Source organism: Euleptes europaea, chromosome 9 (assembly GCF_029931775.1).
Source record: "Euleptes europaea isolate rEulEur1 chromosome 9, rEulEur1.hap1, whole genome shotgun sequence".
Lineage (NCBI taxonomy): Eukaryota > Metazoa > Chordata > Lepidosauria > Squamata > Sphaerodactylidae > Euleptes > Euleptes europaea.
Window position 1 is genome coordinate 70,605,967 of NC_079320.1, and position 58,687 is coordinate 70,664,653.

The 58,687-nt window shown below is 45.6% G+C and overlaps 1 protein-coding gene across 1 annotated transcript; it reads left to right on the forward strand.

The window, feature by feature from the left end:
* The first annotated feature begins 8,058 nt into the window (after positions 1-8,058).
* BEND4 (BEN domain containing 4) lies at positions 8,059-42,923 on the forward strand. Its single transcript, XM_056855805.1, has 5 exons — positions 8,059-8,569; positions 25,118-25,681; positions 28,161-28,252; positions 37,074-37,314; positions 42,608-42,923. The coding sequence occupies exons 1-5, from the start codon at positions 8,059-8,061 to the stop codon at positions 42,823-42,825; spliced, it is 1,626 nt and encodes a 541-aa protein (XP_056711783.1). The 3' UTR covers positions 42,826-42,923.
* The last annotated feature ends 15,764 nt before the right edge of the window (positions 42,924-58,687 follow it).

Consider the following 58,687-nt stretch of genomic DNA (forward strand, 5'->3'; position numbering starts at 1 on the left):
GCAAGGTTTTTATTTATTTGTCTTTCTTCAAAAGCGCTTCAATAGCATCCTCCTTAGCATGGGGCATCAGTGAATTCACAAATCACACTACAGACTGGTTAGTGACTTTTCCAGGCGGCAGCCAGGCAGACAGCCATTGGCTTACTGGCTCATGAAAGCTTATAGAGAAACAAATGTCATTAGTCTTTAAGTTGCAACTGTATTCCTGTTTTATTTTTGCCTTATTTTGCTCTACTGAGACCCAGCGTGGCGGATATCAGACAAAGGCCAGATTCAACTCCCCACTCTACCACAGAAGCGCACTGGGTGACCTTGGGCTAGTCATTCTCTCTCTCAGCCTAACCTACCTCACAAGGTTGTGGTGAATGTCAGATGGAGGAGGGGAGACCAATGTATTTCCACCAGAGTTCCTTGGAAGGGTGGATAAACGTGTGTAATAAATAAAACGTTATGCGGAGTGGTGGGTTTTATAACATAAAGAAACAAATTAACGGGCATCTTATGTCATACAAAGTAAATGTTGATACGGAATGAGCAAAATGTTGAATATTTTACAAGAAATCTTTAAAAAAAAGAAAGAAGAAGGGAAAGGGGACCTAGAAAGACAACTGCACTGCTGTATATCCTTCTCACCCTTCTAGAAAATATTATGAAGAAGTACATGTTTGTAGGAGATCGAAAAATACCCAGTCTAGACATGGGCTATCAATCATGGATTGTGTCAGTGTCTGAAGGTGCGGTACTCAAAGAACAAAGCAAAAAACTCCAAGAACAAAAGCAATTCATCTCTACCTTTGGTGTTCGGGCTAAATCTCACCTCCATTTGCAATCTGCAGTGTAGTAGGGAGGGCGAACCCACTCCTGTCCCCCCCCTCCTCCATCAACGTTACATTTGGCAAGGCTGATCAATGACACCGTTGGCAAGTTAACTACCCCCCTTCTCCACCGGTAATCAAAGGTGTTCTTTGAGCAGACTTAATGGCCGCATTTCTCATTCCCAAACATTTAACTTCAGCTTGTTAGTTGAAGCCCAGCTCAGCGGCTCATGTTTATGAATCATGGAACAAAACAGAAAAAGGATCAAAAGGGGGGGGAGGACTGTGGAACCTCCTCTTTCAGCATCTCTGGATAGACAAACGCCATCCAAGCGCGGCATTCCTAACCGTCGGCCCTCAATTATGATAATGAACTTAATGAGGAAACGAGATGGATGCAGCAATTCCGTAGCACCCCCCCCCCAAATCCCCTCCCAGGTAGCAGGATTATCAAGTGTTTGTTTCTGATTTTTAACCTCCTTGGCAACTCCAGATGTGATGACCGGATCAATCTGGCGACTCGTTGGCTCGGAAGGTTATGATCCTGAACCACTGGAATTGGATAGCTCATCCACTGATTGGAGAGTCGTCCCCTTCAGTGAGTTTATGGAGGTTTCCATAGGGAAATATGTGACCAGTTGTATCCTGCCAGCATAGGTGGCTGTTTGGGACCCTCTGGGGAGAACTCCTTGGGTAGACCCTTCACAAAGTTCTTCTTGGGGGAGTGGGAACTGGCCATTGGCAGACAAGTCTTGGACACACCGATTTATTATTTCTTTAGATAGATTTATACTCTGCCTTCCTCCCCAATTAGAGCCTCTTTGCTGTGCTATGTGTTTTTTAATTTGCTTAGAGGTTTTTGTAATGCACATTAATATTCTAAGATGTGGTCTGAAGTGTTGCAGAGCCGGCGTGATGTAGTGGTTAAGAGCGATGGTTTGGAGTGGTGGACTCTAATCAGGAGAACCAGGTTTGATTCCCCACTCCTCCACATGAGCGGTGGACGCTGATCTGGTGAACTGGATTTGTTTCCCTGCTCCTATGTGGAGCCAGCTAGGTGACCTTGGGCTAGTCACAGCTCTCTCAGCTCCAACTACCTCACAAGTTGTCTGTTGTGGGGAGGGGAAGGGAAGGTGATTGTAAGCCAGTGATTCTTCCTAAAGTGGTAGAGAAAGTCGGCATATGAAAACCATCTCTTTCTTCTTCACACCTCAAACTCTTGCACGGATGAACAAGGTGTCCACGTATGGGAAGTTGCCCAGTTTAGTGTCATGGCCCAGGCTTCAACAGGCGAAACTTCATCAGAGGAAGAGCCTGAGCAGGGAGAAATAACGGGCATTGCACCTCAGACAGCTGAGAATGCAGGGCAGGGCGAAGGACAACAGGTAGGAGTAAACACCAGCCCCGCTGAGGAGTTGGAAGTAAACACAGAATCACCTCCTTCGGCACAACCAGATGCAGCTGTAACACCACAGAAGCAGGACCCACCCAGCTCACCTGAAGCCTCTCAACAACAGCACAGGCAAAGAGCAAGAATGGAGTTGCAAAGTAAAAGGAGAATTGCGCGTCTACAGGCACTAAGGAGACGGCTCCAAGACTGTGAGTTGTCTGAGGATGAGAACTAAGGCAAAGAGAAACAGCTTAAACCCAAGCTTGGAACAGACAGACGTTGCGAAAGCAATTGTTGCAAAAGGATCTCTGACTTTTGTTGCTGACGCTCCTGGACTTTGATAAACGGACTTCTGACCCTTGGACCGGACTTTTGACTTCCCCTCTGCACGCCGACTTTATTTTGGTTTCCAGCTCCTGGCGGGACTCCCCCGGATTCCTGCATTCCTGAGATAACAGCCTGCTCTCAAGACCAGTAGCCGGCAGTAACCCGAGACGACCTGGCCTAGCACATTTAGTGGGGACAAAACAGCAAATCTGTGGGATCATGGAGATGGTGTTTTTAATTGTTCCTCTGCTCCTTGATAAGCATGGCATATATTTGTCAGTGGTATAGGAGGATGCTAAGCCAGTGTGGTGGTTAAGAGCAGTGGTTTGGAGCGGTGGACTCTGATCTGGAGAACCGGGCTTGATTCCCCACTCCTCCACATGAGCAGTGGAGGCTAATCTGATGAACTGGATTTGTTTCCCCTCTCCTACACACGAAGTAAGCTGGGTGACCTTGGGCTAGTCACAGCTTTCTTAGAGCTCTCTCAGCCCCACCTACCTCACAGGGGGTCTGTTGTGGGGAGAGGAAGGGAAGGTGATTGTAAGCCGGTTTGATCCTTAAGTGGTAGAGAAAGTCGGCATATAAAAACCAATTCTTCTTCGCCTTTTTTTTGGGGGGGTGTAGATGGCCTCCTGCCACATTCAGTAAGGGAAAAAAGTATTTGATCCCCTGCTAAATTTGCCCGTTTGCCCTCTGACGAAGAAATGACCAGTCCATAATTTTAATGGTAGGTTTATTGTAGCTGTGAGAGACAGAATAACAACAGGAAAAACCCCAGAAATCCAGAAGACAAAAGTCAGAGATTGATGTGCATTATAATGAGTGAAATAAGTACTGTACATCTCTCACAATATCTTAATGAGTTTACATTGTTTGTCGTTAACTCCAGTCGGGTCCTCTGTGCATGGGAAGTGCACTCAAGATATGGCTGAAAAAAATATAACCCATCCTGCGCTTAAACTTGTGTGGCTTGATAAAAACTGTAGCAAATTGAATACTTAGACGGCGCAAACAAAAGCGAGGGAGAATAATGGAAGGAGAAATAGAGAAGGTGAATTTGTAAAGATTGCGTTGTGTAGAAGAAAGGAGATGTAGGCTCCCCTGGGAATGGATGCACGGGGGAATGAATTATTGAAAAATAGTCAAAAGGGTATGCAGGGAGAAGTAATGGCCCTGACACCAGATGTGTGTGGGGGAATATGAATATTTTACTGGATCCAGTTGTGAACATATGGGAAAAGCTCATTGTATTTAAGGACAGTGAATAAAATGCAGTCTGGAATGCTGAGAGTTTTGACTCCATTGTCGGGAGGATGAAGTGGCGGAAGGGGGAGAGAATTAATAAAACTGAACTTTCTTAAAATGTCAGAGAATTGTGTCATTGGAGGGGGAAGATTTGTGGAAGGGCATCTCCCATTTGTGGCCCCTGATAAAGCTGCTGGAACCCCAGCCGTTTCCTGTAGCTTTGCAGGGGGCGAAATTCCCAGGAGTTCTATAAAGCTGCCTACCAAACCTGATCATGCCAGGTGGATTTTAGTTTCCAGAGGCAGATCTTTCTTTAGGCTGGAGGCCTGTAGGTGGCAGTCAAGGGTCAAGCCCTGGCAGCATAGGCATCCCACATGTCCCCAGCATGTGAGAAAGCCCATTCATATGTGGTTAGCATGCCAGCAGTGCAACTGCTTGGGTTGCCAATTGGTGGGGAGCTTATTCAAGACGCAAATGGCCTGATCCACGTGGCAAATACATTAATACATGACAGGGTGCAAATACATTAATACGTAATGTACATGGCAAATACATTAATACGTAATATGCTGACACGGGCAAGCACTTTTCTGTGGCCACTATCATGTCTAAAGAGAAGGCCACGCAGAGCAAGAGGACTGCTAGAGAGGGAGGAGGAGGAGGAAGAGGAGAAGAAAAGAAGAAGAAGAGGAGGAGGAGGAGGAGGAGGAGGAGGGAGGAGGAGAAGGAGAAGGAGGAGAAGAGAAAGAGGAGGTGGTGGTGGTGGAGTTGGTTTTTATATGCTGACTTTCTCTACAACTTAAGGAAGAATCAAACCGGCTTACAATCACCTTCCCTTCCTCTCCCTACAACAGACACCCTGTGAGGTAGGTGGGGCTGAGAGAGTGTGACTCGCCCAAGGTCACCCAGCTGGCTTCATGTGTAGGAGTGGGGAAACCAACCCGGTTCACCAGATTAGCGTCCACCGCTCATGTGGAGCAGTGGGGAATTGAACCCAGTTCTCCACATTAGAGTTCACCGCTCCAAACCACCGCTCTTAACCACTACACCACGCTGGCTCTCATGGTGTAGCAGTTAGTGTTGGACAGGGCCAGGGAGACTTGGGTTCAAATCCCAACTTGCCATGAAATGGGCTGTGTGACTTTGGGCCAGTCACCGTCTGTCAGCCTAGTGTACCTCAGAGCATTGTGGCTGTGAGGATAAAAGCAAGATCAGTTAAACGGTCCTTTATTGGTGGTCCTGCCATTAGTTAAAACATGGACTGTGAGGAGCATGCCTATTATCTTAGGTGCTGTGAAACACAGGCAGGGCAATGCTGCTGCAGTCGTCTTGTTTGTGGGCTTCCTAGAGGCCCCTGGTTGGCCACTGTGTGAACAGACTGCTGGACTTGATGGGCCTTGGTCTGATCCAGCAGGGCTTTGTGCTTACATTCTTAATGCGAAGCAGGTATGCGCCGGCTTCGCAGTCACTTCCAGAATGACGGTTCAGCGTGAAAAATTCAAAAAAATATGCGGGGCAATTCAGCCTGGAACGCACTGCTAATTACCAAGCAAAAATGGCCATAGTCTGTCCATAAGGGATTTTCTTGAATCTTCCCTCCAGTACTGCAGAGGGTAAGATGTTACTTTGGGCTAGCGTAAACTCTCTCCTAAAGGATGAGGAGACTAGCTACATTTACTTGGAACCAAACAGCATGTCAACTTTCCAGTCATCTCCTGTAACCTTCAGCATTTAGACAGGAGATGACATTTCTCTGCAGTCTACGTAAAGTTTTGCCTGCTGGTTTCCATACATCAAACTGCTCTCCAATCTGTTTTTTTTTTGACCTGGCGAGTTTGGCAACCCTGGACTGAAGTTCTAGCCCTTCAAGAACAATTCTCCCAGGGCTCAGCATTGAGGCCTGAGGCTGCACTTCATTCGCCACTGCAATCAGACTGAACGGTGCTTAACTTTTGTTAAACAAGGTCTTTAGAACAGATTCTTTAACTTTCTTAGACTTGCTAGATTTCATAATGTGCAGCAACACTCTTAGGCTCTGACTTTTCTCCCTCCTCTCTTCAATATTTAAAAGGTAGAAGAGTTGGTTTTTATATGCCGACTTTCTCCACCACTTAAGGAAGAATCAACCTGGCTTACTATCTCCTTCCCTTCCTCTCCCAACAGACACCCTGTGAGGTAGGTGAGGCTGAGAGAGCTCTAAGAGAGCTGTGACTAGCCCAAGGTCACCCAGCAGGCTTCATGTGTAGGAGTGGGGAAAGCAACCGGGCTCACCAGATTCAAGACCACAGCTTCTAACCACTGCTCTTAACCACACCACACTGGGGATATTGTTATTGTTTCCAGCTCTGGGTTAGGGAATACCTGGAGATTTTTTGGGGTGGAGCCTAAAGAGGGTGGGTGTTGGGGAGGGACTTCAATGCCATAGAGTCCAATTGCCAAAGTGGCCCTTTTCTTCAGCTGTGATAGCAGATCTCTGCAGTATCTAAATATGAAAATGGCCAGAAGGGAATAAAAGCAAGCGATGTGGTCCGGTTTATTATTTTTTGCCTCCTTCTCTATTAACTCTCTTCGAACTGTTCCCTAACCCACCCACTCCCCCAATCTCCCTGGCCATTTATGCAGGGGAGGTTTTGCCTTGGATTTGCCCCTCTCTAGACGCAGGTTTCCCCCATCCGAATCCTCCAAACTCCACAATAAGCCCCCGCCCCCGCCCCCATGCAGCGTTTTGAGAATTCAGATGAGAAAAATGTACACCAAGAGAGGAGCAGATGCCAGGCGAAACCTCCCGTGCATAAACGAGCCCTGCTTGCTCGGGACCCGGCGCCCCTGGCCTCCTCCCAGCCCGCTCCTGTTTGAGGCTTCCCCGGGTCAGGCCCGGGCGCGTGTGCACGCCGGCGTCCACGTGCCCGTCTCGAGAAAGAGCCCAGGCCGGCCGAGAGAGGATCGGCACCGTTAAGATATTGGGCGGGGGGGGGGGGGAGCGTTGCAAGAAGGGTTGCCGGGTCCCTCTTCGCCACCGGCGGGAGGTTTTTGGGGCGGAGCCCGAGGAGGGAGGGGTTTGGGGAGGGGTTTCAACGCCGCCGTGTCCTCCAGGTGAACGGGTCCCTACCCCGCCGGAGATCAGTTGTAATGGCGGGAGACCTCCCGCCGCCACCTGGAGGTTGGCAGCCCTAGTTGCAGGCAGGGCCGGCGCCAGTCATTTTTGCGCCCTGGGCAAGGCTAACTACTTGTGCACCCCCCCCATCCCCATCGCGAACCAGTTTCCAAAAACAAACGTCTTGTAGAAAAAGTAAAAGCACAAAACTTTTTATAAGTTATAATTATATAATTATATATATAATTTTATATATAATTATATATATATATAATTTTATTTAATATATTTTTATATATTAATATATTTAATATCTTTTTATAAGTTATAATTAATTATATTCCAGAGCACTGTTGTGGTACTTATCTTAAAGTAAGAAATATAAATGGTGTTGCCTTTTTTGGGTTCAAGACACGAATCTGTTGGAAATAGTGCCGCTCGGGCCAGTTCTGCGCCCCAGGCGACCGCCTAGCTCGCCGAGGCGAGCTAGGCGGTCGCCTGGGGCGCAGAACTGGCCCGAGCGGCACTATTTCCAACAGATTCGTGTCTTGAACCCAAAAAAGGCAACACCATTTATATTGTGGGCCTCGCATGGGACAGAAAGGACCCGGCCCATTTATGCACGCCGCACTCCAGGCGCACATTCCCCCCCCCCCCGTCCGAATTCTGAAAACTCTGCCCGGGGGCTGATTTTTAAGTTTGGGAAATGCGGGTGGGGGACGTGCGCACCTGGTGAGCGGCAGCTCCGAGGCCCAACCTCCCCCGCGCCCTCAAGCGCGCAGCTCGGCTCCTGCGCCCGTCCCAGCCGCCACTTTCTCCCGGCCGGCTCCCGAGGAGGATCGCGGCCGGGAAGCGCGCTCGGCCGGCAGACGCTTGTGCAAGGTGGCCCCCGCCGGAGCGCCGCACCCCCCCCCCCCAGGCGGCAGCCGCGGGAGGCGCCCTGAGCAGCCCCGCCCGCCTCGCCCTCCTCCGGGCGACCCCGCCTCCCCACCCCTAGTGGCTCGAGGGGGGGGGGGAGCTCCCTCGCTCGCTCGCCTCCCTTCTCCCTCCAGGCATTGGCGAGGCCGCCTGCCAATCACGCGCGCACACCCTCCCGACACACTCACACACGCGCGCACACACACACACGCCTCCCCCAGCGCCGCGCGCGCGGTGCCACCATCCAGCCTCGGGGCGGCCGGAGCGCGATGCTGGCGGCGGAGGCGATGGAGGCGGCGGCGGCGGCGGCGGCGGAGGGCCCGAGCGGGGCCAAGATCTACAAGCAGCAGCGCAGCCCCTACAGCGTCCTCAAGACCTTCCCCAGCAGCCGGAGACCGGCGCTCGGCAAGCGCTACGAGAGACCCACCATGGTGGAGATCCCGCAGGTCAGGGCGGCCGTCGGGCAGCAGCAGCAGCAGCAGCAGCAGCAGCATCACTTCCAGCAGCAGCAGCAGCAGCAGCAGCCGGCCGTCGCCTCCTCCTCCTCGTCGTCGTCCTCCCTGGGCGAGCACCAGCTGCCTTACCCGGCGCACAGCTCCTACCCCGGCGGCAGAGGCTCCCACGGCCACCCGCCCCGCGCTCCGGCTTCGCAGCTGGGACCCCAGCCGCCTCCCGCCGCTCCCTCCTCCTCCTCCTCCTCCTCGGGCAGGTACGGCCACGGCCACCAGGGGGCGGCAAGCAGCAGCACCGAGGGAGGCGGCAGCCTGGAGCTCAGCGCAGGTACCGACTTTTTTTGGGGGGGGCGTTATGTGCCCCGCGAGGAAAGAGTTTGGGCGAAGCCGGGCTTTGCTTTTCCCTCGGGTCGCATGGCAGGTTGTCTCTCCTGCTGGATGGTAAAATACCCAGCGCGCGCCCGAGCATGTGCAGAGTGCACAATGGTGGCTTGAACTCATGAAGCTGCCTTCTACCGAATCAGACCCTCGGTCCGTCAAAGTCAGTATTGTCTACTCAGACCGGCAGCGGCTCTCCAGGGTCTCAGGAAGGGGTCTTTCACATCACCTACTTGCCTAGTCCCTTTAACTGGAGGTGCCGGGAATTGAACCTGGGACCTTCTGCATGAACACACGAAGCTGCCTTATGCTGAATCAGACCCTTGGTCCGTCAAAGACAGTATTGTCTACTCAGATCGGCAGCAGCTCTCCAGGGTCTCTGACAGAGGTCTTTCACTTCACCTACCTGCCTAGTCCCTTTAACTGGAGATGCTGGGGCTTGAACCTGGGACCTTCGGCGTGCCAAGCAGATGCTCTACCACTGAGCCACAGCCCCTCCCCTTATGGCAACCCCTAGTGGGGTTTTCAAAGCTAGAGACTATCATTGCCTGCCTCCGCATCATGATCCTGGTATTCCTTGGAGGTCTCCCATCCAAATACTTGCAAGGGTCGACCCTGCTTAGCTTCTGAGAGATCAGGCTAGCCTTGGGTGTATATAAGAGCACTTGCAAAAGAACTGTTTTGAAAGCCCTTCTCGTCCATAATCTCCTTTGTAAACCAGACCACCATAAATATCCTGACTAATTACAGGCTGGGGGACAGGGGGAGGGGCTGTGGCTCAGCGGAAGAGCCTCTGCTTTGCATGCAGAAGATCCTAAATTCAATCCCCAGCATTTCGAATCCAAAGCACCCCGCAGCTGGCATTGTGAAAGACCTCCCCCTGAGACCCCAGAGAGCCGCTGCCGGTCTGAGTAGACAGTGCCGACCTTGATGGACCGCAGCTTCGTGTGAGTTCGTGGTGAAGGTGAGATTTTAAGCGGGTGCTTGCTTTTCTTGCTTTCTTTTTTGCCATCAAGTTACGCCTGACTTATGGCAACCCCTGGTGGGGTTTTCAAGGCAAGAGACTAACAGAGGCCACTGCATGCCTCCGCATCATGACCCTGGTATTCCTTGGAGGTCTCCTATCCAAATATTTGCCAGGGTCAACCCTTCTTAGCTTCTCAGATCTGAGAGATCAGGCAAGCCTGGGCTATCCAGGGCAGGGCAGGCCCTTTCTAGCTCAAACTTTTAGCAACAGCATCTCTCTTGAGGAACCCTGGCCAGCCCTGGGCATCTGAAGTGGTACCTCTTTGTAGAGAAACTAACCACTGTTGAGCTGTGTCCTTTGGAAATGGCCTTGGAAGGAGATTGCAGTAGACAAGTTGGTAGTGATTTAGCCTGGCTGCTGAGACTGTGGGCTGTTTACCCCACCGCTAAAGAACACGGATGTCTCTGAATAAAAATCAGGAATGTAGTTCTACAAATCTTGGGTGGTGGGCTTGTTTGGAAGGGAGGCAAAGACATTTTTGTGCAGAACTGGTGTGTTTGCCTGGCGTAATTTCAGCAGGGGTACCTGAAATCAAAAGATTGGAGGGGTCTGCCATTATCTGTGACCTGCAAGCCCTTGAGAAGCTGATATTGTGGGTGTTCCTCAAGTTTATATCCCATCCTTCCTCCAAACCTAAGGTCCTGGCCAGAGAGGAAGTTATCTCTGTTTGTTTGTTTTTACTTCAGAACAATCTTGTGGGAATGTTTAGGCGAAGAGACCGGGCAGAGGTCACCCAGTGAGCGCAGTGACCTGAGTAGGGGGCTCAAACAGGCCTCCCTCATTCAAATCTAACATTCTAACCAAATATAGTATGTGGGGAGGGCATCTCCTCTGCCCCAGAGCCCATTTTTAGTGCTGTGGCACAGTTTGGGACATATAGTAGTAAGAAAGAGTGAGCCTCTGAACATGTGCAGAGTCCCTTGCTACCTAGGAAATGTTTACAGGACAAAGAGGATTGATTCGAAAGCAAGCTTGAACCCTGACACAGCATTCTGTAATGGTTTGGAGCGGTGGACTCTGATCTGGAGAACCGGTTTTGATTCCCCACTCCTCCACATGAGCGGCGGTCGCTAATCTGGTGAACCAGGTTGGTTTCCTCACTCCTACACATGAAGCCAGCTGGGTGACCTTGGGCTAGTCACAGCTCTCTTAGAGTTCTCTTAGCCCCACCGACCCCACTGGGTGTCTGTGGTGGGGAGGAGAAGGGAAGGTGATTGTAAGCCGGTTTGATTCTTCCTTAAGTCGTAGAGAAAGTCGGCATATAAAAACCAGCTCTTCGTCTTCTCATTTCTGGAGTTAAGCAATGGAAACAGGATATGAACAAACTGGATTCACTGGATATTTGGAGAGTGGGAGAGGAGCAGAAGTGCCCCAGAGGGTGTGGGGTGCTTCAGAGACCAGATGTCGGAACGTGCCGTGTTGTAGAGATCAGTCATTGGCAGCCCTAGGGCCAAAACTGGCCTCTTCCACCTTCGGGCTGTAACCTTCTCGCTCCCAGATGCCAGTTCAGGGGCAACAGGGCTATGTGGAGGGAAACACATCTGTCGCCTCAGGACTTTGTGTAAGGATTGGGGGGGCATAACTATCCGTACCATCAGTGGGCCTCTCATAGTAGTTGAGGGGAGCTCTACCAGATGGGGTTTGCTCTGGCCCATGTGCTAGGGAGGGAAGGACTCTCTGCTTGGAAAAGTCCCAAGAGGAGGATTTCTCAAACGTTTTTTAATTTGTATGGTGTAGCGGTTAGACTGTTGGACTGAGATCTGGGAGACTCCACTTCAAATCCCCACTCTGCCAGGGAAGCTCGTCAGGTAATCTTGGGCAAGTTGGTCTCTCTCAGCCTCACAAGGTTGTTAAAATGGAGGAGAGGAGCATGATGCAGGCTGCTTTGGGTCCCCGCTGGGGTATATAAATAACATAAGCAGTTTTGCTCCCCTAAGTCCATCAGCAGCCATCTTTTGCATGGGAGAATCCTTGTGCATAGATCTGTGAATTGGGGCACTCATCTGATGCTGGCGTTGGGACTCGAAAGGGGCCAGCTGCTGAAAAATAGTGTGGGTGGGGGCTGCAGTGGCCATCACATCCCGTACACCCCCTGACTCTGCATGTTTTTGTGGTTAGCACCATAGTTTTGGTGGCTGCATTACCAACCTTCTGAAAGATAGAAAGTGTGTCCACCCCCACCCCCTGGAACGCTGTCAACTTTTTCTACACCAAAGGTGGCAAATATATTCCAGGGGCTATTCAGGTTTTTAATCAAAAAATTATCCCAATTATTCTTTTTGGTGTTTCCATCTGGATAACAGTTGTCAATGAATCTATAGATCGTCCAATGCTTCAGTTCTTACGAAAACTCCTAAACGCCCCTCGATGTGTTGCTGGCGTTACTCTTCGTTCCGAGTTTGGCCAAATGTCACTCGAGGCTAGGGCGTGGTTGGCCGCCTTTAAACTACACCTTAAACTGTGCTTTAGCACTGAGGGGTTCCTAGCTTCTCTGAAGAACGACCCTTTTAAATCCTCATGGCAAAAAATCTTAGATGAGAAACTGTCGTTGCTGGGCTTCTCACAGGATATGTTATTAGATCTTGGGAAAACTGAAGCTTTCACCAAAATTAAAAAGAGCATTAAAGAGCTCGATTATAATAGCACTACTTTTTGTGCTTGCCGCGTTTGTTCATCCCAGTTCTTTGGAATACCACCACCACGTGGTTTGCCTGCTTATACATATTATTTGACAACTCCTTGTCTTTCTAGAGCCTTTTGTTTAGCTAGATTGAATGCTAACCCCTCTATGGTTATGCAGGGCAGAATTTTGAATATACCATATCCAGACAGGACCTGTCCTTGCTCTTCTGGCTCTATCGATTCACTAGCTCGTGCCCTTTTGGAATGCCGCTTTTACGAGGAACTTCGATCACATTATATCTCCCCCCTTTTAACATACAAATCTAATGCCTCTATGTCTGACATAATGCCTTTTCTACTAAGCGATAGGGATCCCAAGGCTACATTGTCAGTGGCAAGATTTGTTTTTAGTCCTTATATCCCTCAAACACTAGATATATGCTGCTCAAGATCAATGGATCAAGGAGCTTCTAAGGGATGAAACACCTTCACTTCAGGTGTTTTGTATCCCTCCCAAAAGGCCAACTGACAGTCTGAGAACCACTGTGCCCCCTCCTTTATGTAAAGAATTTATAGGATCTTCTCGATCCTGGACAATGAAGAAAGCTGATAGTAAGACAGTAGATTCCTTTGAAATGTGGAGGAGAGTGATACGGATACCATGGACTGCAAAAAAAATAAAATCAGTGGGTTCTAAATCAAATCAAGCCTGAACCGACCCTAGAAGCTAAAATGACTAAACTGAGGCTGTCGTACTTTGGTCACATTATGAGAAGACAAGAGTCACTGGAAAAGACAATCATGCTAGGGAAAGTGGAAGGCAGCAGGAAAAGAGGAAGACCCAACAAGAGATGGATTGACTCTTTAAAGGAAGCCACAGCCCTCAGTTTGCAAGATCTGAGCAATGCTGTTAAGGATAGGACGTTTTGGAGGACATTGATTCATAGGGTTGCCATAAATTGGAAGTGACTTGACAGCAATTAACACACACACTTGATCTTGTATAGTTAAAGTTTCCTGTACTGCTTCTAACTCTGCTTTTAAGACTGGGAATCTTATCCCCACACCCTGATCTGTGCAATATCTGGTTTAGCTGCTGCGTCTCTTCAAATGGAATTGGGAATGAATGCTACTGAAAGACAAAGAACCAATCTTCCAGTGTCTGCATTCCTTCCATAGCCTAATACCTGTTTTACACATGAGATCTATGCTAGTCTTAGGTCAGAGGACACTTCGCTTTTGCATTCTGTTATTCTGTTTTAGATTTCTCCCCCAAGGAGTTCAAGGTGGTTCTCTGTTCACCAGCAGCCCTGTGAGATAAGTTAGCCTAAGAGTGAGCGACTAATCTGAGGTCACTCTGTGAGCTTCATGGCTGGGTGGGAGGATTAGAACCTGGGCTCCCCACCTCTAGCCCACAATCCAACCACTCTATCACACTGGCTGTCTTTGGCACATTTTTGTGATTGTACTGGCCCACTATGTATAATCTGCCTTAAGTCCCTGTGTGAAAGGCGGACTATAAATAATGTAAATAAATAAAAATGTAAAAATTGCTTGCTGAACACTCCATGTTCAAACCCAGCATTTCCAGTTCACAGGTAAGAAGGATTGGGAAAGACCTCAACCTGAGACCCTGGAGAGCCGCTGGCAGTCTGAGTAGACAATAATGGCCTTGATGGACCAAGGGTCTGATTCAGTATAAGGTAGCTTCGTATGTATATATAGCACAGCAGCCATTTGGTTTTCTGGTGGGGACAGTTCCCTTATTTCATACTCACCAGTGAAGACACTCCTACTTGCCTGTTGATTTAAATTTCAATACCCCCCCAAAAAAACCCACCCTTCTTTGCCTTGCTAAGACCTTTAATTGAAGGCATTTTGTCTTCAGAGTCAACCTCTTTCCAGAATTGTTCTGTGTTCAAGACACTTGTTTTCCTGTTTTCTTCTGCAACTGGATTTTTCAGGAGACCACCAAATGCTCTTTTTGTGCGTGCGTGCCATCAAGTCGCAGGTGACTTATAGCAATCCCGTAGGGTTTTCAAGGCAAGAGACGTTCAGAGGTGGTTTGACACTCCCCAAAATAGCACCACCAATGGCGTATCAGAGCATGGGACATGAACGAGCATGATGTCGACAAGTCACCTCTCAGACCATTATCAAGAAACCGGTACCAAAATGCCTCCTTATTCTGTGTGCAAATCGGTTTTGATTTCCTTCATACAAAATAAATACCTTTTTTAAATATTCAGGGTGGGTTTTTATTGTAAACTGCGATGAAGACCAGATCAAAATATTTTTCTCTTTCTCTGTGAAGGGGTAGAATCTCCTAAGATGCTAAATGCATCTCTGTCTCTTCTCCCTCCCCCCCCAATGGCTTGGTGCTAGATCACACGTAGTTCTTGATACGCTACCTAAATTTGGCACTAGGAAATGGGAAATTGCATCTTTAAGCAGGCTACAATCAAAAATGAATTACAATAAATCCTATATAATTGCATAGGTCATTCTCTTTAATGAGATTTTATTAACCTGACTGTCAAGCTTTTGAGTCAGGCAGATATTTTATCTTCTTCAACTGATAAAAGTGTCAGCTATAAACCACCATATAAATATTCATAAATCTACACATCTGTGGCAGCCTATCAGCACCATTCTTTTGGACATTAAAAGCATTCTAATTACTTTCTGTCTAGCAGAGCTGAAAAGCTGCCTGTTACAGTATGCGCTTGGCAGGCCTGATTGCCTTTGTTTGCCACCGCAAATAACAGCGTCCCTGTTTTATCTGCCGAGGGCCCAAGGAAATAGTTGGGGTTTGTCTGCACGGGCTGAATACAGGGAAGCCGCCAGCCGCATTGGGCAGTTCAACTGGTCGGCCAATATAAACACAGCCCTGTCTATGTATTTGGGGGATGGGGAGAGAAAGATGGAAGTTTTGATAGGTTTGCCGGCATCCCCCCCCTTTTTTTTTTTAGCTAACGTGATGTGTTCCTTTTAAGGGGAGTGTCACATATGTTGTGTGGGCAGTATGCACGGAGAGATAAGGGGCACGAGACTCCTTTTCTCCCACCAGCAGTGGGGTAGCTTCCTTAGGGAATCCCAGGTCACCAGTGTAAATGAACACATCATGTTAGCTAAAATATGATGGGGCCGTGGCTCAGTGGTAGAGCATCTGCTTGGCATGCAGAAGGTCCCAGGTTCAATCCCTGGCATCTCCAGTTAAAGGGACTAAGCAAGTACGTGATGTGAAAGACCCCTGCCTGAGACCCTGGAGAGCTGCTGGCAGTCTGAGTAGACAATACTGACTTTAATGGACCAAGAGTCTGATTCAGTATACGGCAGCTTCATGTGTTCATGTGAAGCCACCACTTTGGCAGGGGGCAATTATATGGAGGCTTCTCCCCTCCTGAGGAAAGGCAACAAAGAGCCACACAAGTCTAACTTCCAGATGTTTGTTTCACTGTCACGTGTACAGAGGTGCATGTGCCTGCCACACCATGGCTCCTATAAATGGGGCCTGCTTCTCAGACTCATAGCCCATGTACATAACCATGCCTTCTGATGTTCTGCGTATGGTGTGTGTGTGGGGGGGGCGCAAGTCCAAGACTCTCACATGTCATAGATTTGTGCAGACCACTCTGTTGCCACCCCCTTGTTCTGTCCTGATCATTTTCTTATGATATGTCTGCACCATGGACTTTGGTTGAATAGTCGTTCCTTCTCTACAAGGGCTCGTTTTTGTGGGAAGGTCCCTCCGCAAGGAACTTTCAGCCCCCAGGGTTCTTTAGGGGAAGCCCCAACATTTAAACCCGCATGTTTTATGTTTAGTGTCTTCGGGTCCTGAAACGTTCCTAGTGCCTCAGGTTCCAGAACCTTTTGGTACTCCGTCTGTGGTTGCATGTGGTTACATTCGCCACTCAATGCTTTCTTCGGTGGTCACAGGCTCTGTAAACGTATTTTGATATAAAAACAGGGCCTTGGGGTGTCCATTATTCTAGTTTAGATTTTCCCCTCCTTGCCCTGAAAGCTGTCCGTTGCCCTGCCCTCCCACCCCTTTGCTGTCATTCTGATATGTAGCCCCATATCCATTATGTAAAGAGCTCTTCCAAACATGTATCTGTGTTTTACTTTGATGCCCTCCGGGGAATTCAGATCATTTGGGCACAGGAGAGAGTATTATATTGTTTCATTATCAAAGCATCGGTGCTGTTTTCAGATGTGGGAATGCCCTTCAGAAGACATTTAACTGTCTGGCAAATGGGATTGGGTGATTGCTTTGGAGGTCCAAACAAATGTAAGGAACACAGAGGCAAGGTAAGAGCTGAGATGTTTCAGAAAGGGGTTGGCAAAATGGCAGTTCGGCAGCTGTACGCGAAAAGCTTTTTCATGGGGGGAGGGCAGGTGCTACCTGTCAGCAAGGGAGTACAAATGTTCCAGCCTCAGTGTTTGTTTTTCCAGTGAAATGAGAAGGAAGAACGAGCCATATACAAAATGAGACGCATTAACAGGGCTGAATATTTTAATCACTTTCATAAACTGCCTGCTCAATCACATACGACAGTGGCCGGCGCCAGAAAATCACCCTGCAGAGAGTGCAAGAAAGAGAGAGATCTGGTTTTTGGAATGCATGAGGTGTTGTAGGTTGCATCCATCTCTTGCGGCATGCAAGATCCTTTGAAGGTGAAGGAGCAACGTCCAGCTCAGACGATACCCTCGCCTGTTCCTACAGCAAGTTAGCTGAGCAGGCGATCTGAAGCCAGATTTACACATTGCCTGGCAGCGCCCTTTGGGCTCATGTGCAAAGAAGAATGCAAACCCTTTTTTTGGGCACCGCAATTTAAGAAGGATGTAGAGAAGCTGAAATGTGTCCAGAGGAGGGCAACAAAGATGGTGAGGGGTCTGGAGACCAAGTCCTATGAGGAAAGGTTGAAGGAGCTGATATGTTTAGCCTGAAGAGGAAAAGACTGAGAGGTGATATGATAACCATGTTCGAGTACTTGAAGGGCTGTCATATAGAGGAGGGTGCGGAGTTGTTTTCTGTTGCCCAGAAGGTCGGACCAGAACCAATGGGTTGAAATTAAACCAAAAGAGTTTCCGTCTAGACATTAGGAAAAATTTTCTAACAGTTAGAGCAGTTCCTCAGTGGAACAGGCTTCCTCAGGAGGTGGTAAGATCTCCTTCCCTGGAAGTTTTTAAGCAGAGGCTAAATGGCCATCTGTCAGCAATGCTGATTCTATGACCTTAGGCAGATCATGAGAGGGAGGGCATCTTGGCCATCTTCTGGGCATGGAGTAGGGGTGTGGGGGGAGTTAGTTGTGAATTTCCTACATTGTGCAGGGGGTTGGACTAGATGACCCTTGTGTTCCTTCCAACTCTGTTATTCTATTATTGTATTCTATGACCCTACCCTTCCTCCCTGTGAGATTTGCAAAATGTTTCCCCATCTGGCACTTGCACATCTTTTTGTGAGAAAGACTTGGGATGTCACCAGTTGCATGTTCCTCCTGAAGTGCAGAAAACAAGGGAAATGTGGCTGGCTTTCTCTTAATGGGCAAGGCCATCTTCTCTCTTAGGAAGGGCTGGTTTTCATGAGATGTAGTGGACTGTACCACTTTAAGCTGCAGGTGGGGGATTGCCTGTTAGGGAAATCCCACCTTAGAAAAATACTTTTCCTGCATGGAAAAGGGTAGTGAGTCAGGGAAAGGAGTTTTAGCCTATGCTATATAGGCTAAAAATATAATCCTCCCCCAAATGTACATAGCAAGTCAGCGCAGTAAGTAGACTGTATCATATATTTTTTTCTGCATGCTCTGATCAGATCCTTGGTCCAGTGAAACTTTGTGGGTCTCCTGTGTACCATTCCACCAAAGAATACTGTGGCTTGTTCAAAGATCATTATGGCATGATATAACATCTTTGAACGAGAGCAGTGTTTTCAAGGTTTGCCAGTGTACAAGTAGACGTACCGGCAAGTACGTCTTGTGGAAAACCACAAGTATTGTGGAAAACCACAATACTTTAGACAGTATATGGTTCTGGGGTTCCTTAAGCCTTCTCCTGTAAGGTGATGTGAGAGACCTCTGCCTGAGATCCTGGAGAGCAGCTGCCGGTCTGAGTAGACAATACTGACTTTGGTGAAACAAGGGTGTGATTCAGTACAAGGCCACTTCATGTGTGAACTGCACTGCAGTTTTTGAACCTCCACAACTGTTAATGGGCCAGGCATATTGGAGTTGTTCAACACCCCCCATGAAAAACCAAGATCTGAAAGACTTGAGAATGTAGAGCATTGCTGAAATAACCCATATGAAATAACATATGGTTCCTCATGTGGGTGTTCTCCATTGCAGTCGACTGTTTCATTTAGGCATAGTTTTGGACAGTCTGAATCAGGACCAATTCAACACTCTCACTACACCAGTTTTCAGGGCCATTGCCATGAAGGGCCTTGGAGAATTTGGGCTTCAAAGGGAAATTCCAGGCCCATTGCTTAGTTTTCAGCTTCTTCTTTTTTAAGGAACTACAAGTCTTTAGAGAGCCAGCATGGTGTAGTGGTTAAGAGTGGTGGACTCTATTCTGGAGAACTGGGTTTGATTCCCCACTCCTCCCCATGAGCAACAGACTCTAATCTGGTGAACCGGATTGGTTTTCCTACTCCTACACATGAAGCCAGCTGGGTGACCTTGGGCTAGTCACAGTTCTCTCTGAATTATTTCAGCCCCATTTACTTCACAAGGTGTCTGTTGTGGGGAGAGGAAGGGAAGGAGATTGTAAGCTGGTTTTAGTCTCCTTGAAAAAAGGTAGAGAAAATCAACATATAGAAACCAACTCTTCTTTTACTTATGTTCTGTTATTGTACTCATTGGCTCAGGCAAAAGCAAGCCTGCCTTTAGCCTTCAGATTTGTGGCTAAAGAAAGCAACCTTATCCATTTGCCCACATTTTAATTTTTTGATGTTTCTCCTTGACATGATGCCCCATCTTTTGTCCCCTTAGACCTCTCTGTTACCCCATAACTACAAACACGTGTGACTGGAAAAGTTCATCACTATTCAAGTCTTTGATTGGCCAAACAAAAAGGCATCTCATTCTTTGGGGTGGACTTGGCTGATCTTGCAAGTCATAACCATTATAAATATGTGGATTTTTAAAAAGTGGGATAATCAACATGGCAACAACTGCCTGACACCAAATAAGTAACATGCTACAGTCTTGTAAATATGAATCTACATTTGTACTTTTGCAGGGTAAACATTGGATCATTCCTATCAGCTAGGAAAACCACAATAGTTTAGACAGTATATGGTTCTGGGGTTCCTTAAGCCTTCTCCTGTAAGAACCTATTCATGCCTTAACATCTTCCTTCCATTATGTGGCAAGCGGTAGGTAAACAGGACGGGGCATTGTCCACAGTGGTACCAAGACTTTGGGACTCCCTCTCCTAGGTAGTTGTGCTGTGCCTCATCTCTCTTGACTTTCCAGCACCAAAGAGAGGCCAAAATGGTTCTGGATCTTCCTGATTTCAATTAATTTTGTACTGGTGGTATTAAGGGTGATTTCTGATGCTGTTGGCTGTTCTTTTCCTCTATAGAATTGATTCTTGTTTTTGCTGGAATTAATAATACACACCCTGCGTTTTTTATTAGCTGCCTTGTGCGTTGGTTTGTCTGAAAGGCAGGGTAGAAATATTGTAAATAAATACACTTCTGGTCTCCATTCAAATGTTGTCTCTGGTGGTGGGGGTGGGGGGGTGGAACAGGGAAAGGATACAGACGGAAAGGCGCTTCCGAACGTAGAGGTTCATCCTGATTAAAATGCACACAGTAAATACAGCTTCAGGTCTGGAATCTGATTATAGGATTAATGCGATTGAAAAACTGTCGTGCATTTGAATCACAAAGTTCCAATCAATACTTTCCTTTGATATTTTTTCAAAAGAGAAGCGGAGCGAGTGAATAATGAGGGACGGCAACCTTTATATCGAAGCCTCCCCATCTGTTTTAAATTTCATGATTCTTTTATCGTTTAATCCGTACGTTAGCCGCCTCCGTTGCTCATTTTGTGTGCGTGTGCGCGTTTCTGTTCTTCTAACGCTGGGGCTCTCATGGAAGCTGGCTTCCGTGTAATGTGTTAAAGACAAGGGTATAAATCTGTCTAATCTTATTTTGTGGGCATGACTGACCCGGTTGCACAAGCCGAACAAGCACTTGCTGGAGGAGGCGAGATTTACCAGGGTGCCGAGGAAGCTGTGTGCAATCCAAGAGAGAGAGAGAGAGATGCACCCTCAACTCAAAGGAAGCTGGGCCTCAGCTGCAGCACCATTTGCCCGGCAGTCTCTGCACGTCATTGCCCCCACCCACTCTAGTAGGGTCCGAGCTTCAGGCATCTGCTGGGGGGGAGGGCATTCCTGCTTGCAGATGCCCCCAGATCTAAAACACAAAGAGCAATTGTGTCCGGGCAGGAGGAGGCATTAGCAGACCCAAGGAGTGGCAGCAGAGACTTTTCAAAAAGAGGAATCTTGAAGTAAGCTTCTGGGGCGGTTTGTTGCATCGAGGACCCCCCCCCCCCAGTGGAGAAAGCAGAAGGCACCATTGGAGGATGTTCAAGGAGGCCACACCCCAGTGTCCAGTCACGGTGCCCCCCCCAGTGGGAGCCAGTATGGTGTAGTGGTTAAGAGCGGTGGTTTGGAGCGGTGGACTCTGATCTGGAGAACCAGGTTTGATTCCCCACTCCTCCACATGAGCGGCGGAGGCTACTCTGGTGAACTGGATATGTTTCCCCGCTCCTCCACATGAAGCCAGGTGGGTGACTTCGGACTAGTCACAGCTCTCTCAGACCCACCTACCTCACAGGGTATCTGTTGTGGGGAGGGAAGGTGATTGTAAGTCAGTTTGATTCTTCCTTAAGTTGTAGAGAAAGTCGGCATATAAAAACCAACTCCTCCAACAACTTCTTAAAATTCCCTGCAGCTGCTCTTTAAAGGGCTGTTCTGAAGGCACCAGGACTGGCATGGAGAAATAAGCATAGAGATTTTTTTAAAGGCTAAAGTCGCACACCTTCACAATCCTTTAGCTGGTTTTCCAGTCTAGGGTTTCACCATAGAGATGACAAGGAATGGCAAGGTGCCACTCTATTTCCCTATTTCCCTATTTATCTATTTCCTTCTTTTCTTAGTCCACCTTTCTCATTGACACTCCAGGCAGATTACAGAATATGAAAACAACCCAGTCAGGCAGGTCTGCAACAGCTTTGAAAGTTTACGAGAATTTCCAGGCGCTCTAGTCTGTTTCCATCGAGGATTTGGGGCTTAGATGGAGGGACTTCCTGTTGAGAGCTTTCCGCGGTCCTGAGAGCTTTCCCTGAGAGCTCTCCGTGGTCCTGCAGTGCCCTGGGCTGACATGCGGAACCCCATAATGTCTGCTTTGGTCCCTCAGCCAAAGCAGCTGTCACGTGCGCTTCTTGGACTGAGGTTTCCTAGGCTTTGTGGCTGCTTCTCTAACAGTGAGGTCCTAAGCAGAGTTCACCCTTCTAAGTCTAGTGACTTCAATGGGCTTAGAAGGGTATGACTAAGCATAGGATTGCACTGTAGGTTGGCTTTCGCAGAGTTTGCATGGCATTCTGTGGGCTGTTAGCCCATTGGTAATAGGGGTATTGGCCAAGATTGTGGGGACACCCTTTGGATTGTGCTACCTTGTGGAGAATCCTGACAGAGAAAAGGGTTTACTGGGCAGGCATTTTTAAAATGCAGTAGGTCAGAGGTTAAGAAAAGAAAGATATTTAGGTTGGGAGGCTATTTGGAGGAACCCCACCCCCTTAACTCCATTTCAGCTAGGTTCAGCTAGAGAAAATTCCTTGAAACTATTGTATAGATCAGTGGTTCGCAAAGTGGGCAGTACCACCCCCTGGGGGGATTACCTAGGGGTGCACTAAGAGGCAATAGGGCACCAGGGGGCGCTAGAAGTGGGCCCCTTCAACCGTGTTATTTACTAATTTACAATAGATCGAGCTACAGCACCATGCTGGCAAATTTGGTGGAAACTATCAGAATTTTTTTCCAGACTTTGAAGAGCTGGTACCACTGGATCAAGCTCATCAGTTTTGTTGAATAAATTTCAACTTAAAAGTTTTCATTTGATTTTGAATAGATATGCAGTTAATTGTTACTGTTTTGAAATGTTATTGTTATTATCTTCTTTAGTGAGTCACGCAAACCCCTATTTTGAATAATGCTTTTTTATAGGGTAGGGTAGGGGGTGCTGGGGTTGAGTTTGTGGAACCAATGGCGGGGGTTGGCCCAAAAGGGTTGGGAACCACTGGTGTAGATGGTACTTTACACCAGTAAAACTTAAGTACATCCATTAAAAAAATTTTTTACAATATTGGAGATGCCATAATAATATAGGTAAATACTTCCACATGTGATGGAACTGCAAAAGAAATATTTTGAAAGTTGGCATAGGATGATATGAACAAAATTGTGAAGTAATTATGGTACCTGATCCAAAATTTATTTGTTAAATTTATTTACAAAATAACATTAAAAATTAGCACATCAATCATTAATAGTTGTTTTAATAGCAGCAAGACCAATTGTTTCTCAGCTTTGGAAATTAGCAACACAAATTTCTTCTGGCATTTGGCAGGAGCGTTTGGGGAATATCGCTCTGCTGGGGGGGAAAAGACACATCAAGTTAGATTTTTTAAAAATCAAGTGAGCGTGGATGCCTTTTATGCAGTTTGGAAATCCATCTGTGTCTTTTTTCCAGCCAACACTCAACAACTCTTCATCCTCCATTTAATACTAGGAACTTATAAAAAGATGTGATTTAGCAAATAATGCCAATACAGGCAAAAAAAGCTGTGGAAGACATGTTGTTAAGCTGTAAAACAATATGTATTACAATAATTGTAAACATTTTTTCTTAAATTCTTGTTTTGTATTTGCATCTATGTTTTTCTCTCTCCTTGTTATGTTTTTATCAATGTACAGTTATGTGTACCTGTTATATAACTGAGTAATGAAATACTCCATCTTTCTCCCCAGTAGAGACCCAAACCTGGCAAAACCCAGTGAAGTTAGTTGGTTTGAGGTCAGGGCCACCAAATGACCGTCTTTGCTGAAGCCAGGATTTGAACCCTGCCCAAGACCAGCACTCTGTCCACTGTTGAACAATTGCCCCCAGGGAATTTGGGGGTTCTTTCCCAGACAGATCCATGCCCCTCCCTAGCAATGTACAGATTGTGCCAGCTATACAGGAGAATCAGCAGTTCCCATGTAGGGATGGGGAATTTTGACAGGGCATCTTTATCTGTTTCCTACATGCTGGTTTGGATCCCACGGGGTTGACTTGTGTGCACACACAGTGCCCCACGCCTCCACTGAAATCTGACATTTGTTCTGATGATATACAGAAATAACCGCTTTGTTCCTTAACATAGCAGTTTACATCTGAAGGACTCTTTCTGCTCATGATAAGTATTTCCTCTTGCAGAAGAACGGATTTCTCCCCCTTTCACTGTAGCTCCTCCACTGTGACTCTGTTATCCTGTGGGGAAGCCAAGAGGGTACAATCTGGGGGACGACGACAGACATGTGGTTTTTATAAGATTTTTACTTCATTAGACGCCTTTAGGGCTCTTTGAGGTTGAAGTTAGACTTTGACAGCAGGTGCATGCAATGTTACCTCGACCTCACAAACCTACTTTTGGGACTCGGTGGAGGAAAACAGAGGTGGGTGGGTGTGTTTTGGGCCAGGAAAATGATGGGAAAGGATCAAGCATGTTGCCTCCCTTATCACTTCCTCGATCCCAACAATTTCTCTGCACGAAGCTCTTCAAAAGGGCCTGGCCCAAGGAGGCTAAGTTTGTCTACATTTCACATCTGGTCTGAATAAAGTCTATGAATGAATGAAGTCTGGCTACTACTCCAGACTTCATGACTATGAGATGTTGATAATTATATTTATGGCTGCAACAGTACATCCCCTCATTTAAAAGGGAAACACACACGAGGATTAGTTTCCCTTGTGGGTGGAAGCCTAAAACAGAGGAAGACATTTTGCAGTTACATATTGTAATTGTTACATTTCAAAAACAACACACATATAGTCATAAAGATTTTTTAACATATATTTATGTATATGTTTGAGTCTGGAATGTTAATTGCTTAGACTACTGAAGAAGGCTGTTTGGCCGAAACGCATATGGTCAGAGTCTAATTGTGGGATTTTATGTCTTATTGTGTTATACGAGCATGTCAGCTTGGTAGGCTTTTGCAGGGCCTTGTATGTGTTATATGTCGTATTTGGTTTTATCCTGAAGTAAATATATACGTATTTTGTACTGACATAATCTTTAAATTGTATAACCTTTGGCCTTGGATGTTTGTTTATTCTTCCTTGACCTTTTGGGTGCTTAATTTGAATGGAGTTTGAACCATAGCTGTTTCGGTGTATCAACTTTACTACGTCAGTGAGCCAGCATGGTGTAGTGGTTAAGAGCGGTGGTTTGGAGCGGTGGACTCTGATCTGGAGAACCGGGTTTGATTCCCCACTTTGCCACATGAGAGGTGGAGGCTAATCTGATGAACTGGATTTGTTTTTCCCCTCCCCTACACACAAAGCCAGCTGGGTGACCTTGGGCTAGTCACAGCTCTCTTAGAGCTCTCTCAGCCCCACCTATCTCACAGGGGAAGGGAAGGGGGAGGGAAGGTGATTGTAAGCCAGTTTGAGTCTCCCTTAAGTGGTAGAGAAAGTCAGCATAGAAAAACCAACTCTTCTTCTTCTGCATGGCACCCTGGTGGGCAGACGGCCCTGCCTGAGGTTGCCGTGACCCCTCTCTTCTTCTGTTGCAGAGAGCCGTATGATTCTGGATGCCTTTGCCCAGCAGTGCAGCCGGGTCCTCAGCCTTCTAAACTGTGGCGGGAAGTTCCTGGACAACAGTCGGTCTCAGTCATTGATTTCCTGCATCAAGCAGGAAGGTGCCAGCTTCGGAGAAAGATCCGAGCAGTGTCAGCTTGGGAAAATGGTCCACAGCCAGACCTCCGACAACTTAGACCTAGAGCTGCAGTACCTCCACAAGAAACAGCAGACCTCGGCGTTTCTGAGGGTCTTCACCGATTCTCTTCAAAACTATTTGCTTTCAGGAAGCTTCCCCTCTCAGAACTCTTCCTCGGTGAGTGATTTTGGCCATCTGGCGGACGCGGATCCGCTTTCTACCTCTCCGGTGCACACTTTAGGGGGATGGACGTCCCCGGCGACCTCGGAGTCCCACGGTCACCCGTCGTCTTCCACTCTTCCAGAGGAGGAAGAGGAGGAGGAGGAAGGCTACTGTCCTCGTTGCCAAGAACTGGAGCAGGAGGTAATTTCATTGCAACAAGAGAATGAGGAACTTCGAAGGAACCTGGAGAGCATACCGGGTAATCTAACAGTTTTTGAAATCGTTACCATTTGAGATATATTAGCCATAAGCCCTGATGTCTAACCACGTCAGTGGGATATATATCTTGCGTCCGCTGCAGCACACAGACATTGCTGCCTTTCAGAAGTCCGTAAGGTATAAAGATTTAAACAGGCTTATTCTCTTTCACCAGAGAAACCTGGGTACTGTAAGGGAGGCAAGAAGCTCTAACAAATTAGCCAGCAAAGTCACACTCAATTCTTTGGGGGAAGCTGCAACGTTTACCTTGGTATAAAATGTGAATGTGGGCATAGAGTTGTGGGTTATGATGTAAGTGCCCCAGCCTCCTATGCCAGGTTTATAACTTGTAGAGATACCTCGCTTGCTGCCCCTGGCATGGAGGGAACACAGTGGTAACCCTGCTCACAAGCTACAGTGAAAGCATGTACAATCCATGTACATCGTACACTTGATTTTTCTTTATGTGTGCATGGAGTAACTCTCATATTACATTCAGCACATGTGCAGCTCAACATGGGATTTAAACCCCACATTTATCCCGGTACTGGTCCCTGGTTTCATTTGAAAAGATGACAAGAGCATTGCATGTTTCTTACCGAGAGATGTATGCTTTAACAGCAGGACATACTTGCATGCACTGAAACATGTTTACAGTGCTACAAATGATAGCAAATTACAGAGCAGCAGATTGGTGTAGATATATTCCAGGAAGTGTCCTGGATTAGTTCATAGGGATGACGCTCAGCTAATTCTCTCTCCTCGAGCTTAGCACTGCAGTGCCCTTACGTCGCAAAACAGCAAAGCAGGGTCTACAACTGGTAGCTTGCTGGCTGCTGGAGATTCAATCGTACAGCCCCTGAAAGGTCCAGGGAAAGATCACAAGAGAGAATGTTTTTCACAAGACCTGCAGAGCCTCTGTCAACTGACCTGGTTGGGCCTCTGTGTGCAAATTGAATTAGAAACTTGTCCTGCCTTTAGCTGGGGAGTGGGGGAGAAGCAAAAGTAATATATTAACAAGGAATTATATATAAAAATGCTTTAGTAGCTCGGGATTTCCCCCCTTCATTTCTCAGAACTAGTTCTCATTAAAGAAAAGGTTGGCGTTTGTTGTATCAGAGACTGAAGTAGGATTTAATACATGGGCAGTTATTCTCCTTCTCTCTCTCCCCCCACAGTCACAGGCTATGAAGCCAAGTGTTATAACATCTCCTTAAACTAGGGTTGCCAGGTCCCTCTTCGCCTCTGGCGGGAGGTTTTTAAGGCGGGGCCTGAGGAGGGTGGGGTTTGGGGAGCGGATGGACTTCAATGCCATAGAGTCCAATTGCCCAAGCGGCCATTTTCTCCAGGTGAACTGGTCTCTGGTGCCTGGAGATCAGTTGTAATAGCAGGAGATCTCCAGCTGGTACCTGGAGGTTGACAACCCTACTTTAACCCTCTGCCCTTCCCCTCATCGTTCCCCCTTGAGCCATCTGGCTTCTTCCTCTTCCTGCCCCCTGCAACTGCCCCGCATTGGTTGTGGGGCTCCAGCTAACATGGCGGTGTGGCAGAGGAACACACTCTCCATATCCAGGCACTCCCTGCTGGCGGAAGCAATCTATGTTGTGCCCTGAGCTGTTCAGACAATGTAAACAGCTTGTTTTGGCACAGATCCTGTTAGCACACCCGTATCAAGGGGCTTGCTGCTTGTTTCTAGAAGCATGCAGGGGTCTCGCATGCCTCTGTGCTGGTTCTGCCCACTCCTTCCCATCCCACCCCAAAAAGGGATTTTAAGAGGGCCGGCTCGGTGTAGTGGTTAAGAGTGGTGATTTGGAGCGGTGGACCCTGATCTGGAGAACAACTTTCTCAGCCCCACCTACCTCACAGGGTGTCTGTTGTGAAGAGGGGAAGGTGATTGTATGCCAGTTTGATTCGTCCTTAAAGAGGTAGAGAAAGTCGGCATATAAAAACCAACTCTTCTTTCTTCTTCTTCCCCATCACAGGAGATCCTAAGTGCAATCCTAAGCAGAGTTACTGTACCCTTCTCAGCTCAGTGACTTCAATGGAGTTAGAAGGGAGACACTCCACTTAGGACTGGACTGTTAGACAGTAACTCTGTGAAGCCAGAATGAACTGCATTGCACTGTTGACTTGTGGCTTATATCTTACTGTTCTCTTTTGCCTTTTATGCTAGCATTTTAGATCTCTCTTTTTTAGTAGGGGTCTATTTCCTTTTTTTTATTCCCCCATTCTACCCCCACAGGGTGTTTTATTTGCTAAATCCGCATCCCTCCTCTTCTTCAAAGGGAAGTGTTTTTAATCTTGGTAAACAGGTGAATCTTTTCTCACATGATAAATGTCAAACTCTGGCAAAGAAAGATAATATACTGTCTACTCAGCATTCTTCCCCATTTAAAAAAAAACTTTTAACTTGCAGGTACCTCTTGATTTAAGTAACGGTCAGCCTATGTACAATAACGCACCATGTCTTTTTCTCACAGTGCCCTGCCAGACTGTTTTAGATTACTTGAAGACTGTTCTTCAACATCATAACCAGCTTATGATGCCGCAGCCAGTGGACCAACCAGCAGAGGTAATGTATACCGGAATAAGAAATGCCTGGTCTTTTGACAAGAAGGATGTAGATAAGCTGCAACGTGTCCAGAGGAGGGCAACAAAGATGGTGAGGGGTCTGGAGATCAAGTCCTATGAGGAAAGGTTGAAGGAGCTGGGTATGTTAAGCCTGAAGAGGAGGAGACTGAGAGGTGATGTGATAGTTATCTTCAAGTACTTGAAGGGCTGTCATATAGAGGAGGGTGCCGAGATGTTTTCTGTTGCCCCAGAAGTTCGGACCAGAACCAACGGGTTGAAATTAAATCAAAAGAGTTTCCGCCTAGACATCAGGATGGATTTTCTAATAGTTAGAGCGGTTCCTCAGTGGAACAGGCTTCCTCGGGAGGTGGTAGGTTCTGCTTCCCTGGAGGTTTTTAAGCAGAGGCTAGATGGCCATCTGTCAGCAATGCTGATTCTATGACCTTAGGCAGATCATGAGAGGGAGGGCATCTTGGCCATCTTCTGGGCATGGAGTAGAGGTCACTGGGGGTGTGGGGGAGGGGAGGTAGTTGTGAATTTCCTGCATTGTTCAGGGGGTTGGACTGGATGACCCTGGTGGTCCCTTCCAACTCTATGATTCTATGACACTTTGGTAATCATGTGTGCAGTGAACTAAAGCAATACACTCTGGAAGAGTGTATTTACTGGCAAATAAAAAGGTGTAGCGTTTAACACCGAAAATCTGATTCCTCACATACAGTGTTAGTGCACTTAGACAATGCTAAGGGTGCCATCCTGTGGACACCTTCCTGGGAGTAAGCCCCATTGAATAAAGTGGGACTGACTTCTTTTCCTTTCCCTAGATTTAACAGTCACTTGCTATCCATCAACCACTTCACATTTTTAAAAGGGGAGATTAAATTTAATTTTTTCCTTGACGCTATAAAGAGAAAAGTTGCCGGCCCCATCTCTCACTCAATTTACCTATCTATTTGACAGCAGATATCATAGCATCTGCTTCTCAGAAAGTGCCTTTAGCTGTTTTAACCAGAGAGTGATATATTTCTTTTGTGCAGTATTATTTTGTAGACATGCTAAAACAATGTGGGCTAGGGAGTCTATTTGATCTGGACAAAATGGGTGTTTTCACTCTTCTGCAATAATTTTATTGTATTGCCCTTGTGTCTCAGCTGAATCTAGGGCATTACATCTTGCCAAAGGATTGACTTCTGAGTAGATCTGCTTAGGACTGCTCCCAACAGCAATCTCTGTCCAGGCATATAGGTTATGCATATGGCAGGTTCCTAGGGCCAGCCTTGGTCTGTCATGTCCTCCCCCCTGGCCATATCGCCTGTAATGTGAACTCACCGAAATCACTGTTCATTTAGTTAGTGCAGGCAGTCTATCGACTGGGATGAAGGGAGGCAGATGAATCCTTTGAATGGTGCATGCTCACGTAAAGCATAGGTACTTATGAACATAAGAAAAGCAATGCTGGATCAGACCACGGCCAATCAAGGCCAGTTCCTCTGATCCTGGAAAGAATAGGTATGCATCATGACTAGTATTCATTTTGGCTAGTAGCCATGGGTAGCCCTCTCCTCCATTAATATGTCCACTCCCCTCTTAAAGCCTTCCAAGTTGGCAGCCATCACCACATCCTGGGGCAGGGAGTTCCAGTTTACCTATGTGTTGTATGAAGAAATACTTCCTTTTATCTGTTTTGAATCTCTCACCCTCCAACTTCAGCAGATGACACCATGTTCTAGTACAGGGTTGGCAAACCGCGGCTCGCGAGCCGCATGCGGCTCTTTTGTCCCTTGAGTGCGGGTCTGGAAAGCGCCCTCCTCCTCCCCCCGTTTCCCTCCCCTCACAGCGCGGCCGGGTTTTGCACGCGGCGCTCCAGGGCCGGTGGTGGCAAGGCGGGCTGCGGCAGCCAATCAGCGAGCTGGATTTTTTCCGCTGGTTTTGGCTGGCGGAGGAGGCCGAGGTGCTGAGGAGGGGCGGACGGGCAGATGGCACGCTGGCCGGGGACGGAAGGAAGGAAGGAGCCCAGGCGGCGTTGAGGAGGAGGAGGAGTCTGATATCCAGAGCTCCTACTCCGAGGGGAAAGAGAGGAGGAGGAAAGAAGCCGGGGACGCCGACGTGCTGGAGAAGTTCGCCCCGGTCTGGGCAGCTGAAGTGTTTTTGCCGGGGGAGGATGAGGTGGGTGCCACGGTGGTGCGGTCGAGCCGTGCGCGGGGAAGGGGAGCCGCTGAGCCCCCGGGGGAAAGGAGGGAGGGCGGCGAAGAAGAGCTGGCTTTGCCCGCCCACCTGTTGCCCCCCCCCGAAGGTTTTCCTGGGTGGGGCTGCAGAAACCGAGGTGGCCTCCCTCTCCCTGTCCTAGTTTGCTTTATCCGGGCTCCTCTGGAGCCTTTGGCGGGGCTCCTCGTGGTGCAGGGGCGCGCCTCCTTTCCGCCCTTGGAGCGACTCCTCCATTTGTCAGTGAGCCTCCATTAGGCTTACTCCCAAGTAAGCAGGCACAGGATCTTAGTCTGTGAGAAGCGGTCATGCTAGGAAGGCAAGGGGTTCGTTCCAAACTCTTAAGTGTCTCTGTTTTTATAATAGTTATGACTGGGGAGGGACCGTGGCTCAGCGGTAGAGCATCTGCTTGCCATGCAGAAGGTCCCAGGTTCAGTCCCCGGCATCTCCAGTTAAAGGGTCAAGTAAGTGATGTGTAAGACCCTCTGCCTGAGACCCTGGAGAGCCGCTGCCTATCTTGAGTAGACAAGACTGACTTTGATGGACCAAGGGTCTGATTCAGTATAAGGCAGCTTCGTGTGTGTTCATGTGTTCATGAGGAGGAGGAGGAAGTCGGGCCTGGGGGGCGAAGCCATGTTTGATTCATTTGTACTCTCTTTTTGGGATTTGTACTCTCTGGATGCACATTTTCCCCATCCAGATTCTCAAAACTCTGCATGGGGGGTTATTGGCCATTTATGAATGGGAGGTTTTGCCTTGGATTTGCCACTCAGATGCACATTTTCCCCATCCAGATTCTCAAAACTCAACAATAAGCCCCCCTGCAGATGGGGAAAATGTGCATCCAGAGAGCGGCAAATCCAAGGCAAAACCTCCCGTGCATGAATGGTTGTTAAAAGTTGTTTTGGCTCTCAAAAGAAATCTCAATCGTTGTACTGTTGATATTTGGCTCTGTTGACTAATGAGTTTGCCGACCACTGTTCTAGTACTATGAGAGAGAGAAAAGCTTCTCCCTGTCCACTCTATCCATACCATGCGTAATTTTATAGACCTCTATCATGTCTCTCCTCAGCCACCTTCTTTCTAAGCTGAACAGCCCTAAGCATTTCAACTGCTCTTCATGTGGCAGTTGCTCTAGCCTTCTGATCGTGTTGGTTGCTCTTTTCTGCACCTTCTCAAGCTCTGCAATATCCTTTTTTAGGTGTGGAGGTGAGGTGAGGTGAGTGGCCATAGCCACTGAGTTAGGTTTAATACCTTCTATTTAGAAAAGTAGCATGTGATCTTTAATGGTCCACCATACACACAGGTCCCCAGACCACATGAACATATGTGTAAATTGCTCTTATGTTCAAGACATTTTAAATATTTTGCAATATTCCATTATTATATTTGCAGGGCTTAACGGTAGCTATTAATCTTTTAGCTGTCCATCCTGTCCTCTACCGGGTTTGATACTCCACTCCTCCACATGAGCGGTGGTAGGCTAATCTGGTGAACTGGATTTGTTTCCCCACTCCTGTACATGAAGCCAGCTGGGTGACCTTGGGCTAGTTACACTCTCTCGGCCCCACCTACCTCACAGGGTGTCTGTTGTGGGGAGGGGAAGGGAAGGTGATTGTAAGCCAGTTTGAGTCTTCCTTAAAGTGGTAGAGAAAGTCGGCATATAAAAACCAACCCTTCTTCTTCTACTACTGAGTACTGGTCATGTGGCCTGTTTATGTATTTTTTGTTCATATAATTTCTATGCACGTATTCCATGCCATTTTTATGTAACCATTTTAATATTGGGGTCCCCCCACCACATTCCCTAGCCTTTTACCATTTGTGTGTTTTTAATGTATGGATTTCATTATGCCTTTGTAGTATGTTAACTCGTAGTGCCTCAATAAACTAATTACATATATATATATGTAAATTGCACACGTCGGCTGACAAATTGGCCTGAATTCCGAGCAGACCTTGGGGGCTGTTCACTGCTTACTGATTTCAGGAAGCAATTAAGCACCTACTGGTGCCATACTTCTTCCTTTGGCTGTGAGACATTTCAGGACAGCTGTTACAGAGTGAGTCTGCGTCACTATGCACACAGCTTACCTGGCAGGAAGCAGGTTCCCTTGATCTGAGTGGAACTCAAAATTGGCTCAGCCTATATGTTTGAGAGACAATGTGGTGTAGTGGTTAAGAGCGGTGGTTTGGAGCAGTGGAGTCTGATCTGGAGAACTGGGTTTGATTCCCCACTCCTCCACATGAGCGGCGGAGGCTAATCTGGAGAACCAGGTTGGTTTCCCCACTCCTCCACATGAAGCCAGCTAGGTGACCTTGGGCTAGTCACACTCTCTCGGCCCCACCTACCTCACAGGGTGTCTGTTGTAGGGAGGGGAAGGGGATTGTAAGTTGGTTTGATTCTCCCTTAAGTGGGAGAGAAAGTCAGCATATAAAAACCAACTACTCCTCTTCTTCTTCTTCTTGAATGAGAGGGGGCTGGAAATGGCGTCATACTCTACGTAGGCTGAAAGTCTTATGGGGGTATGGCAACAGGCACTCAGGCCATATTAGATGATCGTCAGCATCCAAAGGCCAAACTGTACCTTTCCAGCTCTTCTCACGCACATGCTCCATGGACTCAAACTGGGCAAACCGGATGCCTCCTGTAGGTGCGTGGAATTCCTTTTCAGGTGCTTGGAACAGCCAACTGGCCACCAGTGTGCCTGGTCTCTCACTAAAAATCAGGCCACGCCAGCTCCTAAGAGATCTGCTTTTCCAGTGGCCTTGCCCAGTGCGATATGAATCATACTTTGGGTTCCATAAGGTGGACATAGGCAGGAGTTAGCTTTGTCGGTTGGAGAAAGGCCAAGGTAGGACGTCACTCAAAGCCAACCGTGATAAGCAGAATTTGGATCAAAAATACCAGTCTTCCATTTGTGGCTTTACCAAATGTTCTACCTACCAAATATTCTACCTACCAAATGTTCTTCTACCAAATGTTCTGTGGAGGGAATTCTCTCCATAGCAGCTTGTCCACTGAATATCTATCATGGAACTGCAGAGTGCTGGAAAGGATTCTGGGACATGTTCTAGGGAACATGCTCTGCTCCACAGAGGGCATTGGCCAAGCTTCTCAGGCCTCACCGCCATGTCGCATTAACTGAGAATGCTCCCAAGAACGCATCCCTGAGGCTGCCAGCTACAGAAGAAGTTTTGTTTTGGTAAGCAAGCTGTCTCTTCAAAGACATTTCTGACACTCCTCCACAGAGCTTCGGGTTCTTCATGGTGCCGTTTCAGAACCTCTCTCCTACACAGTATGGCAGTGGATCTCAAACTGTAAATTGTGGACCAAAAATGGGTCACGGCTGTCATAAAAGTAGGTCATAAGGCTTAAACATCTCAGCTGGTAAAAGCAGGTCTGGGCCGCTGCACTCCCAGCGGCAGGGAAAGGAGAAAAGAGGACACAACTGCAGCATTCCCTCCTCTTCTCCCCCTCTTTCATCGCTCACTCCCAGCTATCAGTACTGCAGCAGGCAACAGTCATAGTCTACACCCATGGCCTCCTGTGTAGCTTCTTGGAGAGCCAGCGTGGTGTAGTAGTTAAGAGCAGTGAGTTGGAGCTGTGTGCTCTGATGTGGAGAACCAGGTTTGATTCCCCACTCCTCCACATGAGCGGCAGACGCTAATCTGGTGAACCGGGTTGGTTTCCCCACTCCTACACATGAAGCCAGCTGGGTGACCTTGGGCTAGTCACACTCTCTCAGCCCCACCTACCTGACAGGGGATCTGTTGTGGGGAGGGGAAGAGAAGGTGATCGTAAGCCAGTTTGATTCTTCCTTAAGTGGTAGAGAAAGTCGGCATATAAAAACCAACTCTTCTTCTTCTTAGTAATAAAACACCTTTTAAATCAACATCAGTTTCGTTATTCAGAGCTCTTCTTCAAAACTATCCTGGTATACAAAGATGGAAGATAAACGGTGTTGTGCTAACATGTAACTGTTTGTTGAGTGGTCTTCTGTGCAGGCACCCATGGGACTGCGCATGCGCAGAGCCAGCCACGGAGAAGATTCAAAAGCTTCCAGAAGAGTCAGCTCCTTTGGAATGCTCCCCTTCGTATGTGACCAAGACCCAACATCTTTTCCCACCCAAGGGTCACGTGACGTAGGGGCAGGGAGCACTCTTCCCTCATTTCTCCAATCTCCACTGCGGGGAGTCCACACGGTTGCGGTGTCAGCCCACTGCAGTGACAAAGGGAGGGATGTGTGCCTGCACAGAACTATCCTGGTATACAAAGGTGGAAGATCTCCTGTTACCCCCTCTTGCTGCCTTTTTGTCTCCAGAGCAAATATTCCCCAGCTATTAACTGGAGACTCAAACTGTTAACTGGAGATTCAAAACAGATAAAGAAGTATTTCTTCACACAATGCATAGTTAAATTGTGTCTTGTGTCTAAATCGTCTTGTTTGTGGGCTTCCTAGAGGCCCCTGGTTGGCCACTGTGTGAACAGACAGCTGGACTTGATGGACCTTGGTGTGATCCAGCAGGGCCTTTATGTTCTTATGACTGCATACTCTAAGGTGCTCAGGGTAACACCTGTGGCTGCAGTAGTTGGGTCAGCCAAGTCCCAGGCCACAGCTTGGATCTCAAAACTCAAACTGTTAACTGGAGATTCAAAACAGATAAAGAAGTATTTCTTCACACAATGCATAGTTAAATTGTGCAACTCCCTGCCCCAGGATGTGGTGATGGCTGCCAACATGGAAGGCTTTACGAGGCGAGTGGGCATGTTCATAGAGGAGAGGGCTATTCATGGCTACTAGTAAAAATGGCTACTAGTCATGATGCATAACTATTCTCTCCAGGATCAGAGGAGCATGCCTGTTACATTGGGTGCTGTGGAACACAGGCAGGATGGTGCTGCTGCAGTCGTCTTGTTTGTGGGCTTCCTAGAGGCCCCTGGTTGGCCACTGTGTGAACAGACAGCTGGACTTGATGGACCTTGGTGTGATCCAGCAGGGCCTTTATGTTCTTATGACTGCATACTCTAAGGTGCTCAGGGTAACACCTGTGGCTGCAGTAGTTGGGTCAGCCAAGTCCCAGGCCACAGCTTGGATCTCAAAACTGTAGAGTAAGTTTTACAAGTGGGTCCCTCTTCAAAAAGTTTTAGAGCTACTGGAATTTGGGTTTTCTGCATTGGTACAGAGTACTGTACCACATCACCATGGAAACCACCATACAGATTAGCCCTGTACAGGGCACTCACCCTTCTGCCACAAAGTGATGTGTGAATTTGCCATGCTAAGGAACATTTTGTAATTCCCAATTTTCTAGACTTTCTTTCCTTCCATTTTCCTGTAAATAATTTATTACATTTCTTCCTTGGAACCTGAGGTGGCCTACATAGAGGTCCTAGGAGGTCTTCCATCCAAGCACTTCCATCCAGACCTATTCTTCCACAAGGTTACTGCATCCAGTACTTTCCTGAGACCTTTGTGGCTTAGGACGCCCACAAAATGGCGAAGAATCCACTAAACAATCCACTGAAATAACAAAACAAAAACCTACTAAGCAACCAGCACAATAGGCCCCCAAAAGCACCATTCCCAGAAAACCTGTGAGCCGAACAATGGGTGAGACAGACAGCTGTTCAGCAAAATATCCAAACGGCATCCAAAAGAGGATGGTTTTTAACTGATTGTCTGAAGGCCAAGAGGGATGGAACAGAATTCTTTACGAAGGGAGTTCTGCGGGCTCAGTGCGACCCATGGGAAAGGGCTGTGGTGCTTTATAGTGTCGTGTAAGCAAAAAAGACTGGTCAGTTCCCCATGGAGCTTCCAAGGTAGTGGAATTTACACTGTTGTGGAACAGGAGAGCCATAAGTAGCAGAAGATGAAGGTGAGTAACTGCACGTCCCCAGACCTAAGCTGCTTCATACTGAGATGAATGTCTGAATCGACAGCTCCTTGACCTTTTTAGAGCTGGGCATTTAAGCCCCTATCATTTCAGTTAATTAGTGGCAAGGTCTACTGGCAAACTTGGCAGCATTTGCACAAAGCTATTGTGTGCATCCATGCCAAGGTCATCAATAGTAACATGACTTTTGGATCTTACTTAACTTTGTTTATCGCCTTTAGACTTTTCCCTGCAAACATAAGCGCTGTCAGGTTCTGAGTGCGTTAAACAAAAGATAGTATGTTAATTATGTAAATAAATTATTTTTAAAAGGTGACTTCTGAAGTAGCAATCTGTCAGCTGCCACAAAAAGGCCTGTTTGATCACACTCTTCAAAAGAAATTTTACACATTTTAATAGATTGAGAGAAGATTATATTTAAATAGTTTTCCCAAATGGTGGATCTTGACACTTTCTAATTTACCTGTGAAAGTACATTATAAATAGCTTCTTTCTCTATAAAGGTGTTCATTACACCACAGTGGTTCCTGTTATAGAAAATGCAGATGTTTTTAGTATGAGCAGTTCCTTGTTCATGTCAGGGTGTGTTTCACTGTCAGCATTTCACAGCTGCGTAATTTTTAAAAAATTGTCTTTGATTTGGCTGTTGACATCATCTTCTCTGCTCGTCATCCTGTTTTGAAATAATGAGGGAAATGACTTCTTTTGCTTTTCTGTTCCAGGGCAGCAAACAGTTGCTGAACAATTACCCCGTCTACATCACTAGCAAACAGTGGGATGAGGCCGTGAATTCCTCCAAGAAAGACGGACGGCGGCTCCTCCGGTACCTCATCCGATTTGTCTTCACCACCGATGAGCTTAAGTACTCGTGCGGCCTTGGAAAAAGGAAAAGGTCAGTGCAGTCAGGAGATCCTGGCCCTGAAAGACGTCCTCTGGATCCCGTTAAAGTAACATGTCTCAGAGGTACTGCATCTTTCACTCCGTGTCCGCCATATGCAATTCCATTTCACCACATTAGCTCTTTGGCTTTAATAAAAACCGTTTCACTTCCTGTCACAAAGAGGGAAGGGAAGCTTGCAGCAAAAAGCTGGTTGTGGGGGCATTGATTCAGGTCTCAGAGTACAGATTAGCTGAATAGTTTGCTTTTTTGATGGATTTATACACTCAGATGCCCTGACCTGGATAGCCCAGGCTAGCCTGATCTCGTCAGATCCCAGAAGCTAAGCAGGGTCAGCCCTGGTTAGTATTTGGATGGGAGACCACCAAGGAATACCAGGGTTGCTGTGCAGAGGAAGGCACTGGCAAACCACCTCTGTTGGTCTCTTGCCATGAAAACCCCCAAAAAAGGGGTCGCCATAAGTCGGCTGCTACTTGAAGGCACTTTACACATGCACATACACTCAGATGTTGTGCTAAGGAAGTCCAGAATCAAGTTTGAGGGGTAAACTGGTGCTCTTGTGTATGTATATTGTTCCATGCTGGTCTTTTGTACTTTTTTAAGACTGTTTGATCCTTTGAGTTACTTGAAGAGAGAAAAGGGAGGAGATCATCAATAAAAATAAAAAGCTATAATCACATGAGCTGATATGAAGCTTCCTTATACTGAAGCAGACCATCGGTCCATCAAAGTCAGTATTGTCTACTCAGACTGGCAGCAGCTCTCTAAGATCTCAGTCAGAGGTCTTTCTCATCACCTACTGCCAGATCTTTTAACTGAAGGTGCCAGGGATTGAAACTGGGACCTTCTGCATGCCAAGTAGATACTGCACCACTGAGCCATGCCCCCCTCCAAGATTTTTGGAAGACTTATCAGGAGATACTCAATGAGAAGATCAGTAATGAGGGAGAGGCTTCCCCAAAAGAAAGAATGCTCCACCACCGCCACTCAGTCTTTCTCCTGCAACGTGTAGCTCCAGGGGTGTAGCGGCATCATCTCAGTTTGTATTGGGCAACAATATGGGCTATTTTGAGCTATCCACATTCCCTTACAATTTAATATTTGCTCATTTTCCCTTTATTACAAAAAGCAACCATGTAAATGTTTCTTTAGTCCAAAGTTCTATCGATCAAAAGCTGCTTTGATTAAAACTGGCCAATCAATTGAATTAACTAAAACTACAGCTGCGTTTAAAAATCGTTCTTTAAATTTAGCTTAAATTTGATAAATCTGATGGTTTTAAAAGTTTGCAGCCTTACTTAACAGTAAAGACCGTTCCAAATTAGTATGTTCTAGTTTTTCTTTTAATTAATGCCTACTTAAACAAAATATGAGTCTTCACTGAGACTACCAAGATGTCTCATTAAAGAAAACAAACTAGAATTATTCCTGAATCCCGTTTCTGAGATTCAAAAACCAGTTGTAATTGATTTAAATTACAATTAGGTTTGCACTAATAATGATGGGTTTTTGTGACCCCAACTGAGCTGTAGTGTACATAATTAGCTTCCCCTCTGAAAACTCCACACAGCAAAATCAGCAGGGTTTGAACAAGCATCATGCCACAGATGCAGATGAACCTTTACATCACTTTCGAATGTGCAGGTCCACTTCTGTGCTCAGATACCCTTTACTTGTTTGGGGCATGTATGTTTTGTGTGTTTTATAGGGTTGTTTTTTTTAACCCTACATTGTGATTATGAAATTTCAGTTTTCATGTTCTTAAATGCTTGTGTAAGTTGTGAGATGGGGTACGGTAAAGGAACCACATTTTTTCAAGGCAAAAAAAATGATATCCCTGTTCAGTTTTGTCTCGTCATGCCAGGAATTGGGTGTAATGCTGTGGCATTGATATGCCATAAACATATATACATATGTTCTGTTAAGTCACAGCCAACTTATGGTGACCCCCAGCAAGGGGCTTTCAAGGCAAGTGAGAAGCAGAGATGATTTCCCATTGCCTTCCTCTTTAGAGCCTTCCTTGGCATTCTCCCGTCCAAGTACCAACCCTGCTTAGCTGCTGAGATCTGACAAGATCAAACTATACCATGCTGCCTTCCCTCCTGAAATGCTATAAAACTGGAAGTAGATCATGATGGGTAGCCGTGTTATTCTGTTTGTAGCAGTAGAAAAGAGCAAGAGTCCAGTAGCACCTTAAAGACTAACAAAATTTCTGGCAGGGTATGAGCTTTCGTGAGTCTAAGGGGAGACATGATAGGGGTCTATAAAATAATGCATGGTTTGGAGAGAGTGGACAGGGAGAGGTTTTTCTCCCTCTCCCATAATACTAGAACGCGAGGTCATCTGTTGAAGCTGGAGGGTGACAGATTCAAAACAGATAAAAGGAAGTATTTTTTCATACAATGCATAGTTAACTTGTGGAACTCCCTGCCCCAGGATGTGGTGATGGCTTCCAACTTGGAAGGCTTTAAGAGGGGAGTAGACATATTCATGGAGGAAAGGGGTATTCATGGCTATTAGTTAAAATGGATACTAGTCATGCTGCATACCTATTCTCTCCAGGATCAGAGGAGCATGCCTCTTATATTAGGTGCTGTGGAACACAGGCAGGATAATGCTGCTGCAGTTGTCTTGTTTGTGGGCTTCCTAGAGGCACCTGGTTGACCACTGTGTGAACAGACTGCTGGACTTGGTGGGCCTTGGTCTGATCCAGCAGGGCCTTCCTTATGTTCTTATGTCACAGCTCACTTCTTCAGACAGGTGTCAGAAGAAGTGAGCTGTGGCTCACGAAAGCTCATACCCTGCCAGAAATTTGGTTAATCTTTAAGGTGCTACTGGACTCTTGCTCTTTTTTACTGCTATAAAACTAGAAAGGAATTCTTCTAATGCTAAATCCACTGGCTCCAGTTTAGCTCTAGGGGCATGAAGCCTGATGTTTAGGGATGCTGGGGGGCCCTGTTGAGGTGGGGGCACCTCCACGTGTGTCTTGCTTTGACTGCTTTGACTCTAAAAGGGAGGGCAGAAATATGTTTGCGCGGCTCATAGCTAGAAGTCCCTAGATGAGATGCAAAGTCTCTGGAACCAACGGGCTTAAGAGTTGCACTCAAGTTCAACTAATTGCCTTTAATTTTAAATGGTAATTTTGTATTCAAGATGATGCATCATACCCATGCTCGCCCTCAGTCCTGTAAGGAAGTGGAGCTTTGGAAGGAGTTTTTACCCAAAGCTTCCCTTTTTGGGTCATAACACTTATTGCTAGATGCAGTGATAAAAAGCAAGGAATGGTAATCAGCAGTGTTGCTCTCTAGACCCCACGTTTAGTGTCTCTGTAGTCTACTAACCTGGGTCAATCTGAGTGTCTGCAAATGCACCAACTAGATGCAGATGCCTATCTACATTGTGATATGGGAAAGGATTCACCCCATGCAGTGTGAAGAAAGGGATTTTCATTCAAATGGAATGTCCATTCCAAACATTTCTTAGGATGCAGACGTAGGTGTTGTGTACCCGGGGCTGGATTGGGCTGTTGTCTGCCACCCACTGCATGAGACACAGAATTAAAAAAAAAAATCTATCTAGTAGGTTGATACATGTCCTGACCTGGATGGTCCAGGCTAGCCTGATCTCATCAGATCACAGAAGCTAAGCAGGATTGGCCCTGGTTAGTATTTGGATGGGAGACCACCAAGAAAGTCCAGGGTTGCTACGCAGAGGCAGGCAATGGCAAAGCAGCTCTGAACGTCTCTTGCCTTGAAAACTCTATGGGGTCACCATAAATCGGCTGTGACTTAATGGCACTTTCCATCACCACCAGGTTGATACATCTCAGTAGGAAACCATTTGTATATTGTCAGGTATTTCTAACAGCAGGTTCATCGGAGTAAAGACAGGCTCTGAAAACTTTTTGAATGTCTTGAAACCCAACTATAAAGAAGTTAGTTTTGACCCCAGAAGTTCTCTGGGAGGAATCCTTCAATGCAAGTAATTAGTGGTGCTTTAGAGGTGACATCTGCCAGCAAGGGGCATCTTCTCCTGTCAACCAACCGTGTTCAAGCTATAGATATTTGTAGTTATCTTTCTACAATTAACCCTTTTAGTAGAACAGGAAACAGTTAGTGCTGGGTGGGGGGTCTAAATAGTGAAATAGATGCTTACCACTTTGGGCTTTCTAACACTGAATCCAGATGTAGATTTAGAATGCTAAGAATCTGTTTTCAGGTGGGGGGGGGGAGTAAGCTTGATTGTGATCATGTTGATGAAACTGCAAACCTGCATGTTGTTTCTTCAAGATGCTTGGAAGCCAGTGATTTCTGTGGTGCTTCCTTGTTCAGGGACCAGACTGGGTATATGTTGAGAGTCTGTAGGAACTTTGAAAAAGCACACACTATAGCAATAAGGGGAAAATTTAGCTTTCTGTGAGTTCAGTATTTGAGGTAGGCTAGTTCGTTTTTAAGGGATTTTCTAATTCTTATGACGGCAGAAGTTTGCTTGAAAGTATGCAGGTAATACCTGCTGAGACCTCAAAAGTCACTTTCAGGATTTGAGGATGGTTTTCAGTATCCTTCATCTCTCCAGGCTCCATCCCACCAGAGCAAAACTAGGGGCTTTTCCGCATTCTCTCTTTTTCTTCGTCTCGAAGTTCCTGTTTCTTGGGTTGGGGTTTTTTTTTTTTAAGTTCCACACGTTTTGCTCCCTTTAGTGGTCGATTCGATATCACAACCCTTTTTTATCAAGAGTGCAAAGCTGCTGCATAAATCAGCAGGGAAATAAACTAGATTTAATCTTCTGCTATATCGAATCGACCACTAGAGGGAGTAAAACATGTGTGTGGAACTTTAAAAAAACACTGAAGAAACAGTAAGTTTGAGACGAGGAAAAAGAGAATGCGGAAAAGCCCTAGAATATATTAGCTCAAATAAAAACCAGGTACATTAACGTATGCAATGAGCATGTTTCTGCTTTGCTTGGTGTAGAATTTGCCTTTTCTCAGGTGCAGAATTTTTAATTTCCTTGACCTGAATTAAAGTGTACAGTTTCCACTTCTTTTCTTTGTTGCATGTTTAGCATAGTTCCTCACCATTCCATGTGCCTCATTACCTTTTTCCTCAATCGCGCACTAAAAATAATGTAGAAATCCAAGCTGTGCAAATTCCCTTAATCTGTACAATGTATGGCAGTTTCATAATAGACACAGGCAAGAAGATACCATTTCAAGTGATTGCATTCCATGATTTGTATTATTGCACGTGTTAAAGAACAAGTATATTTCAGCAACTTTGGGACGTGTCTATAAGGAAACGTAGCAACACAGTGCATACCAGTGAAACATGTTTATGAACTCCATTTCCCCCCCTGCAGAATTCATTAGGATGCACTGCACTTCCAATCCTGATTGGTGGATGCCTTCTGAAGAACAGATAAACAAGGTGTTTAGCGATGCCGTGGGACATGCTCGGCAAGGGCGGGCAGTGGGGACGTTCCTCCACAACGGCAATGCATATTATGAAGGGATTGACCAACACAGTTCACAAGATGACCTCTTCAGTAGAGGCGTCCACGATGGATCTGGTGACTGATGACAGCGGGGAGGGGAACCCACGCAAGTGGCGTGAGGCAATGAAAGAGTCCATGCATTCGGTGTCCTGTTTTTGATGTGACTTGAGAATCCAAAGCATGTTCAAAGTCGTACTTCATCCAGGGCCTTCCTGTGAAACTCCATAGTGTATAAACAGCCAGCCCTGGTTCCCATATAACAGGTTAAATCCATATTCTGTGCTGTACTACTTGGGAGTAACGTGAGCTTACAGGTTAAATGCTTTTAATAATTGGTGTGTAGGGGAACAGGCTCAAGCCTTTCTCTCTAACGTCTAGTTTTCCCTGGGGGTGGGGGACATTACATCATGCGAGCACCCCTCTGTGGTCTGAAGTGGTAAAGCCCGAACATCACATTTGCCTTTTCCTCTGCTGTTTGTGAGAACTAGGCCTGTTTTGTAATGAGGATTGCTTTTCAAATGTCAAATCGTCATATGCCTTCAAAACAATTGCAAAATCTGCAATCGTTTTTCCCTCACTTGCACAAAAAATACTTTTCAATTTATTGTGAGTTCATACGCAATGTTAGGAGTGAACAACGGAAGTTGTCCTTTGTATTCTACTAGGAACATGTAGTAATATTTCAAAATCAGGGACAGTTCTGACACTGTAAGTTCTTTGTTTTTAGTTAATACTGTGTTTATTTTTGTCACTTAAATGACTAGAATTAGCTGCCACTGGATGTTGTTCCAGCAGATAACTGGTTATATTCCAGGTTCTCTCGCTGTAAAATATAGATCTGGGTGGCAAATAATTTTTTGACAGGCCTGAGTTTTACCTGAGCTAGGGCCTGGGACCATTGCCTCCCATACTGGACTTGATCCCATGGGCCACAGTTGAAGTGGCCAACTGCCTCCTTCCTAGCATCAGCAGGAATGCTGAATCAGTCGACTGTTAACCCCTCTCACTTCCCTGAGCAAGCAAATGAAGAAGAAGGGTTGGTTTTTATATGCCGACTTTCTCTAGCACTTAAGGAAGAATCAAACCGGCTTACAATCACCTTCCCTTCCCCTCCCCACAACAGACACCCTGTGAGGTAGGTGGGGCTGAGAGAGGTCCAAGAGAGCTGTGACTAGCCCGAGGTCACATAATTGGCTTCATGTGTAGGAGTGGAGAAACCAATCCAGTTCACCAGATTAGCGTCCGCCGCTCATGTGGAGGAGTGGGGAATCAAACCCGGTTCTCCAGATTAGAGTCCACCGCTCCAAAGCACCACTCTTAACCACTACACCATGCTGGCTGAGAGAAATGAAGATGGAACAATTTAAGAGATTTTTACAATGTCATGTTTGGGCACTCCTGTTATTGTACATGAAACAAAAAAGAAATCTGAAAATGTGGTACTTCTCTACAAGTATTAAGTAACAGCCCTTGAGTATGATTTCTTGAAGAAATTTTTCAACCCCTTCCATCTTTTTACTGTGTTAGGCAGGCCAACTCTTCCATGCCAATTGTGGATGTCCACACTGCCTGGTCAGGAGGTAGCCATTTCCAGTTTGCAGACAGGTTTGCACTATTTTATTTATCCCACCCTATCTCCAGAGCTCAGGGAGGTTATAGTATCCTTTCTAAAAACCGAAACTAAAAAATGTAATGACGTGAGGATAATTCTATTCAGGCCCCTCCCCAAAAAAAGCTGCTGGGGCAAGAGGAGACATCTGTCTATCAACTAGGCATAGTCCCTGCTCATGGACACCCGTTAGCCCTTGTGGTGGCTGGAATAGGTGCAGCGCAGGAAAAAAGGTTAATTCAAGCCACTGATAAGACCCACAATTTTGAGCATGGTGGAGTAGAATCATAGAGTTGGAAAAGACCACCAGGGTCATCTAGTCCAACCCCTTGCACAATGCAGGAATTTCACAACTACCTCCCCCACACACACCCGGTGACCCCTACTCCATACCCAGAAGATGGCCAAGATGCCCTTCCATTTCATGAACTGCCTAAGTTCATAGAATCAGAATTGCTGACCGATGGCCATCTAATCTCTGCTTAAAAACCTCCAGGGAAGGAGCACTTACCACCTCCCGAGGAAGCCTGTTCCACTGAGGAACTGCTCTGTTAGAAAATTCTTCCTAATGTCTAGTCGGAAACTCTTTTGATTTAATTTCAACCCGTTGTTTTCTGTTGCCCCAGAAGGTTGGACCAGAACCAACTCAGCACCTTCCTCTATATGACAGCCCTTCAAGTACTTGAAGATGGTTATCATGTCACCTCTTAGTCTTCTCCTCTGCAGACTAAACATAACCAGCTCCTTCAACCTTTCCTCATAGGACTTGGTCTCCAGACCCCTCACCAGAACTACCCTCTAGTGCAGTTTTCCATCTGGTCATACACAGGTGCCAGAAGTGAGACGCTGGAGGCGAGATAAGCAGGTTTAGTTTGTGAATGGCCACATACTCCCATAACTGCTGCGCAATTGAGGGCTGTGTTACCCAGGAAAAGTTGCAGTGGCCGCAGCTGATGAATGGAAGCCAGCCAGACAAGTGGTGCAAGGCAAAGGCGGGGGGAGGGGGGGAATCATTCCTATGTGCCAGGCCAAACTGGTGGCTCTAAAGCATGGCTCTTCCCCTAGGGCACTTTCAACCCTCTTTCAATGCACTTTGCAGCTGGATTTTACTGCGTGAAATGGCAAAACCCACTTGCAAACAATCGTGAAAGTGCATTGAAAGTGGATTGAAGGTGGATTATTTAGTATGTGTGAAAGCGTCCCACAGTTCCAGAGATTACATTACGGTGGGAGCATTCTTAACCTTACATTAAAACGGGCATTGTGAGAAACTGGCTGAAACACTGTTAGCAGATGCAAATATGACATACCTCTTTAGTTCCATATTTTTTCCTAGAGTTTAAATGAATAAGGACATGACCAAGCAATAGTTTAGCATTTTTGAGAACCACGGGCTTTGATGGGATGGTGAAGCAGATGCTCAATTCTTTGCCATGAAAGTCAGTGGGACGTAAGAAAATTTACCTCAGCTGGGTCATGACCTTTTAAAAATTGTCTCAGAGCAAATGCCACCTCTACCTTTTCATCACATCTGTGATATCCATTGGCATTACCACAAGAAGGCCCACTGAAAAGATAAATACAAGCATCCTTCAAAAATAACAGCATTTCTGTTCTAGCTGTTCAGTGTTGTACTTAAACACGCACACGTTGGCTATCACAGTGCTAAGGGCCGTGCCGGTCTTGCTGGTGTATGTTGTCTGTGGTGACCCTTGCCGCTGTATTTGGTAAAATTTGTCAGATAGAATGCATGAGTCCATGTTCGTCCACAGTATAATCTCAGTGTATTTTTTTGTACAGGAAGTGTGACATCAAATGTTTCAGTGTATGAAGTAAAAACATTGTTTAAATTATGCACACGAGATTCACAACAGACCTCACTAAAGCAATACCTGTTGGATTTGTGCCTAGGCCTATGGGTGAGCCTAGGCGTCTTTAGAACAGGAAAGGTAATCTCAGATTTCTGTCTTGGCCCCTTCTCAGACTTACTGGTAAAGCACAGAAGTTGCTGTTGGTATGGTCTAATCCAGGAGCAACCTCTATGAGTATTTAGCACATCGGTCTAGAGAGATGGCTCCTTTCCATAACAGGACTACCCCTCTCCAAGGTCAGATGATTCTGGCAGCAGAAGTGAACACCACGTGCCCATAACTCATGAATTTCCCCTTTGCTGATGTCATTTACCCAGTTCAGAGGGTGTCTCAGGTGCACAGAGAGAGATCATCACCGGCTGGAAGAAAATGTCACAACATGATATAAGAATAAGGTCTAAGGATACCTTCTGCTGTTATATCAGCAGCATGTCAGGGCACTCCAGTGGTCAGAAGAGGAGGTGGTCTAAGATGTAGCTTCTTCCCCACCCCTAACCGTAACCCTCCTAGGAAGGAGGGGCAGGGAATCCCCCAGCATCATGATTCCTCCACATAGCATATCTCTTATGATAGTACATAAAGTAGTACTAAATTAGTATATTCCGCAACAGGTACTGTTGACTTCAGCCTATTGGAGAAATTATAAGTAGCAAACCTACAGAATAATCCATACTGCCAAATCACACAGGCCAATATTTTACTCTGTGGCAGCTGTGCAGCATTTTAAAGTGCTGAACATAAGCAATTCAGACAACTGGATGAAGAGCACAGAAGTTTACAAAGCTAAGTATCAAATCCAAGGTTTTGACAGTTTCAAAAGTCAACACGTGCCAGGTTTTGAGATGGGTAAAAATCAGTGCAAAGTTCAGGCACACACAGGTCCAGGCATTTTCCATGAAACACAACTTCTGCCATGGAAAACTATTTTTTTCTTATTTAATATTAAACCTATGCTAATCCTGGACACTTTAACTCTTCTATAGGGGTGTTAATTGTGCTGTTCAAAATTACAGTAGAAAATAGGCTTAGTACCATGTGCACACAAATTTCTTGGCTTCAGAACACAAACTAGTCTTCTGAATATGGAGTATTTCTCCTCCATTCAAATATCTGCAAGGCCTTAATGTGGCAGTAGTAACCCTGCTGCCTCGATGAATAGGGTTGCCAACCTCCAGGTGTTAGCTGGAGATCTCCTGCTATTACAACTGATCTCCAGCCAATAGAGATCGGTTCCCCTGCAGAAAATGGCCACTTTGGCAATTGGACTCTATGGCATTGAAGCCCCTCCTTCCTCAGGTTCCACCCCAAAAATCTCCTGGTATTTCCCAACCCAGAGCTGGCAACCCTATCGATGAACTGAGGAAAGACTATTTACACAGCCAAAATAATGCACTTTCAATCCACTTTCACTGCTCCTTAACGACTGTTTGCAAATGGATTTTGCCAGTTCACACAGTAAAATCCACCTTCAAAGTGCATTGAAAGTGGATTGAAAGTGCATTATTTGGGCTGTGTAAATAGCACCAAAGAAACAGGTAAAGGAGCTGGTCCTTCAGTGCTGTTTTTAAAAATGTTAATGGAGTTCATAACAGTGCAAAGTTACCGCGGTCTAAATCCTTTGGTGGGATAATTTTGCACAGGGCTGCAGAGTTAGGCTTTTGGGGCAGCCATACAAATAACTCTGTAAGCTTTCCACGAAGCTGCCTGTCCTACACAAGCCATTTTTGTGGCAAGAAAGACAGTTTTCTGCTTAGAAGTCTCCCCACAGAAACGGAGGGGAGTCATGTCTTGTTAAGCCTCATTCACAGTAGATAAAGTAGTAAAAACTTGTTGGACTCGCTGCAGGTGGAGAGGATGACCAGATGAATGCCACATGCAAAACTAGCATATTCAGAAAGGGGGGGGAACCAGTAGAATCCCCCCCTCAACTGAGCAGGGGGAGGCACTCAGTCATAGAGCTCCTCACCTAGGGTTGGATTCCATTCATCCGTTCTACTGAAAGAGGTGCTTTCCCCCAGTAGAAGGAACCTTTCCCTGAAACACAACACTTTTCCAAGCAAGGCCTAGGAGAAAAGCAACTTTACTAGTGGATCCAACCCTCTAGTGTTGAAGTGACACATTCGCAATGATCACTTTTCATTGCATTCAAGGAGGTCTCCTGTCCTGGCCCTGACAAGATCCAGACCCGCGTAGCTTCAGCAAGTTTGCTTTCCAGTCATATCCCAGGATCACCCTATCCACTGTTAACGTACACTAGGCCTCAAAACCAAAGCTCTTGGGTAAATAGAGCTACAAGAAGAATTGGTTTTTATACCCCACTTTTTCCTCTACCTTTAAGGGGCCTCAAAGCAGCTTACAATCTCCTTCCTTTCCCCTCCCCACAACAGACACTTTGTGAGGTAGGTGAGGCTGAGAGACTTTGGAGAGAACTGTGACTAGCCCAAGGTCACCCAGCAGGCCTCATGTGGAGGAACGGGGAAACAAACCCAGTTCACCAGATTAGAGTCCACCACTCTAAACCATTACGCCATGCTGGCTCCAACAAAACAGCACCTTATTATACTGGTCCATAGTTTATTTTCAGGGTCTAAATATCATAGGTTGAATCACTGGCAGTCCTTGATTTTCAATGCCACCTCGCTAGAACCTCACAGATAACGTGTGAATAGATTTTTTTTAAACTCAGGTTTGCTCCATCCAAATGACAAACGCCATACATGCCCACGAACTCTTCATAAACATCTGACAGATAGGCAAGGTAAGGACTTGCCTATTCTACTGTATAAACAAAGAAATCTGAAATAGATTCGAATACCATATACTACTTACAACACCCTTCTGGCTAATATATCATTGCCTTATCCTCACATTTCTTTGAAAAGTTTGTATTTCACTATTTCACTGTACACCAGTGCCACATGCCTTCGTTCTATTTTCTATGACAAAATTATTTTGTGGAGATACTGTGATCAAGAACTCATGCCCCTAATATTTTTATTGTAATAGTGCTGTTAATTTTATTAACAATTTGTCCTGTGTAGAATAAAAACTAGGGAGAAGTAAAATATCTGACTCTGTACAAAGTGAATAGTGTAATATAGGCTAGTATGTTTTGGTGAGAATTTCTATAGGATCTGTGAATTGTTTTCTATGTGACATCAGGACATAACTTTTCTTTTAAGGAAGCAAAAACAGTTAGACAGTTTTTTAAAAGTGATATTTTCTGATTCTAAATGATGCAATTGTTACTAGAGTTTACTATTTCAGGCATTAACTCTTATTTAAATATTGGGTTTGATTACTGCATACACCCCCACATCCATTTGTTCTGTTGTACAGCGATGCACAATAAAATGTTAAACCTCCGCCTGGTTATGTGTTTGGTATGGATGCACATTGCAACAAGTACTTGCACAGAGTTGATTGGATACCAGTTTGCTCGCAGGAAGCAAAGAGAATGGGGTATAGCCAACCATCTGAGGACTTTGGAGAATAGGACTTTCCCACTTAGCCCCTCCTGAACCCCCCAAAACCGCAGAGTGAGTACAGTGGCCTCCACTGGGTAATGGTGTCTCTTGTAATCAGACAATCGATTTCCAGTACTTTTCATCAGTGTTCTCCAGAAGCCTTAAGACAGTCCAACACAACACAGCAAATCCACAGAAAGGAGTATGGGCTTCTCAAGGCTGACGTTACAATTACAAAAATAAACTCAATCTGCATTTTTAAAAACATTTTTACTGAATATTTTACAGTGACCAGGAGGTTTTACAGCCAATATTAGTGTTACAAAAATAAGGTAATCCTCATAGGTATCCTGTGCTTTTCAATTGCTCCCCATTTAAAATAATCATGACCAAAAATGGAAGAATCAACAGTTTTAACATGTGTTGTAGTTACATAAAGGAAACTTTGTTTTAAAAAATCATTCTTCCTCCTCCCACCCCAAGCATGAAAACATTTATGTATTTCTCTTACTTTGCATTTGTAATAGGCAATCTGTACTTACATGGAAATTACTTATTTTCCTTTAGAAACTAATTTAGTGCTCTTCTAGCCATTGCCCAACATCTGTGGATCAGAGGAGCTCTGAAAAGGAAAGGATTACTCTAAGAAAACTGGGAAGGATCCCACTGAAATTAAGGAACTTTAAAATTCCATTGACTTGAGGACTTTCACTGAAAGTAATGTGATACAAGATCTTAAATTTGGCTGACTATGCCCCCTTATTTTCCATGTGCAACAGCAATGCAGAGCTTAGAGCTTCAGAGAGACTAGAGTATTCCACTGATGGCATTAGGAAGAACTGGAGAAAAATCACATCATTTTATGTTTTGAATACAATCTAACAAAACGCGTGAACCGGCCTGATGCCTCTTTGAAAAGTGAGGTAGCTCAAATAAAAACAAACCTGAAGGAATTCTCAAAATTCTGGTAACCAGTTAGCTATTTTTTTTTAAATGAACCCGCTGAAAAAAAGCTAATTTATTTCATCACTTTCTAATATTGCAGTAGCAACAATTGTGAATAATCCTCTACCCAAAAATGGCAAACCACAGAAACTTCAGAGCTGCAGCACAGTGAACAAGGAAGCATTTCATAGCTCCTGTTTAAGGTAGTGCGCACAAACCCTCGTCTCCCCACATAACAGATAGCATGTCACCTCTTTAGCCATTCTAGAGCAAAGATTCCCAAGAATAATAAAAACAGTCCATACATAAAATTCTTGAAGACTTTTATAAGTGGGGCATAAATGTCTTAAGTACACCTGTTGGCGGGTGTGGCTCAACCCAGGATAACTTGGGGTGGATCCTGCCCCTACCCATCTTTCCTTTTGGCTCAAGCTTGAAGCCTTCCTCCTATCTAAGAAGCCTTCTTCCAATTTAAGTACCTCTTCTGTTGAAGGAAGAGGCATTTAAATTGGAGGAAGGCCCCTTCGGCTGGAGAAATGTTGGACCTACCCCATTATTTGCGGAAGTCAGGATTACTAGAGACCACCTGAATGAGAGAGAGCGTGCATTTAGAATGGGATAATATAAAATACTATTTTCACTGTTCAATAAAAATTCATAATATAGTTCAAAATATTTACACAGGACACCCTCAACAAGATTGTCACGGGAGAGGGGAGATATATAATATATTGCCTACTCCAGACTTCCACTGGAGGCCACTTGCGCGGGTCCCTTAAGTTTAGCTATAAAATAAGCAAATCAATTCATACTGTTTATAGCTCATTACACAACACCAAGGGAAAAACAAAATGCAGGGAACATTAATTACCACCAAGCAACCTTTTTTTATTCTCAAAGCAACCCAAAGCTTTAAGAGTGTTCTTTGCCTGGTTACTACTTGCTAAAACTGGAGCTTCCAAAATGGAAACCGGTTGACTAGGCTGCCTTGCCCAAGGTTCTCCAGTGAAATAATGATGGAGGTTATGCTGGAACCAGGGATTCCTCTGATCCTTAGCCAGTAAACACAGAACACAATCATAGTACTCTGACATGGTTGAGAACCATACAGAACAGACCCCAGATTATAGAGGAGCAGGCCTACACAAAGGAGCAACCTACCCAGCCAAAAGCATCCCACCAAGGGTTTTGAGCCCCTGGCAGGTCACCATACATGGCTGGTGTGCCACGTTCATCTTAGTAAGTAACAAGTGGTACAGGACTGTACTACAGGCATTGTTCAGTATCTTCCTCATACAGAAACCACTTGTAGTATGCATACAAGAACTGACTTAATGGATTACATACCAGCTGAACTCATGGAGAGTCATTACTGAACAGAGATGAGTTCTGCACTCATAGCTGACTTCAACATCTCTCATGAAGATTTTTAGACTACCAGCTGAAATCCAAAAAGCTAATTTTGGTCCAACCAACAACTGGGAAAGACTAGGAGTTACAGTGGATAGTTTGATGAAACTTCTGAAATCACTGTGTGGCTGTGGACTAAAAGCCAACTCCTTGCTGGGAAATATTAGGAAAGGGACTAAAAATAAAACAACCAATATCATAATTCCCCTGTACAGTAATGGTGTAGCCTTATTTGGAATACTGTGTGCAGTTTTGAATGCCATATCTCAAAAAGGACGTTGCAGAGCTGGGAAAAGTACAGAAGAGGGCAACCAAGAGGCTAGAGAATTTTTCTTATCAGGAAATGCAGACATGTTGGACAGGGGCATGATAGTGGTTTTATGCATGGGATGGAGAAAGTGGAGAGCTTGTTCTCCCTCTCTCATAATACTAGCACCCAGGCACACAATGAAGTTGATGGGCAATAAGAGTCAGGACAGGCAAAAGGAAACACTTTTTTTTTAACTTAATGAGTTAATATCATGGAATTCACTGCCAGCGGAGGTAGGAATGGCCATGAGCATAGTTGCCTTTAAAAGGACTTAAGACTCATGCAACAGGATGATGGAGAACCAGAACCACTGATGTGACCCTATAGATCATCTCTTATATTCATGAGTTTCCCAAGGGCTAGCATATGTCAACATTTTTAACAGGTTGCATTATCAACTAACCTCCACACCACATCACAAATTGCTTTGGAAATACCCTCAGTTGCAGTAGCTACTTGCCGCTTGGCACAGAAGGCCTGCCGTTTGAGAAGCTCAGCCCAAAGCCAGCCTTCCCCAGGCACATGAAGCCAATTGCACAGTTCTTTAGAACCAGGCTGTATAACAAGACCACCCAAAACTGCTGAGAGATAAACAGCGCTTGGCATGTTTAATATTATTTTTTTAAAACCTTGGGGGACGGGGGTAGCTGTTCAGCTGTGACTATGTTTTAAATGTTAGAGAGCATCGCTGGCTGCAATCTGCAGAACACACAATCAAGGCTGTAATGACTTGGGCGGGGAAAGAAATGCAAGCCAGAAGCATAAGCCCACTGTGTCTAAGAATGTTAAACAGACAGCTGCAAAGCAAATTACATCCGGTGGAGAGAAATTGAGAGTTTCCATTGCCTGGGGCAGCGGTTCCCAAACTGTGCTCCATGGAGCACTTAGTGCTCTGCGAAACATCTCCTAGTACTCCATGAAGAGATTGGAAAGAAAAATACTACTGTCATTCAGTTTTATATATAGGTGATAGGTGAAAATTTGTGATGAATTTCTCTCCTGAAAAGTGCTCCATGACTCAAAAAGTTTGGGAACCGAGGACCTGTGGTATTTATAGAAAGCTCACTTAAAAGGCTCACAACATTTTGTGAGTGGGAAGTCATGTGTTTGTTTTTTGGTAGTTTCAGCCCCTTTTGTAAACAATAGCAATTGCAAGTTGGGGGGAGGGTTGTCTGTGCACACATGTACATGCGCATAGGTAGCGCCTCTCCCATCTAGCTCCCAAAATTAGGTCCCCAGTTTACACTGACTCCTCCCTACTCCATTTCCCACTATTTGTTGACTAGATACATTCTGATTTCAACAGAAGAAAGAACGCTGGGAGCTGGTTCTCGAATATGGATGACGAGAAAGCTGGAAACACTTCCTAGCTAATTTAAGGCTGCAATCCTCTTTCCAGGGAGTAAGCCCCATTGAATAAAATGGGAATTATTGTTGAGTAGTCCTGCTTGGGTGGTCCCACAGTACTTCAGAGCATCACATTACTTAAGGCCAACGCCATGGATGTTGTAATGTTCAGCTATGAAAGATTATGTAACACTTTGTTCAGCCTCAGCGCAAAGGTGAGAAGCGACCTTCCTGAGTCAAATACCCAACACAGACTCCTGGAAAATTATCTGGACGTCTGCAAAGAGAAGCGTTGAGCAGATAAACTTGTATTCAGTTCTACAAAATGTTTAAAAACCTGCAAATTGAGAGTTCTATTTTTTTAAAAATAATTTCCAAGCTTTGAACCCACCCCATACAAATTGTTTGGCAGAAACTATAAATGAATAGCCTAAAATTAGGTTATAATTGCCCTGACTGGTACACAAAAGGGTGAAAGAAAATCAGATGGTTGTTCTTTTAAAACATACTTTTGCATAGAAACTCGATGCCACCGTATCTCACACAACCAACAAAAATAAACCAAAAAGCATGTAACTTTAAACGTGGTCACCAGACTAAGGAAAATGCTGCAATTTAAATTTGAGTTACAGTTTCCATTTACGACTGAAAAATCTGTTAAAATATTACACTGTATAAGGAGATACTATGTTATCACAGGCTATAAGCTATTGTTTTCTACTAAAAAGGATATGAACACAGTAAGCTGCCTTCTACTGAATCAGACCCTGAATCAGTCAGTATTGTCTACTCAGACTGGCAGCGGCTCTCCAGCGTCTCAGGCAGGGGTCTTTCACATCATCTACCTTCCTCGTCCCTTTAACTGGAAATGCTGGGGATTGAACCTGGGACCTTCTGCATGCCAAGCAGATGCTCCACCACTGAGCTACAATACTGACTTTGATGGACTGAGGGTCTGACTCAGTAGAAGGCAGCTTCATGTGTTCATGTGTGGACTACAGGCGGTTAAATATGGTAACAGTACCTGATGTATATCCCTTACCAAGGATAGATGAGTTGGTAGAAACTACAGGGGCTGCCCACTACATCTCTACCTTGGATTTGACCAAAGGGTACTGGCGGGGGGTGGCTATGGACACTAAGGACCAACTCAAAACAGCCTTCGTGACTAAGAGACTCTTTGAGTTCATGGTCCTACCTTTTGGGCTTAGGAACGCTCCTGCCTCCTTCGTGTCTTACTGATAGAATGTTAGCTGGGCGCAGCTCAAGGACAACATTTCAAGAGTCAACACTAGTACAAAATAAAGGTCCAATCAAACTTACAGACTAACACAGTGTGCTGGGACTAGTGATCTGCTTGGCCAAGAATTGCAGCCCTTCCCCACTGTCGCTTAGCAGCCCACCAAGCAGCATGGCTATTCTCCACACCTGTCCTATGACCTCGGGAATCAACTTTCCAAGTGACAGAAGGGACCTGTTAGAGGAAAGGGGGAAGACCAAGGACTATTAGCACTGATGGATTACTGGATCCAACTCACTATTCCATAGACTTAGCCGAGGGTCAGCCTCAACCATATATTATTCTAGCTCAATCCTTTAGGTCCAAAAGAGTTCTCCCTGCCCACCAATGAAGCAGACCATTCAGTGGAAAACAAACTCCAAATATAATGATTATTCAATATTCCTGCATATATTGCAAACATTCTTCTACAGATTATTAGCAATGTTCCCTACAACCAAGTCTGCCTGAATATTATTGGCATTTGCATAAATCATGCATCCCTTTCCCTCAGTAAGAAGACTTGTCAGTTTTTTCATTCAGAGGTAAACACAATTTAGATCTGTTTATTGCAAAAGTGAATAGCAGGGGAAATGACATCCGCACCACATTCTGGTTTATGTTTCTCAGACTTTCTGAACTTGTCCGACCCCCTCCTGAAATGACTCTCTACCAACAGTCTGTTCTGTAGGAAAGGGTATGTTGTATGTAACCTGTGCAGTTGCACCCAACTGTCACGAATGAGGACCAATGGATTGGGAAACTAATGCAACACTGGCCTCAGAAAACAAACCCAAAGAAACCTCTCACTTCTTTCTAAAACCATCTACAGAAAAACATCAGAACATCACAGCAGTTCTTCCTGAGCCAGACTGAGATGACGGGCAACATTTCTCTCCAAAATCCTACGCAGATCAGAGAGGTCCTCCACCAGGGCAAATTTCCCAAATCCTGGTTGGTTCGAAGAGGAAGGTTCTATTTCTATCACAATCCTAGAATTTTATGCTCATTGGACATCCCACACCCGCTGGATGAGACTTCACCCTACGGTTTGAGAAACACCACGTTCACTTTCACAGACAAGGAGGTTACCACCTTACAAGGACACACACAGTTGTTCATTTAGGAAGACAAGTTTAAGTTACCATGATAAAGGAGAATTGAGTACCTAGACAGATATTTACAATCTGCCTTCTTCATAACACATTTTAATAATTTAGATGTAACTACATTTCCAGTCTAAGATACAGCTCCCAGACAGCCTTGTACATAAGCCTATAAAAGGTACTCACTTTGCCTACCCATATGTATCAGTGTAAATAACTTGTGACCCCGAAATAAAAATAAACTAACCTTTACTTCCTCACCTGGTTGCCTGGAGATTCTTACATGCCACCATATCTGCTTTGCTGGTCAATGACCGTAATAAATTTAATTGACTACATGTCACCAGGTGACTAACAGTGCAATCCTATGCATGTATACTTTGAAGTAAATCCCACTATGTTCAACAGTGCTTACTCCCAAGTATGCACAGAATTGCACCAGCACAATCAGGCATCCCCATTCATTACCAGAGAAGGTGCCAATCTATATCCAAAGAGATGCCTGCACTAATGAATGGGTATCCCCTTGCACACTCAAGAGACTCGCGTGCATACAGAAGCTCGGTACATACAAAAGCTCGGTGTGTACAAAGAATGGCTAGTTTACAGTGAGCCTTATTTAAAACACAATTACTCTAGCCTTAGGTTGGAGTATCTGCATCTCAAGACCAGAGTATTTATAATAATATACATATTGGGGGGCGGGTACTGCAAGTATTTAGCAATTGCTCTGACCAATTCAGGACTAAAAAAGTAGCTCCTTCACCATTAAACTTCGGTAACAAAGTCATAGTTACACTAATTACAGTATGTACAACATTTTCTAAAAGCTAGAATCCAGAATGTTGCTAGGCTTAAATGTTATCAATTTTCAGATTGCTGGCAACACACTCTTTTAAGCTCCACTTATGTAAAAAGTGGCATTTTAAATGATTGCAAACCCCAAAGATGGCATTTCAGTCTCCACCATAATTTCCATCGGCATGTACTGCATCTAGCCTCAGAATATCACGGGGCCATGCTACTGTCAAGATGACAATGTTGCTGAGATTTCCAAGGATCTGCCTTTGAGACACAATTTTTCCAATAAGCAACGGAAATATGTTTAAAGTGCATAAAATATTTTGTTTGCAAAGTGGATTGCTTTTACTGATGTTTCAGTTACTAAGAGCTGCTGTTACACATGCCTGTTCATATCTGGATAGCACCCTTACTTGTGTGAAAGAGCTACCACAGATCAACCACTGAACAGAACATGTATATGACTTTCTCCTCCTTCCAGTCATCTCAAAAAGCGGGTTTTCCAAAAGGGTCCATTCACACATCAAGCCTTAAGTAACCAAATGGTGTACATGCATGAGAACTGGCCTTTAGGCCTACATGATTTATGCTCACTTTTAGCCAAGACTATAATCCTCTAAACTCTTCCTTTCAGTGGACAATTCCTCTGTCTTTTATTATGATCTTCCAAACTAAACGCTCCCAGGATTGTCACAGAAACTTAAGAATCTGGAGTCCCACTTTTTCTCAGCTCCCATTTTGCATAACGGTGAAAGCCTAAATGTGAACACCCCTGGCTTGAAGGTTATCAAAAGCAACTGCCACATTAAGATGGCTGTTTGATTCCTCACAGCCAAGCTGTTTCATGCTATAAAACCCATCTACCATTTATAGAGATGAGTAAGCAATGCCAAATAAATTAAATATTCTTACCGGGACCCAACAGAGGTTACTTTAGCTGCAGTTTAATCAAATTTTGACTATTTTCGTCCTCAAATGGGAGGCCAGTACCATTATTGCACGCTGCATTTGCAACTCCCCTCAGTTTCAAAGGGAGTTTGCTGTGCGGCATGCTGATGCCTGAGTTTATGCCTGAGCATGAAACTAGCTACACAGCATTTATAAATCAAGAAGAAGAAGAGTTGGTTTTTATATGCCGACTTTCTTTGCCACTTAAGGGAGAATCAAACTGGCTTACAATCATTTTCTCTTCCTCTCCCCACAACAGACACCCTATGAGGTAGGTGAGGCTGAGAGAGAATGACTTGCCCAAGGTCACCCAGCTGGCTTCGTGTGTAGGAGTGGGAAAACAAATCCAGTTCACCAGATTAGCCTCCGCCGCTCATGTGGAGGAGTGGGGAATCAAACCCAGTTCTCCAGATCAGACTCCACTGCTCCAAACCACCGCTCTTAACCACTACACCATGCTGGCTTACTCCCAAGAGAAGATGCAGGATTTTAAAGTATTTTCTACGCATTCCAGAGCATGTTATAAAGTCCTCCCCACTGCATCTACCAAGGCGGAGTATATGGTATAGATACACTGAAAACAGAAGGAAGTCACAGAAGGTATTTTCAGAGCAAGTACGAGGTGGATCCGAAGCTCATGAAATGGGAATACCCCATTTCCCACTGAACACCCAGAAATTTTGCCCTCTGAGGTGGTACAAAGTGTGTCTGCAGTGGGAGAGTAAAATCAGCAAAAATTCACCTCTCCCTCCACCAATGGACATGCTGTTCCACTGGTTTAGAGTGCCCTTGTCTCAAAAGGTAAAAAAAGGTAAAGGTAGTCCCCTGTGCAAGCACCAGGTCATTACTGAC

Excerpts from the sequence above, each read along its gene's own strand:
- BEND4 (XM_056855805.1), top strand. The coding sequence starts at position 8,059 with ATGCTGGCGGCGGAGGCGATGGAGGCGGCGGCGGCGGCGGCGGCGGAG. Across the intron at positions 25,682-28,160 it reads GAACCTGGAGAGCATACCGG|TGCCCTGCCAGACTGTTTTA; the intron begins GTAATCTAACAG and ends TTTTTCTCACAG. Across the intron at positions 37,315-42,607 it reads TAAAGTAACATGTCTCAGAG|AATTCATTAGGATGCACTGC; the intron begins GTACTGCATCTT and ends CCCCCCCTGCAG.